The following is a 72,089-nucleotide window of genomic DNA, read 5'->3' as shown; positions in this document are numbered from 1 at the left end:
ACTAAAACTACCCCAACCCGAAACTTAAACCTAGCCCTGCCCCTAACCTGAACCTTAATGCTCACGCTTAACATAAACATCACCCTAACCCTTACCCTAAAAGTAAACATAACACTAAATCTCCCCCAACACTGACCCTAACCCTAATCCTACCATAAGCCTAACCCTAACCCTAAACTAAACCCTAACCCAGACCCTAACTCTTACTCTAACCCTAAACCTAACCCTACCCCACCCTAACCTTAACACAAACACCTAACCCTAACACTAACCCTAGCCCTATCCCTCATCCTTAACCTAAACATCACCCTAAAACTAAGCCTAAACTAACTCTAAAACTAAACCTAACCCTAAACTATCCCCTAACTCTACCTCTAACCCTGAACCTAACCCTACCCCTAACTTTAACCCTGACCCTAACAGTAACACCCTAAAACATCAGCTTAACTCTACACTAACACTAACCCTCACAGGAACCCCTAACCCTTTCCCTAACCCTGACCCTATCCCTAATCCTAACCCTAAACCTGATATAAACCTAACCCTTACCCTAAACCTAAACTTAACCCTAACCTTAACTCTACCCTAACCCTAACCCTAAACCTAACAATAACTCTAAACCTGACCCTAAACCGAACCCTAAACCCCAGCACTGACTCTAACTCTAAACCTAACCCTAACCCTAACCTAGCCCTACCCTTTTCCGTAAACCTAGCCTTAACACGAACTTTACCCCTACCCTAACCTTAAGCCTAATCGAACCCTAATCCTAACATTAACCCGAAACTTAACCCTACCCGAACCCTAAACCTAACCCTGATACCCTAAACCTAGACTCTAACACTCACTATAATCCTAACCCTAACTCTACCCATATCCTAACCCTCACCCTTAATCTAAACTTCACACTAACCTTAAACCTAAACCTAACCCTGACGCTAAAAATAACCGCTAACCCGAACCCGAACCCTAAACCTAACCTCAACACTAACCTGAACACAAAACCAAACTCTAGCCCTGACCCTAAAGATAACCCTCAGCCTAACCTAAACTTCGGCCAAACCCTAACCCGAACCTTAAACCTAAACATAAACCTAACCCAAACCCTAACCTTAAAACTAACTCCAACCATAACGCTAGTGCACTTGTAACCCTGAACCTAACCCTTACAATAACCTGAACCTAACCCTAAACCTAATCCTGATCCTAACCCTAGACCTAATCCTAACCCTAACTCTAACCTTGACCCTAAATAGAACACTATCTCTGACCCTAAACCTGAGCCTAAACCTAAATCTTACCCTACACCTAACCCTAACCCTAATTATACCACTTACCCTAAACACTTACCCTACCTTAACTTTAAAACTAACCCTAACCCTCACACTAACCCCCAACCGTATCCCCAACCTTAACCCTAATGCTGTCCCTAACCCTAACCCTAACACTAAGCTGAATCCCTACGCCCTAACGATAACCCTAACCCTAACCCAAACCCTAACCCCTAACACCAAAGCCTTACCCAAACCTTAACCCTAACTCTAACGCTAACCCTAAACCTAATCAGAAACCCAACCCTAACCCTTAAGCAAACCTCACCATGAGCAGAACCACAATGCCTAACCGGAACCCTCACCCAAACCCTGACCTAAAACTACAGCTCGAACACCTAACACCTTACCATAACCATAATCCTAACCCTACCCAACCCGAACCCTAAACCTAACCCTCACCCCAACCACAACGCCTAACACAAACCGTAACCCTAACCCTAACCCTAGCCAGAACACTAAACTTAAACCTAACCTAAAATCTAACCCTAACCCTAAAACTAAACAGAACCCGTAAACTTAACCCTAACCCTAAACACAACCTTAACTCTAAACTGAAAACTAACCCAAACCTTAGCCATACCCCTAACCCTAACCCTCACCCTATCTTAAACTTCACCCTATCCCTAACCTAAAGCTAACCCTAACTTTAACCCTAACCCTAACCTTAACCTTGGAACACCTGTAACCCTAGACCTAACCTTTACAATGACTCTGACCCTAACCCTCAACCTAAACCTAATCCTAATCCTAACCCTGACCCTAACCCTAACCTAAACTTAAACCTAACTTTAACCCTAGTATAAACTTAAACCTAACCCTAACCCCTAACCCTAACTCTAACCCTAATCCTACCCCTAACCCTAACCCTAACCCTAACTGTAACACTTACCCAAAACCCTCATCTTAAGTGTCAATGTAACTCTAACTCATACCCTAATCCTAATCTGAACCCTAAGTATAATCCTACCCTAAACCTAACCGAAACACTAACCCCTAACACGAACTCTTACCCTAATCCTTAGCCTAAACCTAACCTTAACCCTAAACCTAACCCTAACCACCAACCCTAACTCTAACCCTAACCCTAAACCGAACCCTCACCCTTAACCAAAATTTTGCCCTGACCACAACCCGAAACGTTCCCTAAGTTCATTCAAACAGTAACCCTAACCAAAACTAAAACTACCCCAACCCGAAACTTAAACCTAGCCCTGCCCCTAACCTGAACCTTAATGCTCACGCTTAACATAAACATCACCCTAACCCTTACCCTAAAAGTAAACATAACACTAAATCTCCCCCAACACTGACCCTAACCCTAATCCTACCATAAGCCTAACCCTAACCCTAAACTAAACCCTAACCCAGACCCTAACTCTTACTCTAACCCTAAACCTAACCCTACCCCACCCTAACCTTAACACAAACACCTAACCCTAACACTAACCCTGGCCCTATCCCTCATCCTTAACCTAAACATCACCCTAAAACTAAGCCTAAACTAACTCTAAAACTAAACCTAACCCTAAACTATCCCCTAACTCTACCTCTAACCCTGAACCTAACCCTACCCCTAACTTTAACCCTGACCCTAACAGTAACACCCTAAAACATCAGCTTAACTCTACACTAACACTAACCCTCACAGGAACCCCTAACCCTTTCCCTAACCCTGACCCTATCCCTAATCCTAACCCTAAACCTGATATAAACCTAACCCTTACCCTGAACCTAAACTTAACCCTAACCTTAACTCTACCCTAACCCTAACCCTAAACCTAACAATAACTCTAAACCTGACCCTAAACCGAACCCTAAACCCCAGCACTGACTCTAACTCTAAACCTAACCCTAACCCTAACCTAGCCCTGCCCTTTTCCGTAAACCTAGCCTTAACACGAACTTTACCCCTACCCTAACCTTAAGCCTAATCTAACCCTAATCCTAACATTAACCCGAAACTTAACCCTACCCGAACCCTAAACCTAACCCTGATACCCTAAACCTAGACTCTAACACTCACTATAATCCTAACCCTAATTCTACCCATATCCTAACCCTCACCCTTAATCTAAACTTCACACTAACCTTAAACCTAAACCTAACCCTGACGCTAAAAATAACCGCTAACCCGAACCCGAACCCTAAACCTAACCTCAACACTAACCTGAACACAAAACCAAACTCTAGCCCTGACCCTAAAGATAACCCTCAGCCTAACCTAAACTTCGTCCAAACCCTAACCCTAACCTTAAACCTAAACATAAACCTAACCCAAACCCTAACCTTAAAACTAACTCCAACCATAACGCTAGTGCACTTGTAACCCTGAACCTAACCCTTACAATAACCTGAACCTAACCCTAAACCTAATCCTGATCCTAACCCTAGACCTAATCCTAACCCTAACTCTAACCTTGACCCTAAATAGAACACTATCTCTGACCCTAAACCTGAGCCTAAACCTAAATCTTACCCTACACCTAACCCTAACCCTAATTATACCACTTACCCTAAACACTTACCCTACCTTAACTTTAAAACTAACCCTAACCCTCACACTAACCCCCAACCGTATCCCCAACCTTAACCCTAATGCTGTCCCTAACCCTAACCCTAACACTAAGCTGAATCCCTACGCCCTAACGATAACCCTAACCCTAACCCAAACCCTAACCCCTAACACCAAAGCCTTACCCAAACCTTAACCCTAACTCTAACGCTAACCCTAAACCTAATCAGAAACCCAACCCTAACCCTTAAGCAAACCTCACCATGAGCAGAACCACAATGCCTAACCGGAACCCTCACCCAAACCCTGACCTAAAACTACAGCTCGAACACCTAACACCTTACCATAACCATAATCCTAACCCTACCCAACCCGAACCCTAAACCTAACCCTCACCCCAACCACAACGCCTAACACAAACCGTAACCCTAACCCTAACCCTAGCCAGAACACTAAACTTAAACCTAACCTAAAATCTAACCCTAACCCTAAAACTAAACAGAACCCGTAAACTTAACCCTAACCCTAAACACAACCTTAACTCTAAACTGAAAACTAACCCAAACCTTTTAGCCATACCCCTAACCCTAACCCTCACCCTATCTTAAACTTCACCCTATCCCTAACCTAAAGCTAACCCTAACTTTAACCCTAACCCTAACCTTAACCTTGGAACACCTGTAACCCTAGACCTAACCCTTACAATGACTCTGACCCTAACCCTCAACCTAAACCTAATCCTAATCCTAACCCTGACCCAAACCCTAACCTAAACTTAAACCTAACTTTAACCCTAGTATAAACTTAAACCTAACCCTAACCCCTAACCCTAACTCTAACCCTAATCCTACCCCTAACCCTAACCCTAACCCTAACTGTAACACTTACCCAAAACCCTCATCTTAAGTGTCAATGTAACTCTAACTCATACCCTAATCCTAATCTGAACCCTAAGTATAACCCTACCCTAAACCTAACCGAAACACTAACCCCTAACACGAACTCTTACCCTAATCCTTAGCCTAAACCTAACCTTAACCCTAAACCTAACCCTAACTCTAACCCTAACCCTAAACCGAACCCTCACCCTTAACCAAAATTTTGCCCTGACCACAACCCGAAACGTTCCCTAAGTTCATTCAAACAGTAACCCTAACCAAAACTAAAACTACCCCAACCCGAAACTTAAACCTAGCCCTGCCCCTAACCTGAACCTTAATGCTCACGCTTAACATAAACATCACCCTAACCCTTACCCTAAAAGTAAACATAACACTAAATCTCCCCCAACACTGACCCTAACCCTAATCCTACCATAAGCCTAACCCTAACCCTAAACTAAACCCTAACCCAGACCCTAACTCTTACTCTAACCCTAAACCTAACCCTACCCCACCCTAACCTTAACACCAACACCTAACCCTAACACTAACCCTGGCCCTATCCCTCATCCTTAACCTAAACATCACCCTAAAACTAAGCCTAAACTAACTCTAAAACTAAACCTAACCCTAAACTATCCCCTAACTCTACCTCTAACCCTGAACCTAACCCTACCCCTAACTTTAACCCTGACCCTAACAGTAACACCCTAAAACATCAGCTTAACTCTACACTAACACTAACCCTCACAGGAACCCCTAACCCTTTCCCTAACCCTGACCCTATCCCTAATCCTAACCCTAAACCTGATATAAACCTAACCCTTACCCTAAACCTAAACTTAACCCTAACCTTAACTCTACCCTAACCCTAACCCTAAACCTAACAATAACTCTAAACCTGACCCTAAACCGAACCCTAAACCCCAGCACTGACTCTAACTCTAAACCTAACCCTAACCGTAACCTAGCCCTACCCTTTTCCGTAAACCTAGCCTTAACACGAACTTTACCCCTACCCTAACCTTAAGCCTAATCTAACCCTAATCCTAACATTAACCCGAAACTTAACCCTACCCGAACCCTAAACCTAACCCTGATACCCTAAACCTAGACTCTAACACTCACTATAATCCTAACCCTAATTCTACCCATATCCTAACCCTCACCCTTAATCTAAACTTCACACTAACCTTAAACCTAAACCTAACCCTGACGCTAAAAATAACCGCTAACCCGAACCCGAACCCTAAACCTAACCTCAACACTAACCTGAACACAAAACCAAACTCTAGCCCTGACCCTAAAGATAACCCTCAGCCTAACCTAAACTTCGGCCAAACCCTAACCCGAACCTTAAACCTAAACATAAACCTAACCCAAACCCTAACCTTAAAACTAACTCCAACCATAACGCTAGTGCACTTGTAACCCTGAACCTAACCCTTACAATAACCTGAACCTAACCCTAAACCTAATCCTGATCCTAACCCTAGACCTAATCCTAACCCTAACTCTAACCTTGACCCTAAATAGAACACTATCTCTGACCCTAAACCTGAGCCTAAACCTAAATCTTACCCTACACCTAACCCTAACCCTAATTATACCACTTACCCTAAACACTTACCCTACCTTAACTTTAAAACTAACCCTAACCCTCACACTAACCCCCAACCGTATCCCCAACCTTAACCCTAATGCTGTCCCTAACCCTAACCCTAACACTAAGCTGAATCCCTACGCCCTAACGATAACCCTAACCCTAACCCAAACCCTAACCCCTAACACCAAAGCCTTACCCAAACCTTAACCCTAACTCTAACGCTAACCCTAAACCTAATCAGAAACCCAACCCTAACCCTTAAGCAAACCTCACCATGAGCAGAACCACAATGCCTAACCGGAACCCTCACCCAAACCCTGACCTAAAACTACAGCTCGAACACCTAACACCTTACCATAACCATAATCCTAACCCTACCCAACCCGAACCCTAAACCTAACCCTCACCCCAACCACAACGCCTAACACAAACCGTAACCCTAACCCTAACCCTAGCCAGAACACTAAACTTAAACCTAACCTAAAATCTAACCCTAACCCTAAAACTAAACAGAACCCGTAAACTTAACCCTAACCCTAAACACAACCTTAACTCTAAACTGAAAACTAACCCAAACCTCAGCCATACCCCTAACCCTAACCCTCACCCTATCTTAAACTTCACCCTATCCCTAACCTAAAGCTAACCCTAACTTTAACCCTAACCCTAACCTTAACCTTGGAACACCTGTAACCCTAGACCTAACCCTTACAATGACTCTGACCCTAACCCTCAACCTAAACCTAATCCTAATCCTAACCCTGACCCAAACCCTAACCTAAACTTAAACCTAACTTTAACCCTAGTATAAACTTAAACCTAACCCTAACCCCTAACCCTAACTCTAACCCTAATCCTACCCCTAACCCTAACTGTAACACTTACCCAAAACCCTCATCTTAAGTGTCAATGTAACTCTAACTCATACCCTAATCCTAATCTGAACCCTAAGTATAACCCTACCCTAAACCTAACCGAAACACTAACCCCTAACACGAACTCTTACCCTAATCCTTAGCCTAAACCTAACCTTAACCCTAAACCTAACCCTAACCACTAACCCTAACTCTAACCCTAACCCTAAACCGAACCCTCACCCTTAACCAAAATTTTGCCCTGACCACAACCCGAAACGTTCCCTAAGTTCATTCAAACAGTAACCCTAACCAAAACTAAAACTACCCCAACCCGAAACTTAAACCTAGCCCTGCCCCTAACCTGAACCTTAATGCTCACGCTTAACATAAACATCACCCTAACCCTTACCCTAAAAGTAAACATAACACTAAATCTCCCCCAACACTGACCCTAACCCTAATCCTACCATAAGCCTAACCCTAACCCTAAACTAAACCCTAACCCAGACCCTAACTCTTACTCTAACCCTAAACCTAACCCTACCCCACCCTAACCTTAACACAAACACCTAACCCTAACACTAACCCTGGCCCTATCCCTCATCCTTAACCTAAACATCACCCTAAAACTAAGCCTAAACTAACTCTAAAACTAAACCTAACCCTAAACTATCCCCTAACTCTAACCCTGAACCTAACCCTACCCCTAACTTTAACCCTGACCCTAACAGTAACACCCTAAAACATCAGCTTAACTCTACACTAACACTAACCCTCACAGGAACCCCTAACCCTTTCCCTAACCCTGACCCTATCCCTAATCCTAACCCTAAACCTGATATAAACCTAACCCTTACCCTAAACCTAAACTTAACCCTAACCTTAACTCTACCCTAACCCTAACCCTAAACCTAACAATAACTCTAAACCTGACCCTAAACCGAACCCTAAACCCCAGCACTGACTCTAACTCTAAACCTAACCCTAACCCTAACCTAGCCCTACCCTTTTCCGTAAACCTAGCCTTAACACGAACTTTACCCCTACCCTAACCTTAAGCCTAATCTAACCCTAATCCTAACATTAACCCGAAACTTAACCCTACCCGAACCCTAAACCTAACCCTGATACCCTAAACCTAGACTCTAACACTCACTATAATCCTAACCCTAACTCTACCCATATCCTAACCCTCACCCTTAATCTAAACTTCACACTAACCTTAAACCTAAACCTAACCCTGACGCTAAAAATAACCGCTAACCCGAACGCGAACCCTAAACCTAACCTCAACACTAACCTGAACACAAACCAAACTCTAGCCCTGACCCTAAAGATAAACCTCAGCCTAACCTAAACTTCGGCCAAACCCTAACCCGAACCTTAAACCTAAACATAAACCTAACCCAAAACCTAACCTTAAAACTAACTCCAACCATAACGCTAGTGCACTTGTAACCCTGAACCTAACCCTTACAATAACCTGAACCTAACCCTAAACCTAATCCTGATCCTAACCCTAGACCTAATCCTAACCCTAACTCTAACCTTGACCCTAAATAGAACACTATCTCTGACCCTAAACCTGAGCCTAAACCTAAATCTTACCCTACACCTAACCCTAACCCTAATTATACCACTTACCCTAAACACTTACCCTACCTTAACTTTAAAACTAACCCTAACCCTCACACTAACCCCCAACCGTATCCCCAACCTTAACCCTAATGCTGTCCCTAACCCTAACCCTAACACTAAGCTGAATCCCTACGCCCTAACGATAACCCTAACCCTAACCCAAACCCTAACCCCTAACACCAAAGCCTTACCCAAACCTTAACCCTAACTCTAACGCTAACCCTAAACCTAATCAGAAACCCAACCCTAACCCTTAAGCAAACCTCACCATGAGCAGAACCACAATGCCTAACCGGAACCCTCACCCAAACCCTGACCTAAAACTACAGCTCGAACACCTAACACCTTACCATAACCATAATCCTAACCCTACCCAACCCGAACCCTAAACCTAACCCTCACCCCAACCACAACGCCTAACACAAACCGTAACCCTAACCCTAACCCTAGCCAGAACACTAAACTTAAACCTAACCTAAAATCTAACCCTAACCCTAAAACTAAACAGAACCCGTAAACTTAACCCTAACCCTAAACACAACCTTAACTCTAAACTGAAAACTAACCCAAACCTTAGCCATACCCCTAACCCTAACCCTCACCCTATCTTAAACTTCACCCTATCCCTAACCTAAAGCTAACCCTAACTTTAACCCTAACCCTAACCTTAACCTTGGAACACCTGTAACCCTAGACCTAACCCTTACAATGACTCTGACCCTAACCCTCAACCTAAACCTAATCCTAATCCTAACCCTGACCCTAACCCTAACCTAAACTTAACCCTAACTTTAACCCTAGTATAAACTTAAACCTAACCCTAACCCCTAACCCTAACTCTAACCCTAATCCTACCCCTAACCCTAACTGTAACACTTACCCAAAACCCTCATCTTAAGTGTCAATGTAACTCTAACTCATACCCTAATCCTAATCTGAACCCTAAGTATAACCCTACCCTAAACCTAACCGAAACACTAACCCCTAACACGAACTCTTACCCTAATCCTTAGCCTAAACCTAACCTTAACCCTAAACCTAACCCTAACCACTAACCCTAACTCTAACCCTAACCCTAAACCGAACCCTCACCCTTAACCAAAATTTTGCCCTGACCACAACCCGAAACGTTCCCTAAGTTCATTCAAACAGTAACCCTAACCAAAACTAAAACTACCCCAACCCGAAACTTAAACCTAGCCCTGCCCCTAACCTGAACCTTAATGCTCACGCTTAACATAAACATCACCCTAACCCTTACCCTAAAAGTAAACATAACACTAAATCTCCCCCAACACTGACCCTAACCCTAATCCTACCATAAGCCTAACCCTAACCCTAAACTAAACCCTAACCCAGACCCTAACTCTTACTCTAACCCTAAACCTAACCCTACCCCACCCTAACCTTAACACAAACACCTAACCCTAACACTAACCCTGGCCCTATCCCTCATCCTTAACCTAAACATCACCCTAAAACTAAGCCTAAACTAACTCTAAAACTAAACCTAACCCTAAACTATCCCCTAACTCTACCTCTAACCCTGAACCTAACCCTACCCCTAACTTTAACCCTGACCCTAACAGTAACACCCTAAAACATCAGCTTAACTCTACACTAACACTAACCCTCACAGGAACCCCTAACCCTTTCCCTAACCCTGACCCTATCCCTAATCCTAACCCTAAACCTGATATAAACCTAACCCTTACCCTAAACCTAAACTTAACCCTAACCTTAACTCTACCCTAACCCTAACCCTAAACCTAACAATAACTCTAAACCTGACCCTAAACCGAACCCTAAACCCCAGCACTGACTCTAACTCTAAACCTAACCCTAACCCTAACCTAGCCCTACCCTTTTCCGTAAACCTAGCCTTAACACGAACTTTACCCCTACCCTAACCTTAAGCCTAATCTAACCCTAATCCTAACATTAACCCGAAACTTAACCCTACCCGAACCCTAAACCTAACCCTGATACCCTAAACCTAGACTCTAACACTCACTATAATCCTAACCCTAACTCTACCCATATCCTAACCCTCACCCTTAATCTAAACTTCACACTAACCTTAAACCTAAACCTAACCCTGACGCTAAAAATAACCGCTAACCCGAACCCGAACCCTAAACCTAACCTCAACACTAACCTGAACACAAAACCAAACTCTAGCCCTGACCCTAAAGATAACCCTCAGCCTAACCTAAACTTCGGCCAAACCCTAACCCGAACCTTAAACCTAAACATAAACCTAACCCAAACCCTAACCTTAAAACTAACTCCAACCATAACGCTAGTGCACTTGTAACCCTGAACCTAACCCTTACAATAACCTGAACCTAACCCTAAACCTAATCCTGATCCTAACCCTAGACCTAATCCTAACCCTAACTCTAACCTTGACCCTAAATAGAACACTATCTCTGACCCTAAACCTGAGCCTAAACCTAAATCTTACCCTACACCTAACCCTAACCCTAATTATACCACTTACCCTAAACACTTACCCTACCTTAACTTTAAAACTAACCCTAACCCTCACACTAACCCCCAACCGTATCCCCAACCTTAACCCTAATGCTGTCCCTAACCCTAACCCTAACACTAAGCTGAATCCCTACGCCCTAACGATAACCCTAACCCTAACCCAAACCCTAACCCCTAACACCAAAGCCTTACCCAAACCTTAACCCTAACTCTAACGCTAACCCTAAACCTAATCAGAAACCCAACCCTAACCCTTAAGCAAACCTCACCATGAGCAGAACCACAATGCCTAACCGGAACCCTCACCCAAACCCTGACCTAAAACTACAGCTCGAACACCTAACACCTTACCATAACCATAATCCTAACCCTACCCAACCCGAACCCTAAACCTAACCCTCACCCCAACCACAACGCCTAACACAAACCGTAACCCTAACCCTAACCCTAGCCAGAACACTAAACTTAAACCTAACCTAAAATCTAACCCTAGCCCTAAAACTAAACAGAACCCGTAAACTTAACCCTAACCCTAAACACAACCTTAACTCTAAACTGAAAACTAACCCAAACCTCAGCCATACCCCTAACCCTAACCCTCACCCTATCTTAAACTTCACCCTATCCCTAACCTAAAGCTAACCCTAACTTTAACCCTAACCCTAACCTTAACCTTGGAACACCTGTAACCCTAGACCTAACCCTTACAATGACTCTGACCCTAACCCTCAACCTAAACCTAATCCTAATCCTAACCCTGACCCAAACCCTTACCTAACCTTAACCCTAACTTTAACCCTAGTGTAAACTTAAACCTAACCCTAACCCCAACCCTAACTCTAACCCTAATCCTACCCCTAACCCTAACCCTAACCCTAACTGTAACACTTACCCAAAACCCTCATCTTAAGTGTCAATGTAACTCTAACTCATACCCTAATCCTAATCTGAACCCTGAGTATAACCCTACCCTAAACCTAACCGAAACACTAACCCCTAACACGAACTCTTACCCTAATCCTTAGCCTAAACCTAACCTTAACCCTAAACCTAACCCTAACCACTAACCCTAACTCTAACCCTAACCCTAAACCGAACCCTCACCCTTAACCAAAATTTTGCCCTGACCACAACCCGAAACGTTCCCTAAGTTCATTCAAACAGTAACCCTAACCAAAACTAAATCTACCCCAACCCAAAACTTAAACCTAGCCCTGCCCCTAACCTGAACCTTAATGCTCACGCTTAACATAAACATCACCCTAACCCTTACCCTAAAAGTAAACATAACACTAAATCTCCCCCAACACTGACCCTAACCCTAATCCTACCATAAGCCTAACCCTAACCCTAAACTAAACCCTAACCCAGACCCTAACTCTTACTCTAACCCTAAACCTAACCCTACCCCACCCTAACCTTAACACAAACACCTAACCCTAACACTAACCCTAGCCCTATCCCTCATCCTTAACCTAAACATCACCCTAAAACTAAGCCTAAACTAACTCTAAAACTAAACCTAACCCTAAACTATCCCCTAACTCTAACCCTGAACCTAACCCTACCCCTAACTTTAACCCTGACCCTAACAGTAACACCCTAAAACATCAGCTTAACTCTACACTAACACTAACCCTCACAGGAACCCCTAACCCTTTCCCTAACCCTGACCCTATCCCTAATCCTAACCCTAAACCTGATATAAACCTAACCCTTACCCTAAACCTAAACTTAACCCTAACCTTAACTCTACCCTAACCCTAACCCTAAACCTAACAATAACTCTAAACCTGACCCTAAACCGAACCCTAAACCCCAGCACTGACTCTAACTCTAAACCTAACCCTAACCCTAACCTAGCCCTACCCTTTTCCGTAAACCTAGCCTTAACACGAACTTTACCCCTACCCTAACCTTAAGCCTAATCTAACCCTAATCCTAACATTAACCCGAAACTTAACCCTACCCGAACCCTAAACCTAACCCTGATACCCTAAACCTAGACTCTAACACTCACTATAATCCTAACCCTAATTCGACCCATATCCTAACCCTCACCCTTAATCTAAACTTCACACTAACCTTAAACCTAAACCTAACCCTGACGCTAAAAATAACCGCTAACCCGAACCCGAACCCTAAACCTAACCTCAACACTAACCTGAACACAAAACCAAACTCTAGCCCTGACCCTAAAGATAACCCTCAGCCTAACCTAAACTTCGGCCAAACCCTAACCCGAACCTTAAACCTAAACATTAACCTAACCCAAACCCTAACCTTAAAACTAACTCCAACCATAACGCTAGTGCACTTGTAACCCTGAACCTAACCCTTACAATAACCTGAACCTAACCCTAAACCTAATCCTGATCCTAACCCTAGACCTAATCCTAACCCTAACTCTAACCTTGACCCTAAATAGAACACTATCTCTGACCCTAAACCTGAGCCTAAACCTAAATCTTACCCTACACCTAACCCTAACCCTAATTATACCACTTACCCTAAACACTTACCCTACCTTAACTTTAAAACTAACCCTAACCCTCACACTAACCCCCAACCGTATCCCCAACCTTAACCCTAATGCTGTCCCTAACCCTAACCCTAACACTAAGCTGAATCCCTACGCCCTAACGATAACCCTAACCCTAACCCAAACCCTAACCCCTAACACCAAAGCCTTACCCAAACCTTAACCCTAACTCTAACGCTAACCCTAAACCTAATCAGAAACCCAACCCTAACCCTTAAGCAAACCTCACCATGAGCAGAACCACAATGCCTAACCGGAACCCTCACCCAAACCCTGACCTAAAACTACAGCTCGAACACCTAACACCTTACCATAACCATAATCCTAACCCTACCCAACCCGAACCCTAAACCTAACCCTCACCCCAACCACAACGCCTAACACAAACCGTAACCCTAACCCTAACCCTAGCCAGAACACTAAACTTAAACCTAACCTAAAATCTAACCCTAACCCTAAAACTAAACAGAACCCGTAAACTTAACCCTAACCCTAAACACAACCTTAACTCTAAACTGAAAACTAACCCAAACCTTAGCCATACCCCTAACCCTAACCCTCACCCTATCTTAAACTTCACCCTATCCCTAACCTAAAGCTAACCCTAACTTTAACCCTAACCCTAACCTTAACCTTGGAACACCTGTAACCCTAGACCTAACCCTTACAATGACTCTGACCCTAACCCTCAACCTAAACCTAATCCTAATCCTAACCCGGACCCTAACCCTAACCTAAACTTAAACCTAACTTTAACCCTAGTATAAACTTAAACCTAACCCTAACCCCTAACCCTAACTCTAACCCTAATCCTACCCCTAACCCTAACCCTAACCCTAACTGTAACACTTACCCAAAACCCTCATCTTAAGTGTCAATGTAACTCTAACTCATACCCTAATCCTAATCTGAACCCTAAGTATAACCCTACCCTAAACCTAACCGAAACACTAACCCCTAACACGAACTCTTACCCTAATCCTTAGCCTAAACCTAACCTTAACCCTAAACCTAACCCTAACCACTAACCCTAACTCTAACCCTAACCCTAAACCGAACCCTCACCCTTAACCAAAATTTTGCCCTGACCACAACCCGAAACGTTCCCTAAGTTCATTCAAACAGTAACCCTAACCAAAACTAAAACTACCCCAACCCGAAACTTAAACCTAGCCCTGCCCCTAACCTGAACCTTAATGCTCACGCTTAACATAAACATCACCCTAACCCTTACCCTAAAAGTAAACATAACACTAAATCTCCCCCAACACTGACCCTAACCCTAATCCTACCATAAGCCTAACCCTAACCCTAAACTAAACCCTAACCCAGACCCTAACTCTTACTCTAACCCTAAACCTAACCCTACCCCACCCTAACCTTAACACAAACACCTAACCCTAACACTAACCCTAGCCCTATCCCTCATCCTTAACCTAAACATCACCCTAAAACTAAGCCTAAACTAACTCTAAAACTAAACCTAACCCTAAACTATCCCCTAACTCTAACCCTGAACCTAACCCTACCCCTAACTTTAACCCTGACCCTAACAGTAACACCCTAAAACATCAGCTTAACTCTACACTAACACTAACCCTCACAGGAACCCCTAACCCTTTCCCTAACCCTGACCCTATCCCTAATCCTAACCCTAAACCTGATATAAACCTAACCCTTACCCTAAACCTAAACTTAACCCTAACCTTAACTCTACCCTAACCCTAACCCTAAACCTAACAATAACTCTAAACCTGACCCTAAACCGAACCCTAAACCCCAGCACTGACTCTAACTCTAAACCTAACCCTAACCCTAACCTAGCCCTACCCTTTTCCGTAAACCTAGCCTTAACACGAACTTTACCCCTACCCTAACCTTAAGCCTAATCTAACCCTAATCCTAACATTAACCCGAAACTTAACCCTACCCGAACCCTAAACCTAACCCTGATACCCTAAACCTAGACTCTAACACTCACTATAATCCTAACCCTAATTCTACCCATATCCTAACCCTCACCCTTGATCTAAACTTCACACTAACCTTAAACCTAAACCTAACCCTGATGCTAAAAATAACCGCTCACCCGAACCCGAACCCTAAACCTAACCTCAACACTAACCTGAACACAAAACCAATCTCTAGCCCTGACCCTAAAGATAACCCTCAGCCTAACCTAAACTTCGGCCAAACCCTAACCCGAACCTTAAACCTAAACATAAACCTAACCCAAACCCTAACCTTAAAACTAACTCCAACCATAACGCTAGTGCACTTGTAACCCTGAACCTAACCCTTACAATAACCTGAACCTAACCCTAAACCTAATCCTGATCCTAACCCTAGACCTAATCCTAACCCTAACTCTAACCTTGACCCTAAATAGAACACTATCTCTGACCCTAAACCTGAGCCTAAACCTAAATCTTACCCTACACCTAACCCTAACCCTAATTATACCACTTACCCTAAACACTTACCCTACCTTAACTTTAAAACTAACCCTAACCCTCACACTAACCCCCAACCGTATCCCCAACCTTAACCCTAATGCTGTCCCTAACCCTAACCCTAACACTAAGCTGAATCCCTACGCCCTAACGATAACCCTAACCCTAACCCAAACCCTAACCCCTAACACCAAAGCCTTACCCAAACCTTAACCCTAACTCTAACGCTAACCCTAAACCTAATCAGAAACCCAACCCTAACCCTTAAGCAAACCTCACCATGAGCAGAACCACAATGCCTAACCGGAACCCTCACCCAAACCCTGACCTAAAACTACAGCTCGAACACCTAACACCTTACCATAACCATAATCCTAACCCTACCCAACCCGAACCCTAAACCTAACCCTCACCCCAACCACAACGCCTAACACAAACCGTAACCCTAACCCTAACCCTAGCCAGAACACTAAACTTAAACCTAACCTAAAATCTAACCCTAGCCCTAAAACTAAACAGAACCCGTAAACTTAACCCTAACCCTAAACACAACCTTAACTCTAAACTGAAAACTAACCCAAACCTTAGCCATACCCCTAACCCTAACCCTCACCCTATCTTAAACTTCACCCTATCCCTAACCTAAAGCTAACCCTAACTTTAACCCTAACCCTAACCTTAACCTTGGAACACCTGTAACCCTAGACCTAACCCTTACAATGACTCTGACCCTAACCCTCAACCTAAACCTAATCCTAATCCTAACCCTGACCCTAACCCTAACCTAAACTTAAACCTAACTTTAACCCTAGTATAAACTTAAACCTAACCCTAACCCCTAACCCTAACTCTAACCCTAATCCTACCCCTAACCCTAACCCTAACCCTAACTGTAACACTTACCCAAAACCCTCATGTTAAGTGTCAATGTAACTCTAACTCATACCCTAATCCTAATCTGAACCCTAAGTATAACCCTACCCTAAACCTAACCGAAACACTAACCCCTAACACGAACTCTTACCCTAATCCTTAGCCTAAACCTAACCTTAACCCTAAACCTAACCCTAACCACTAACCCTAACTCTAACCCTAACCCTAAACCGAACCCTCACCCTTAACCAAAATTTTGCCCTGACCACAACCCGAAACGTTCCCTAAGTTCATTCAAACAGTAACCCTAACCAAAACTAAAACTACCCCAACCCGAAACTTAAACCTAGCCCTGCCCCTAACCTGAACCTTAATGCTCACGCTTAACATAAACATCACCCTAACCCTTACCCTAAAAGTAAACATAACACTAAATCTCCCCCAACACTGACCCTAACCCTAATCCTACCATAAGCCTAACCCTAACCCTAAACTAAACCCTAACCCAGACCCTAACTCTTACTCTAACCCTAAACCTAACCCTACCCCACCCTAACCTTAACACAAACACCTAACCCTAACACTAACCCTAGCCCTATCCCTCATCCTTAACCTAAACATCACCCTAAAACTAAGCCTAAACTAACTCTAAAACTAAACCTAACCCTAAACTATCCCCTAACTCTAACCCTGAACCTAACCCTACCCCTAACTTTAACCCTGACCCTAACAGTAACACCCTAAAACATCAGCTTAACTCTACACTAACACTAACCCTCACAGGAACCCCTAACCCTTTCCCTAACCCTGACCCTATCCCTAATCCTAACCCTAAACCTGATATAAACCTAACCCTTACCCTAAACCTAAACTTAACCCTAACCTTAACTCTACCCTAACCCTAACCCTAAACCTAACAATAACTCTAAACCTGACCCTAAACCGAACCCTAAACCCCAGCACTGACTCTAACTCTAAACCTAACCCTAACCCTAACCTAGCCCTACCCTTTTCCGTAAACCTAGCCTTAACACGAACTTTACCCCTACCCTAACCTTAAGCCTAATCTAACCCTAGTCCTAACATTAACCCGAAACTTAACCCTACCCGAACCCTAAACCTAACCCTGATACCCTAAACCTAGACTCTAACACTCACTATAATCCTAACCCTAATTCGACCCATATCCTAACCCTCACCCTTGATCTAAACTTCACACTAACCTTAAACCTAAACCTAACCCTGACGCTAAAAATAACCGCTAACCCGAACGCGAACCCTAAACCTAACCTCAACACTAACCTGAACACAAAACCAAACTCTAGCCCTGACCCTAAAGATAACCCTCAGCCTAACCTAAACTTCGGCCAAACCCTAACCCGAACCTTAAACCTAAACATAAACCTAACCCAAACCCTAACCTTAAAACTAACTCCAACCATAACACTAGTGCACTTGTAACCCTGAACCTAACCCTTACAATAACCTGAACCTAACCCTAAACCTAATCCTGATCCTAACCCTAGACCTAATCCTAACCCTAACTCTAACCTTGACCCTAAATAGAACACTATCTCTGAGCCTAAACCTGAGCCTAAACCTAAATCTTACCCTACACCTAACCCTAACCCTAATTATACCACTTACCCTAAACACTTACCCTACCTTAACTTTAAAACTAACCCTAACCCTCACACTAACCCCCAACCGTATCCCCAACCTTAACCCTAATGCTGTCCCTAACCCTAACCCTAACACTAAGCTGAATCCCTACGCCCTAACGATAACCCTAACCCTAACCCAAACCCTAACCCCTAACACCAAAGCCTTACCCAAACCTTAACCCTAACTCTAACGCTAACCCTAAACCTAATCAGAAACCCAACCCTAACCCTTAAGCAAACCTCACCATGAGCAGAACCACAATGCCTAACCGGAACCCTCACCCAAACCCTGACCTAAAACTACAGCTCGAACACCTAACACCTTACCATAACCATAATCCTAACCCTACCCAACCCGAACCCTAAACCTAACCCTCACCCCAACCACAACGCCTAACACAAACCGTAACCCTAACCCTAACCCTAGCCAGAACACTAAACTTAAACCTAACCTAAAATCTAACCCTAACCCTAAAACTAAACAGAACCCGTAAACTTAACCCTAACCCTAAACACAACCTTAACTCTAAACTGAAAACTAACCCAAACCTTAGCCATACCCCTAACCCTAACCCTCACCCTATCTTAAACTTCACCCTATCCCTAACCTAAAGCTAACCCTAACTTTAACCCTAACCCTAACCTTAACCTTGGAACACCTGTAACCCTAGACCTAACCCTTACAATGACTCTGACCCTAACCCTCAACCTAAACCTAATCCTAATCCTAACCCTGACCCTAACCCTAACCTAAACTTAAACCTAACTTTAACCCTAGTATAAACTTAAACCTAACCCTAACCCCTAACCCTAACTCTAACCCTAATCCTACCCCTAACCCTAACCCTAACCCTAACTGTAACACTTACCCAAAACCCTCATGTTAAGTGTCAATGTAACTCTAACTCATACCCTAATCCTAATCTGAACCCTAAGTATAACCCTACCCTAAACCTAACCGAAACACTAACCCCTAACACGAACTCTTACCCTAATCCTTAGCCTAAACCTAACCTTAACCCTAAACCTAACCCTAACCACTAACCCTAACTCTAACCCTAACCCTAAACCGAACCCTCACCCTTAACCAAAATTTTGCCCTGACCACAACCCGAAACGTTCCCTAAGTTCATTCAAACAGTAACCCTAACCAAAACTAAAACTACCCCAACCCGAAACTTAAACCTAGCCCTGCCCCTAACCTGAACCTTAATGCTCACGCTTAACATAAACATCACCCTAACCCTTACCCTAAAAGTAAACATAACACTAAATCTCCCCCAACACTGACCCTAATCCTAATCCTACCATAAGCCTAACCCTAACCCTAAACTAAACCCTAACCCAGACCCTAACTCTTACTCTAACCCTAAACCTAACCCTACCCCACCCTAACCTTAACACAAACACCTAACCCTAACACTAACCCTAGCCCTATCCCTCATCCTTAACCTAAACATCACCCTAAAACTAAGCCTAAACTAACTCTAAAACTAAACCTAACCCTAAACTATCCCCTAACTCTAACCCTGAACCTAACCCTACCCCTAACTTTAACCCTGACCCTAACAGTAACACCCTAAAACATCAGCTTAACTCTACACTAACACTAACCCTCACAGGAACCCCTAACCCTTTCCCTAACCCTGACCCTATCCCTAATCCTAACCCTAAACCTGATATAAACCTAACCCTTACCCTAAACCTAAACTTAACCCTAACCTTAACTCTACCCTAACCCTAACCCTAAACCTAACAATAACTCTAAACCTGACCCTAAACCGAACCCTAAACCCCAGCACTGACTCTAACTCTAAACCTAACCCTAACCCTAACCTAGCCCTACCCTTTTCCGTAAACCTAGCCTTAACACGAACTTTACCCCTACCCTAACCTTAAGCCTAATCTAACCCTAGTCCTAACATTAACCCGAAACTTAACCCTACCCGAACCCTAAACCTAACCCTGATACCCTAAACCTAGACTCTAACACTCACTATAATCCTAACCCTAATTCGACCCATATCCTAACCCTCACCCTTAATCTAAACTTCACACTAACCTTAAACCTAAACCTAACCCTGACGCTAAAAATAACCGCTAACCCGAACCCGAACCCTAAACCTAACCTCAACACTAACCTGAACACAAAACCAAACTCTAGCCCTGACCCTAAAGATAACCCTCAGCCTAACCTAAACTTCGGCCAAACCCTAACCCGAACCTTAAACCTAAACATAAACCTAACCCAAACCCTAACCTTAAAACTAACTCCAACCATAACACTAGTGCACTTGTAACCCTGAACCTAACCCTTACAATAACCTGAACCTAACCCTAAACCTAATCCTGATCCTAACCCTAGACCTAATCCTAACCCTAACTCTAACCTTGACCCTAAATAGAACACTATCTCTGACCCTAAACCTGAGCCTAAACCTAAATCTTACCCTACACCTAACCCTAACCCTAATTATACCACTTACCCTAAACACTTACCCTACCTTAACTTTAAAACTAACCCTAACCCTCACACTAACCCCCAACCGTATCCCCAACCTTAACCCTAATGCTGTCCCTAACCCTAACCCTAACACTAAGCTGAATCCCTACGCCCTAACGATAACCCTAACCCTAACCCAAACCCTAACCCCTAACACCAAAGCCTTACCCAAACCTTAACCCTAACTCTAACGCTAACCCTAAACCTAATCAGAAACCCAACCCTAACCCTTAAGCAAACCTCACCATGAGCAGAACCACAATGCCTAACCGGAACCCTCACCCAAACCCTGACCTAAAACTACAGCTCGAACACCTAACACCTTACCATAACCATAATCCTAACCCTACCCAACCCAAACCCTAAACCTAACCCTCACCCCAACCACAACGCCTAACACAAACCGTAACCCTAACCCTAACCCTAGCCAGAACACTAAACTTAAACCTAACCTAAAATCTAACCCTAACCCTAAAACTAAACAGAACCCGTAAACTTAACCCTAACCCTAAACACAACCTTAACTCTAAACTGAAAACTAACCCAAACCTTAGCCATACCCCTAACCCTAACCCTCACCCTATCTTAAACTTCACCCTATCCCTAACCTAAAGCTAACCCTAACTTTAACCCTAACCCTAACCTTAACCTTGGAACACCTGTAACCCTAGACCTAACCCTTACAATGACTCTGACCCTAACCCTCAACCTAAACCTAATCCTAATCCTAACCCTGACCCTAACCCTAACCTAAACTTAAACCTAACTTTAACCCTAGTATAAACTTAAACCTAACCCTAACCCCTAACCCTAACTCTAACCCTAATCCTACCCCTAACCCTAACCCTAACCCTAACTGTAACACTTACCCAAAACCCTCATGTTAAGTGTCAATGTAACTCTAACTCATACCCTAATCCTAATCTGAACCCTAAGTATAACCCTACCCTAAACCTAACCGAAACACTAACCCCTAACACGAACTCTTACCCTAATCCTTAGCCTAAACCTAATCTTAACCCTAAACCTAACCCTAACCACTAACCCTAACTCTAACCCTAACCCTAAACCGAACCCTCACCCTTAACCAAAATTTTGCCCTGACCACAACCCGAAACGTTCCCTAAGTTCATTCAAACAGTAACCCTAACCAAAACTAAAACTACCCCAACCCGAAACTTAAACCTAGCCCTGCCCCTAACCTGAACCTTAATGCTCACGCTTAACATAAACATCACCCTAACCCTTACCCTAAAAGTAAACATAACACTAAATCTCCCCCAACACTGACCCTAACCCTAATCCTACCATAAGCCTAACCCTAACCCTAAACTAAACCCTAACCCAGACCCTAACTCTTACTCTAACCCTAAACCTAACCCTACCCCACCCTAACCTTAACACAAACACCTAACCCTAACACTAACCCTAGCCCTATCCCTCATCCTTAACCTAAACATCACCCTAAAACTAAGCCTAAACTAACTCTAAAACTAAACCTAACCCTAAACTATCCCCTAACTCTAACCCTGAACCTAACCCTACCCCTAACTTTAACCCTGACCCTAACAGTAACACCCTAAAACATCAGCTTAACTCTACACTAACACTAACCCTCACAGGAACCCCTAACCCTTTCCCTAACCCTGACCCTATCCCTAATCCTAACCCTAAACCTGATATAAACCTAACCCTTACCCTAAACCTAAACTTAACCCTAACCTTAACTCTACCCTAACCCTAACCCTAAACCTAACAATAACTCTAAACCTGACCCTAAACCGAACCCTAAACCCCAGCACTGACTCTAACTCTAAACCTAACCCTAACCCTAACCTAGCCCTACCCTTTTCCGTAAACCTAGCCTTAACACGAACTTTACCCCTACCCTAACCTTAAGCCTAATCTAACCCTAGTCCTAACATTAACCCGAAACTTAACCCTACCCGAACCCTAAACCTAACCCTGATACCCTAAACCTAGACTCTAACACTCACTATAATCCTAACCCTAATTCGACCCATATCCTAACCCTCACCCTTAATCTAAACTTCACACTAACCTTAAACCTAAACCTAACCCTGACGCTAAAAATAACCGCTAACCCGAACCCGAACCCTAAACCTAACCTCAACACTAACCTGAACACAAAACCAAACTCTAGCCCTGACCCTAAAGATAACCCTCAGCCTAACCTAAACTTCGGCCAAACCCTAACCCGAACCTTAAACCTAAACATAAACCTAACCCAAACCCTAACCTTAAAACTAACTCCAACCATAACGCTAGTGCACTTGTAACCCTGAACCTAACCCTTACAATAACCTGAACCTAACCCTAAACCTAATCCTGATCCTAACCCTAGACCTAATCCTAACCCTAACTCTAACCTTGACCCTAAATAGAACACTATCTCTGACCCTAAACCTGAGCCTAAACCTAAATCTTACCCTACACCTAACCCTAACCCTAATTATACCACTTACCCTAAACACTTACCCTACCTTAACTTTAAAACTAACCCTAACCCTCACACTAACCCCCAACCGTATCCCCAACCTTAACCCTAATGCTGTCCCTAACCCTAACCCTAACACTAAGCTGAATCCCTACGCCCTAACGATAACCCTAACCCTAACCCAAACCCTAACCCCTAACACCAAAGCCTTACCCAAACCTTAACCCTAACTCTAACGCTAACCCTAAACCTAATCAGAAACCCAACCCTAACCCTTAAGCAAACCTCACCATGAGCAGAACCACAATGCCTAACCGGAACCCTCACCCAAACCCTGACCTAAAACTACAGCTCGAACACCTAACACCTTACCATAACCATAATCCTAACCCTACCCAACCCGAACCCTAAACCTAACCCTCACCCCAACCACAACGCCTAACACAAACCGTAACCCTAACCCTAACCCTAGCCAGAACACTAAACTTAAACCTAACCTAAAATCTAACCCTAGCCCTAAAACTAAACAGAACCCGTAAACTTAACCCTAACCCTAAACACAACCTTAACTCTAAACTGAAAACTAACCCAAACCTTAGCCATACCCCTAACCCTAACCCTCACCCTATCTTAAACTTCACCCTATCCCTAACCTAAAGCTAACCCTAACTTTAACCCTAACCCTAACCTTAACCTTGGAACACCTGTAACCCTAGACCTAACCCTTACAATGACTCTGACCCTAACCCTCAACCTAAACCTAATCCTAATCCTAACCCGGACCCTAACCCTAACCTAAACTTAAACCTAACTTTAACCCTAGTATAAACTTAAACCTAACCCTAACCCCTAACCCTAACTCTAACCCTAATCCTACCCCTAACCCTAACCCTAACCCTAACTGTAACACTTACCCAAAACCCTCATCTTAAGTGTCAATGTAACTCTAACTCATACCCTAATCCTAATCTGAACCCTAAGTATAACCCTACCCTAAACCTAACCGAAACACTAACCCCTAACACGAACTCTTACCCTAATCCTTAGCCTAAACCTAACCTTAACCCTAAACCTAACCCTAACCACTAACCCTAACTCTAACCCTAACCCTAAACCGAACCCTCATCCTTAACCAAAATTTTGCCCTGACCACAACCCGAAACGTTCCCTAAGTTCATTCAAACAGTAACCCTAACCAAAACTAAAACTACCCCAACCCGAAACTTAAACCTAGCCCTGCCCCTAACCTGAACCTTAATGCTCACGCTTAACATAAACATCACCCTAACCCTTACCCTAAAAGTAAACATAACACTAAATCTCCCCCAACACTGACCCTAACCCTAATCCTACCATAAGCCTAACCCTAACCCTAAACTAAACCCTAACCCAGACCCTAACTCTTACTCTAACCCTAAACCTAACCCTACCCCACCCTAACCTTAACACAAACACCTAACCCTAACACTAACCCTAGCCCTATCCCTCATCCTTAACCTAAACATCACCCTAAAACTAAGCCTAAACTAACTCTAAAACTAAACCTAACCCTAAACTATCCCCTAACTCTAACCCTGAACCTAACCCTACCCCTAACTTTAACCCTGACCCTAACAGTAACACCCTAAAACATCAGCTTAACTCTACACTAACACTAACCCTCACAGGAACCCCTAACCCTTTCCCTAACCCTGACCCTATCCCTAATCCTAACCCTAAACCTGATATAAACCTAACCCTTACCCTAAACCTAAACTTAACCCTAACCTTAACTCTACCCTAACCCTAACCCTAAACCTAACAATAACTCTAAACCTGACCCTAAACCGAACCCTAAACCCCAGCACTGACTCTAACTCTAAACCTAACCCTAACCCTAACCTAGCCCTACCCTTTTCCGTAAACCTAGCCTTAACACGAACTTTACCCCTACCCTAACCTTAAGCCTAATCTAACCCTAGTCCTAACATTAACCCGAAACTTAACCCTACCCGAACCCTAAACCTAACCCTGATACCCTAAACCTAGACTCTAACACTCACTATAATCCTAACCCTAATTCGACCCATATCCTAACCCTCACCCTTAATCTAAACTTCACACTAACCTTAAACCTAAACCTAACCCTGACGCTAAAAATAACCGCTAACCCGAACCCGAACCCTAAACCTAACCTCAACACTAACCTGAACACAAAACCAAACTCTAGCCCTGACCCTAAAGATAACCCTCAGCCTAACCTAAACTTCGGCCAAACCCTAACCCGAACCTTAAACCTAAACATAAACCTAACCCAAACCCTAACCTTAAAACTAACTCCAACCATAACGCTAGTGCACTTGTAACCCTGAACCTAACCCTTACAATAACCTGAACCTAACCCTAAACCTAATCCTGATCCTAACCCTAGACCTAATCCTAACCCTAACTCTAACCTTGACCCTAAATAGAACACTATCTCTGACCCTAAACCTGAGCCTAAACCTAAATCTTACCCTACACCTAACCCTAACCCTAATTATACCACTTACCCTAAACACTTACCCTACCTTAACTTTAAAACTAACCCTAACCCTCACACTAACCCCCAACCGTATCCCCAACCTTAACCCTAATGCTGTCCCTAACCCTAACCCTAACACTAAGCTGAATCCCTACGCCCTAACGATAACCCTAACCCTAACCCAAACCCTAACCCCTAACACCAAAGCCTTACCCAAACCTTAACCCTAACTCTAACGCTAACCCTAAACCTAATCAGAAACCCAACCCTAACCCTTAAGCAAACCTCACCATGAGCAGAACCACAATGCCTAACCGGAACCCTCACCCAAACCCTGACCTAAAACTACAGCTCGAACACCTAACACCTTACCATAACCATAATCCTAACCCTACCCAACCCGAACCCTAAACCTAACCCTCACCCCAACCACAACGCCTAACACAAACCGTAACCCTAACCCTAACCCTAGCCAGAACACTAAACTTAAACCTAACCTAAAATCTAACCCTAGCCCTAAAACTAAACAGAACCCGTAAACTTAACCCTAACCCTAAACACAACCTTAACTCTAAACTGAAAACTAACCCAAACCTTAGCCATACCCCTAACCCTAACCCTCACCCTATCTTAAACTTCACCCTATCCCTAACCTAAAGCTAACCCTAACTTTAACCCTAACCCTAACCTTAACCTTGGAACACCTGTAACCCTAGACCTAACCCTTACAATGACTCTGACCCTAACCCTCAACCTAAACCTAATCCTAATCCTAACCCGGACCCTAACCCTAACCTAAACTTAAACCTAACTTTAACCCTAGTATAAACTTAAACCTAACCCTAACCCCTAACCCTAACTCTAACCCTAATCCTACCCCTAACCCTAACCCTAACCCTAACTGTAACACTTACCCAAAACCCTCATCTTAAGTGTCAATGTAACTCTAACTCATACCCTAATCCTAATCTGAACCCTAAGTATAACCCTACCCTAAACCTAACCGAAACACTAACCCCTAACACGAACTCTTACCCTAATCCTTAGCCTAAACCTAACCTTAACCCTAAACCTAACCCTAACCACTAACCCTAACTCTAACCCTAACCCTAAACCGAACCCTCACCCTTAACCAAAATTTTGCCCTGACCACAACCCGAAACGTTCCCTAAGTTCATTCAAACAGTAACCCTAACCAAAACTAAAACTACCCCAACCCGAAACTTAAACCTAGCCCTGCCCCTAACCTGAACCTTAATGCTCACGCTTAACATAAACATCACCCTAACCCTTACCCTAAAAGTAAACATAACACTAAATCTCCCCCAACACTGACCCTAACCCTAATCCTACCATAAGCCTAACCCTAACCCTAAACTAAACCCTAACCCAGACCCTAACTCTTACTCTAACCCTAAACCTAACCCTACCCCACCCTAACCTTAACACAAACACCTAACCCTAACACTAACCCTAGCCCTATCCCTCATCCTTAACCTAAACATCACCCTAAAACTAAGCCTAAACTAACTCTAAAACTAAACCTAACCCTAAACTATCCCCTAACTCTAACCCTGAACCTAACCCTACCCCTAACTTTAACCCTGACCCTAACAGTAACACCCTAAAACATCAGCTTAACTCTACACTAACACTAACCCTCACAGGAACCCCTAACCCTTTCCCTAACCCTGACCCTATCCCTAATCCTAACCCTAAACCTGATATAAACCTAACCCTTACCCTAAACCTAAACTTAACCCTAACCTTAACTCTACCCTAACCCTAACCCTAAACCTAACAATAACTCTAAACCTGACCCTAAACCGAACCCTAAACCCCAGCACTGACTCTAACTCTAAACCTAACCCTAACCCTAACCTAGCCCTACCCTTTTCCGTAAACCTAGCCTTAACACGAACTTTACCCCTACCCTTAAGCCTAATCTAACCCTAGTCCTAACATTAACCCGAAACTTAACCCTACCCGAACCCTAAACCTAACCCTGATACCCTAAACCTAGACTCTAACACTCACTATAATCCTAACCCTAATTCGACCCATATCCTAACCCTCACCCTTAATCTAAACTTCACACTAACCTTAAACCTAAACCTAACCCTGACGCTAAAAATAACCGCTAACCCGAACCCGAACCCTAAACCTAACCTCAACACTAACCTGAACACAAAACCAAACTCTAGCCCTGACCCTAAAGATAACCCTCAGCCTAACCTAAACTTCGGCCAAACCCTAACCCGAACCTTAAACCTAAACATAAACCTAACCCAAACCCTAACCTTAAAACTAACTCCAACCATAACGCTAGTGCACTTGTAACCCTGAACCTAACCCTTACAATAACCTGAACCTAACCCTAAACCTAATCCTGATCCTAACCCTAGACCTAATCCTAACCCTAACTCTAACCTTGACCCTAAATAGAACACTATCTCTGACCCTAAACCTGAGCCTAAACCTAAATCTTACCCTACACCTAACCCTAACCCTAATTATACCACTTACCCTAAACACTTACCCTACCTTAACTTTAAAACTAACCCTAACCCTCACACTAACCCCCAACCGTATCCCCAACCTTAACCCTAATGCTGTCCCTAACCCTAACCCTAACACTAAGCTGAATCCCTACGCCCTAACGATAACCCTAACCCTAACCCAAACCCTAACCCCTAACACCAAAGCCTTACCCAAACCTTAACCCTAACTCTAACGCTAACCCTAAACCTAATCAGAAACCCAACCCTAACCCTTAAGCAAACCTCACCATGAGCAGAACCACAATGCCTAACCGGAACCCTCACCCAAACCCTGACCTAAAACTACAGCTCGAACACCTAACACCTTACCATAACCATAATCCTAACCCTACCCAACCCGAACCCTAAACCTAACCCTCACCCCAACCACAACGCCTAACACAAACCGTAACCCTAACCCTAACCCTAGCCAGAACACTAAACTTAAACCTAACCTAAAATCTAACCCTAACCCTAAAACTAAACAGAACCCGTAAACTTAACCCTAACCCTAAACACAACCTTAACTCTAAACTGAAAACTAACCCAAACCTTAGCCATACCCCTAACCCTAACCCTCACCCTATCTTAAACTTCACCCTATCCCTAACCTAAAGCTAACCCTAACTTTAACCCTAACCCTAACCTTAACCTTGGAACACCTGTAACCCTAGACCTAACCCTTACAATGACTCTGACCCTAACCCTCAACCTAAACCTAATCCTAACCCTGACCCTAACCCTAACCTAAACTTAAACCTAACTTTAACCCTAGTATAAACTTAAACCTAACCCTAACCCCTAACCCTAACTCTAACCCTAATCCTACCCCTAACCCTAACCCTAACCCTAACTGTAACACTTACCCAAAACCCTCATCTTAAGTGTCAATGTAACTCTAACTCATACCCTAATCCTAATCTGAACCCTAAGTATAACCCTACCCTAAACCTAACCGAAACACTAACCCCTAACACGAACTCTTACCCTAATCCTTAGCCTAAACCTAACCTTAACCCTAAACCTAACCCTAACCACTAACCCTAACTCTAACCCTAACCCTAAACCGAACCCTCACCCTTAACCAAAATTTTGCCCTGACCACAACCCGAAACGTTCCCTAAGTTCATTCAAACAGTAACCCTAACCAGAACTAAAACTGCCCCTAACACGAAACTTAAACCTAGCCCTGCCCCTAACCTGAACCTTAATGCTCACGCTTAACATAAACATCACCCTAACCCTTACCCTAAAAGTAAACATAACACTAAATCTCCCCCAACCCTGACCCTAACCCTAATCCTACTATAAGCCTAACCTTAACCCTAAACTAAACCCTAACCCAGACCCTAACTCTTACTCTAACCCTAAACCTAACCCTACCCCACCCTAACCTTAACACAAACACCTAACCTGAACACTAACCCTAAACCTATCCGTACACACTCAGCTTAAATGGAAACCTAGCACTAACCCTCACCCTAACATCTAAACAGAACACCAACCCTTAACCTAACCCTATCTCTAACCTTAACCTAGCCCTAAACCTAACCATGACTTAACCCTAACACTTACCCTAACCCTAACCCTAAACCTAACCTTAACCCTAAACCTAATCCTAACCTTGACCCTAACCCTAACCCCTAAACCTAAACCTAAGCTCACCCCCACCCTTAACTTAAACTTCACCCTAACCCTAACCCTAAACCTGACCCTAACGTTAACCCAAACACCTAACCCTAACCCGAACACTAACCCTAAACCTAAACCTAACCCTAACCCCACCCTAACCTTAACACAAACACCTAACCCTAACACTAACCCTAGCCCTATCCCTCATCCTTAACCTAAACATCACCCTAAAACTAAGCCTAAACTAACTCTAAAACTAAACCTAACACTAAAGTATCCCCTAACTCTACCTCTAACCCTGAACCTAACCCTACCCCTAACTTTAACCCTGACCCTAACACTAACACCCTAAAATATCAGCTTAACTCTAAACTAACACTAACCCTCACAGGAACCCCTAACCCTTTCCCTAACCCTGACCCTATCCCTAATCCTAACCCTAAACCTGATATAAACCTAACCCTTACCCTAAACCTAAACTTTACCCTAACCTTAACTCTACCCTAACCCTAACCCTAAACCTAACAATAACTCTAAACCTGACCCTAAACCGAACCCTAAACCCTAGCACTGACTCTAACTCTAAACCTAACCCTAACCCTAAACTAGCCCTACCCTTTTCCATAAACCTAGCCTTAACACGAACTTTACCCCTACCCTAACCTTAACACTAACCTTAACCCTATACCTAAAATTAACCTTAACCCTAGATCTAAAACTAAGCCTAAACCTAGCACTAACCTTAACCCTAAATCTAAGCTTAACCCTAAACCTTACCCTAACCCTCACTGTGAACTGAAACCTCACCCTAATCCTAACCTTAACTCTAACTCTAACCCTAACCTTAACGCGTACCCTAACACTCACCTTAACTCTAAACCTAACACTAACCCTCACCCTAACCCCGCACCGTATCCCCAAGCCTAAACCTAATGCTATCCCTAACCTTTTCCCTGACCCTAACCCTAACACGAACAGTAACACTAGTCTAACCCTAATTCTAACATTAACCTAAACTTATCCCTACCCTAACTGTAAACCTAAACCTAACACCCTAAACCTAACCTCTAACACTAACTATAATCTTCACCCTAATCCTAACTCTTATCCTAACCCTCACACTTAACCTAAACTTCACACTAACCCTAAACCTAAACCTAACCCTATACATAACCCCCAACCCTAACCCGAACCCCAAACCTAACCTTAAAACTAATCAGAACACAAACCCAAACTGTAGCCCTAACCCTAAAAATAAACCTCACCTTATCCTAAACTTCATCCAAACCCTAACCCTAAACCTAACTCTAGCCATAACGCTAGTTCACCTGTAACCCTGAACCGAAACTTTGCAATAGCCCTGAACCTAACCCTAAACCTAATCCTAATCCTAACTCCAGACCTAATCCTAACCGTAGCCCTACCTATAACCTTGACTCTCAATAGAAAACTAACTCTAACCCTAAACCTGAACCTAAACCTAATTCTTACCCGACACCTTACCCTAACTCTAAACCTAACCCTAACTCTAACTCTAACCCTAATCAGAACACTTACCCTAAACCCTCACCTTAAATGTAAAACTAACTGTAACCGTCACCCTAACCCCTAACCGTATCCCCCAACCCTAACCCTAATGCTATCCCTAACCCTAACCCTAACACTAACCTGAACCACTAAGCCCTAACGACAACCCTAACCCTAACCCAAACCCTAACCCCTAACACCAAAGCCTAAACCAAACCTTAACCCTAACGCTCACCCTAACTCTAACACTAACCTTAAACCTAATTATAAACCCAACACTAACCCTAAACCAAACCTAATCATGACCAGAACGACAATGCCTAACCAGACCCTCAACCAAACCCTAACCCTAAACTACACCTCTAACCCCTAACACCTTACCATAACCATAATCCTAACCCTAACCCTAACCCTAACCCTAACCCTAACCGTCACCCGAACCACAATGCATAACACGAACTGTATCCCTAACCCTACCAAAACACGAAACTTAACCATAAACTAAAATCTAACCCTAACCCTAAAACTAAACAGAACCCGTAAACTTAACCCTAACCCTAAACATAACCTTAACACTAACCTGAAAATTAACCCAAAACTTAGCCATAAACCTAACCCTAACCCTCACCCCATCTTAAACTTCACCCTATCCATAACCTAAAGCTAACACTATCTTTAACCCTAACCCGACCATAAACCTAACCATAACCTTAACCTTGGCCCACTTGTAACCCTAAACCTACCCTAACTTCATTCAAACCCTAACCCTAAAAAAAAAAAAAAACGAAACCTAACCCGAAACCTAACCCAGACCTTGACCGGAACCCTAACCCTCATGCTTAACATAAACTTCACCCTAACCCTAAAAGTAAACATAATACTAAATCTCCCCCTAACCTTGACGCTAACCCTAATCCTAACCATAAACCTAACCCTAACCCTGACCCTAAATCTAAATTTAACCATAATCCTAACCCTAAATCTGACCCTACAAACTCAGCTTAAATGGAAACCTAACACTAACCCTCACCCTAACATCTAAACCTAACCCCAACCCTTCACCTAACCCTATCTCTAACCTTAACCTAGCCCTAACCCTAACCATGACTTAACCCTAACACTTACACTAACCCTAACCCTAAACCTAACCTTAACCCTAAACCTAATCCTAACCCTAAACTCTAACCCTAACCCTAAGCTCAACCCTCACCCTTAACTTAAACTTCACCCTAACCCTAACCCTAAACCGAACCCTAAACGTAACCCTAAACCTGACCCTAACATAAAACCAAACACCTAACCCTAATCTTAACACTAACGCTAACCCTAACCTGACACTAACCTTAACCCAAACACCTAACCCTAACACTAACCCTAACCCTCATCCTTAACCTAAACTTCACCCTAAACCTAAGCCTAACCCTACAACTAAACCTAATCCTAAACCATCCCCTAACTCTAGCCCTAACCCTAAACCTAACCCTAACCCTAACCCTGACCCGAACCGTAACACCCTAAAACATCAGCTTAAATCTAAACCTAACCCAGCCCTCACACGAACCCCTAATCCCTTCCCTAACCCTAACCCTATCCCTAATCCTAACCCTAACCCTGACCTAAACCTCTAACACTTATCCTAACCCTAAACTTCACCCTAACTTTAACTCTACCCTAACCCTAAAACTAACCCTTACAATAACTCTGACCCTAACCCTCACCCTAAACCTAATCCTAATCCTATCCCTGATCCTAACCCTAACCTAACCTTAACCTAACTTTAACCCTACCATAAACTTAAACCTAACCCTAACCCTAACTCCAACCCTAAACCTAGCCCTAAACCTAACCCTAACCATAACACTTACCCAAAACCCTCACCTTAACTCTGAACGTAACTCTAACTCTTATCCTAAACTTAACCCTAAAAAACTCCTACCCTAAACCTAACCGAAACACTAACCCCTAACCCTAACTCTAACCCTACCCCTAACCCTAAACCTAACCGTAAACCGAACCCTCACCATTAACCCAAATTTCACCCTAACCATAACCCTAAACCTACCCTAACTTCATTCAAACCCTAACAAAAACTAAAACTAACCCTAAACCTAAACCTAACCCTAATCTGACCCTAGCCTTAACCCAAACACCTAACCCTAACCCTAACCTAACCCTAAACCTAACGCTAACCCTGACCCTAACCGTAAAACCCTAAAACATCAGCTTAAGTGTAAACCTAACACTAACCCTCACACAAACCCTTAACCCTTTCCCTAAACCTAACAATACCCCAATACTAACCCTAACCCTGACCTAAACCTAACCCTTACCGTAACCCTAAACTTAACCCTAACCTTAACTCTACACTAACCCTAACCCTATACCTAACAATAACTGTAAACCTGACCCTAAGCCTAAACCTAAACCCTAGCACTACCTCTAACTCTAAACCTAACCCGAACCCTAACATAGCCCTACCCTTTACCGTAAACCTAGCCTTAACCCTAACCTTACCCCTAACCTAACCCTAACTGTAAACCCAACCCTAACACTAACCTTAACCCTAACTCTAACCTTAACACTAACCCTCCCTTTTAACTGAAACTTCACCCAAACCCTAACTCTAACTCCAACACTTACCCTAAAACCTCACTATAACTGTTAACCTAACCCTAACCCTCACTGTAACCCCTAGCTGTATCCCCAACCCTAAACCTAATGCTATCCCTAACCTTATCCCTAAACTTATCCCTAACCCTAACCCTAACACGAACAGTAACCCTAATCTAACCCTAACCCTAACATTAACCCTAAACGTAACCTTACCCTAACCATAAACCTAACCCTAACACCCTAGACCTAACCTCTAATACTAAGTATAATCCTAAACCTAATCCTAACACTTATCCTACTCCTTACCCTTAATCTGAAAATCACACTAACCCTAAACCTAAACCTAACCCTAAACATAACCCCTAACCCTAAACCTAACCTTACCACTAACCTGAACACAAAACCAAACTCTAGCCCTAACTCTAAAAATAACCCTCACCCTATCCTAAACTTCATCCAAACCCTAACCCTAAACTTAACCCTACATCTAAACCTAACCCAAAACCTAACCTTAAACCTAACACTAACGATAACGCTAGTCCACCTTTAACCCTAAACCTAACCCTTACTATAGCCCTGAACCTAACCCTAAACCTAATCCTAATCCTAACCCTAGACCTAACCCTAACGCTAACTCTAACCTTGACCCTAAATAGAATACAAAATCTAACCCTAAACCTGAACCTAAACCTAAATCTTACCCTACACCTAACCCTAACTCTAACTCTAACCCTAATCAGAACACTTATCCCAAAACGTCACCTTAACTGTAAAACTAACCATAACCCTCACCCTAACCCCTAACCGTATACCCCAACCCTAACCCTAATGCTATCCCTAACCCTAACCCTAACACTAATCTGAACCTCTAAACCCTAACAATATCCCTAACCCTAACCCAAACCCTAAACCCTAACACCAAAGCCTAATCCAAACCTTAACCCTAACCCTCACGCTAACTCTAACACTAACACTAAACCTAATCATAAACCCACCCTAACCCTAAACCAAACCTAACCATGACCAGAACCACAATGCCAAACTGGAAACCTCACCCAAACCCTAACCCTAAACTACACCTCTAACCCCTAACACCTTACGAACACCATAGTCCTAACACTACTCAACCCTAACCCTAAACCTAACCCTAACCCTCACCCCAACCACAACGGTTAACACAAACCATAACCCTATCCGTAACCGTAACACTAAACTTAACCCTAACCTAAAATCTAATCCTAACCCTAAAACTAAACAGAACTCGTAAGCTTAACCCTAACCCCAAACATAACCTTAACACTAACCAGAAAACTAACCCAAACCTTAGCCATAACCCTAACCCTAACCCTAACCCTCACCCTATCAAACGTCACCCTATCCCTAACCTAAAGCTAACCCTACCTTTAACCCTAACCTAACCCCTAAACCTAGCCCTAATCTTAACCTTGGCCCCCCTGTAACCCTAAACCTAACCCTTACAATAACTCTGACCCTAACCCTCACCCTAAACCTAATCCTCATCCTAACCCAGACCCTAACCCTAACCTAACCTTAACCCTAACTTTAACCCTACCATAAACTTAAACCTAACCCTAGCCCTAACCCTAACCGTAACACTTACCCAAAACCCTTACATTAACTGTATAAGTAACTCGAACTCTTACCCTAACCCTAAAAAAAAAACTTAACCCTAAATATAACCCTACCCTAAACCTAACTGAAACACTAACCCCTAACCCTAAGTCTAACCCTAATTCTTAGCCTAAACCTAACCTTAACCTTAAACCTAACCCTAAACACTTTCCCTAACTCTAACCCTTAATTAGACACCGTGACTAGGAGATGGCGACCGCGTTTGTGGGCAGTGGCTGCAACCTGCGACTTTTTTTTTTTTTTTGGAGAAGCAGAAAAATTCACACTCGGCCAAAAAAAAAAATGACTGTGAATATCCCAACACCCCAACACAGTTCTTCCTCTCTTAAAACAAAAAAGGCGGGGGGTGGCTGGGTGGGGTGGGTTCCGGCTTAAGGCGGGCCCAGTGCAGAGCGGCGCGCCCCGGAGGCTCCGAGAGCGGGGCGGGGGCGACAGAGCAGCAGTCCTCCGCGGGCCTTGTCTGCTTCTCCGGCGGTGGCGAGAAGCACCCTGGGAGGGAGCCGAGAAATGGCCCCCCGGAGGTGGACAGTGGGCTGCGACAGCGGCAACCGGCTAGAGCGCCCAGAGCTGCTGCTGCGCCACGGTGAGCTGCTGGAGCTGCGTGGCCACCTAAAGAAAGCGCTAGAGACATAGCGGCACTGTGCTGTGGCCCCTCTGACAGCCCGAGCACTTCCGCACCTTGATAGACTGACTAGTTGGAGCGCGCCCCGCCTGGGCGCCCACACTGGTGCCGCCGAGCTCCTGAACTGCCTGGGCTGCCCGGCTTCCTGAGTGAACTGGTGACCATGCTCTGTGGCCACAGCTACTGCCGCCTCTGCTGGGCCCGCCTGCTGGCCGCTGTCGCAAGACCAGTGTCCTCCTCAACCACCTAACAGAAAAGTAGTTTCCGAGCCTGAGAGAGATGGCCTGGGCGGCCGGCCGGTTTAAAGAGCTACTACAACAGGGGCTCTACTGAAAGGGCCTGACCACCAAGTATTTCTCCAGTGCCTCGCCATTAATAAAGATTTTACAGCTGTAGAACTAAGATTAAAAAGGATTTTATGTGATTTATTATCCCCTAAAAAAAAAAAGAGGCCTGATGAGTCTTCCTAGTGTTCATTGCCATCTATTAAAAACTTTTAGTTTATAACACAGTATCAGCTCTGCATGAAAGCATGCGTTATGGGAGGGACCTGAATTGTGGAATGAATTCAGCAAATAGCCACAGGACCAAAGATCCTCAAGACAGTATGTGAGGTCACTAAAAGATGCCCGTTGTGTGTTAAAAAACAACCCAAAGACAGTGCCACACCCAGCAGAGCAGAGGATCCAACAAAGAGGAACAAACATGGGAGAAGATTGGCAAGTGGATTTTACCGTGATGCTTCGAGCACCTGGAAACTTCAGGTATGTACTAGTGTTTGTAGACACATACTCTGGGTGGGTAGAGAATTTTCCTTGCCAGACTGAACTGAACATGCTCGAGGAGTGACTAAGGCATTACTTAAAGAGATTATTCCCCGATTTGGTTTGCCACTCTCAATTCAGAGTGATAATTGGGGAGCTTTTGTGGCCCAGGTAAATCAAAAACTTGACAAGGCCTTAGACGTCAACTGGAAGCTGCACTTGGCGTGACTTCTGGAAAGACTGAAAAGATGAACCATACTTTAAAAGGGACTGTTGCTAAACTTTGCCAAAAAAACCCACTCCACTTGCTTACAGGTATTACCAATTGCCCTGCCTAGGATTCGGGGGACCCCTCGAAGTGGGCTTAAGTCCTTATGAACTTACACATGGGAGGCCATTCCCGAAACAGTCAACTTTCCCCACCTCCGTCATGACGGAAGTCGAAAAGAGAAATTGGGTCCGGTCCTTAGGAGTAGTTATAAGTACTATTAACAAATATGCTTCTTCTCGTTTGTCCTTCCCCTCCGATGTGCCTCTTCATAGGTTCAAGCCAGGAGATCGGGTCTTGTTAAAGGTTTGGAAGGATCAACATCCAGAAGATCAACTGGCCCCCATCTGGCTGGGACCATATGAAGTCCTTCTAACTACTCATCCCTCTCTGAAACTGGCTGGAGTAACTGCATGGGTGCATCATACTAGAGTAAAACTGGCCCCGCCTCCTCGAGAAGAACCTAGCAAAAAGACTGAAGAATCCTCATATACCTGCGCCCCAGTTCAAGACCTAAAGTACAGATTCTCAAAGATTTAAACATGACTCTAATCCTTTTTTTTTTTTTTTCTAATCCTTATTCATTTTCTATTCCAGGTCGGGCCTGCCTCAGCCAAGAAAGAGTCAAGCCAGGCTCCTACTATTCTCCAGTCGAGAGGCACCTTGACTTTACAAGTGGGACACACCCTGACTCTCCCTTGTATTAGCTCTTCTTCAAGCCCTGTAGGTCCGATTAAGAGGATTCGGGAATCTCCAGGGGAAGAGCAGTCTGTAGTTTGGAGATCGACTGGAGATTTTCCTCAAGTTTCCCTTATGGCTGACGCTACTCAGTTGAAAAATCGTGATTTTTCTATTATTATTCAGAATGCTACTCTGTCTAATGCAGGGACATTTTTCTGTGTAAAATATAAGAAAGGATCCCCCATGGATATTGAAATCAGCCGGGGGCAGGGAACTCATGTGATTATTATTGGGAAAAAAGAACCATCTCACCTCCCAGATGGCTGGGACTGGTCATCTAATGGTCTAGTTACCATGTCCACCAAGCTGTGGCTAAGGGAGGGAATCTCAGCCGTTGCTGGGTGTGCCACCATTTGCCAGGATCTAGTGCCCCCCTAAGTCCTGTGACTGCTCCAGTTTTCAACTACAATAAAATTATGTCTGAGGGTGTGTTAATGCACCATGCTCCCCGAGCACCTATAAGGGCAAGATTAGTGCAGTATCCTTTTTCCGTCCCTTGCTTCTTCCTCTCTAATCTGTATAACCACAGTGAAAAAGGAAATTGGGGATTAAAGTCCCAAGTACCCCTAGTACGAATAGATCAACAAATTTTCAGAAATTTTCAACTTCTCTCTTCATGCAATGGCTCTCTTGTCAACCCCTATTTGTTACATTTTAATTCAAGCATTCCAAATGTCCCGAAAGAATGTTTGTCTTTTTGTGCCCCACTCGGTTATACTTTTCTATGTGGGGGCAAGCCATACCCCAATAGCTAGTCACCCGACTCATTCGACTCGCCCTGGACTTGGGCCATCCAGTGCTTAAATGGGATCCACTTCATTGGCCAGTGCACCTTAGGGTTCGTACTCTTTCCCACCCAAGTCCATTCCACCACCAGCACTCCACATCCATCAAGGAAAAAGCGAGATGTTTTCTCTGTAAATCCTCTTACATTAAAAACCCAGGATGATGGATAGAACCCAGTGTTAGTGGTTTCTGAAGACCATAATTCCCAGACTAGGAATGTATCATATGGAAATGTCTATTAAAAACCTTTCAGATACAATCCATTTATTAGCCCTGGGTGCTGACAGAGCCCTAAAGGCCCAACAAATTCCCTGGTTGGTGTGGTCGTAGACAACAGGATTGCATTGGACTTCTTGTTGGCAAAATCAGGGGGTGTTTGCGCCATAATTAATAAGGCTCGTTGTACCTGGATTAACACTTCGGGGGAAGTGGACGTTGAATTAAAAGCAATCCATAAAATTACTGAGTGGACGGATCCCCTAGCACAGCCCAGTGGACCATGGGATGGGATATTGAATCCGTTCCCATCCATAAGATCTTGGTTGGTCCCTGTTGTCACCTTGGGAATTATAATTTTAATAGTGTGTATTTGTGTTCCATGTTTTCTAAAACTCTTTCTCAAAGGAACTTGGACCACCTTAAAGGCAGGGAATATATTTACCCTAGTTGGCCGAGAGAATTCTCCAGTCAACCAAGGAGATGCTCACCATTTGGTTCACTTAGATGCTATTGCCTCTCATGCTAAGTCTACTTCTAACCCCCACCCTAAATAAATATTCCCCGACTTCATGCCCCTCTTCAGCAGGAAGTAGACAGATTGAGCGATGCCCTGTTTCCCAAGATCGTGCAACTTTCAGAAAAAGGGGGGATTGAAGTAGTGAAAATGCACTTTCTTTAGTGTTTTAATATTAGGGAAAATATATTTTCTCATTTGCTTTAATAGAACTGTATAAGCTGTAATTAATCTCTAGTCCTTGGAAAATGGTACAGGCTCTGTTCAAAATATAGCTGAGCAGCCTGTACCACTCTTAAACATAACAAACACCCTGATGCCTTACAACATATTTTCCCTTATTCAAAAAAGGTGATTGAGAGCTTGACATGGCTAACGCCATAATGATGCTCTAAGTAATCTCTAAACATTTTTTAATTGCACCAGCTGCACCGATCTCCTCCAAAGGGATGCAGAGCTCTCTCAGCTCCTGTGGCCTTGATGTCTCCTTTCTTTGTTCTCTTGAGAAATGGCCTTCAGCCTGCAAACCGACAAGAAGGTTTGCTTTCTTGCTCCCTATCTCAGCCACAGTGGACTTGGCAAAACAGGCCCCACTAGCCGAGAGATTCTTATGAGAGGTTTTCAGCCTGTTATAAATATACTGATTAGAGTCCAAGGCGCCTGATATGTTTATCTTTAGTTTAATAAAGAGTTTTTGTAGTCGTTTTGTGATGTATAAGACCATCTGTGGACTACGTGCTCAGAACATTAGGTAACCCTGATCTTTCCCATATAAAACCCTCCCATCAACCCTTTAGGGCAGACAGAATTTGGGAGAAATTCAACCCCCTCTGTCTCTTGAATACTGGTATTCAATAAAGCCTTCTTACCTCCTCCTGTCTCAGTATTGGCCTTGTGGCAGGCGGCTCGAACCTGCAATTTGCAGTAACAATCTGTCCCTGGAGAAGGACATCATGCTCGGTTGAGGGTCAGCAGCAAAAAAGAGGAAAACCCTCAATGAGATGTATTGATACAGTGGCTGTAACAATGGACTTACGCACAACAAGGATTTGTGAGGATGGCGCCTGTAGTGTTCCCTTCTGTTGTACATGGGGTGGGTGTGAGTGGACCCTACTCGGTGCCAACTAATAACAACGTTGTTTATCACTCGCCAGGTGGGTTGGTGTATTTTTGCTTCCAGTTCTGGCTGTTTTGAATGATGCCCTGGAACCCCGCGCCTACCCACAACCTCCAACCCCACTCACCCTGGACCTACTCACAAGCCTTCAGACCCCGCCCATCCAGCGCCTATGCTCGACCTCTGACTTTGTGCACCGGGCGCCCAGGGGCCTTGGAGCTCACCGCGCCCCTCTCACTGGAGGGGCTCCTTGCGTGGCCGAAGGTCCGCCCTACTCTCGGAAGGGGCTGCGGGTGGCTGTTCCGTGAGGCCGCACGGGGGCGGTAATGTGCCACAATGGACCCCAAGCTCAGGGTAGCCCCTCTCGCTTCTGCTCCGTGAAAACCTGGGTGACAGCGCAGAGCGGGAACCGCCGTGGGAACAATCTGTCTGCAACGTGGCGCCCAGGCCAGGGGGTGCCGCCCAGCGTAATCAGCTCTCGGTGCAGTTCCCAGCCCAGGAGGCCACGCACGGCCACCCATCGGGCCACCGCGCTCCCAGGTGGGTACTGCGACCCCAGGTGGATGCCACGCACAGGCGGCCCGAGAAACGGGCAGGGTCCTGAGGAGGCTGGGCGGCCGCCCATCCAGGTGAGCAGACGGCCCCTGGGGAGTAGGCACCTGTGGCTCGAGGAGCTTGGAACATGGAGACCGAGACATCTGCACTGGCCCACCCCATCCATTTGATGTCTTTGTGTGGTAGCCTAAGCTCACTAGCCACCCTCGGGCCCCTGGGGGTCTGCTGCAGCTGCACTTCTGCTGGCCCCTCGTTTTGCACCCTGGTTCTGTGTCTCACAGCTCCTGCACCTGCTGTGTCGTGTTGTTTGCCCTCTGCTAAGCGTTCGCATGAACAAGCTTCCCTAAAACCCCACACCTGGCTCAGCCTGCACCCCCTTCCCGCCCTGAGTTTGTGTCCAGCATGTGACCTTATCCAGACAGTTTTGCCACCAAGATATTAAAGAGCAAGTTGGTATCTCGGCGCTAACAGGCACCTAGAACTTTCATGCTTTCTTTTTCTTCCTATGTCAGATTTCAGTCTGGAACTCTAGTATAACTGCCTGTGCTGGAGATGTTGACTTCAACAAGAGGCGGTAGGTGGGAATGGAAAGGGAGACATTTTACCATTTAAGGTATGGGTATTAATATTAATGTGTCACCCCTCTGCCCCTCTTGAGAGTGTCTCATCTACCACCTCACTAATTGATTCTTGTGATTTTGGCCTCCATCAATAAAGCCAGTGGGGAAGATTTACACATTCAGTTTCAACAGGAGGGACAGAAATAGGCATGGTCTCTGCACAGAGCTTTGTGTCGACCACCCCCACCCCCCAGAGAGAAGCAGGGAGTTCCCAGGTGGTGCAAATGGTGACACACTCAGCTGCTAAATGAGAAGTTGGCAGTCGAATCCATCCAGAGGTGTCTTGGAAGAAAAACCTGGTGATGTACTTCTAAAAAATCAGTCATGGAAAACCCTATGGAGCACAGTTCTGCTTTGACACACATGGAGTGGCCATAAGATGGAGTAGACTCCACGGTGACTGATTTAGAGGGAAGCGAGCCCATTGGGGAAACCCTAGTGGTGTAGTGTTTAAGTGCTATGGCTGCTAACCAGAAGATCAGCAGTTGGAATCCACCAAGCGCTCCTTGGAAACTTTATGGGGCAATTCTACTCTGTCTTATAGGGTCACTATAAGTTGGAATCGGCTGGATGGCAACGGGTTTGGGTTTTTTTTTTTTTGAGCCCATTGGAGGGGTTATCTGCCCTGAGACCAGTAATCTCTGTACTTTCGTGGGAAAGCCATTAGCAAGAATGAACATGGCCAATGAGTTCAGAACACAGCATCTCCTTGAAGCCCTTTAGTGGGAAGTGTGCTGTCACTTGTGTGCATAGCAAAAAGTGTGTCAAGGCTGGAAGGAACTCACCTTGTTTCAGACCTAACTTTACCAGTTTCCATTGAGTGAAGCCAGCAAGGAAGCAGGGGCCAGAAAGGGAAGGTGCAGTGTTTGAAGCAGAACACAGCACAACATATATCCTCTGAGAACAGGAAGGTGGATGATGTCTGGAGTGTTAAGGTTAAGGCTAGAATCAGGGTTAGGGTCAAGGCCATGTCAGGGTGGGAGTCAATGCCAGGGCTAGGGTTTTACCATTGGGATAAGGGTCAGAGTTGTAGGGTCAGGGTGAAGGTACAAGGTAAAACTCCACTCAGTTCTCTTTGTGAGTATGTGTTGGCAGTGTTCTCACCTTCCTGTGTTTGGGGGGCTTCTCCCTTGAGGACTGAAAAAGAAATCAGTTGTTGACAGTGCCGAATTAAGGGGTGGGCTATATAGGCAGCTGCCTGGGGTGAGAGGCTTCGTGGGATACCAAATCAATATGCATCAAAAATGACTTTGAGTAAAATATTATCAAAAAAAATATTATCAAAAAAAATATTATCAAAGCAAGAATATATCAAATAGTTATCCTAAGTTTATATAGATGTTCCCAAAGTGCGTGTTGCTGCACAGTGGCATAAATAGGTTGCACAAAACCCTGCTGCCTAAATGGCCTGCTGGTGTCAGTCCTCCACTAACTTCATAAAGGGGAGGAGAGAGAATCAAGATCAATGTCAGCCCCAGGCTGATTCATATGAGGTGGAGGTCAGACATGCCTCCTCTTTCTGCCATCTTTACCAATTCTGACACCAACCGTCCCTCCGGCCGCACTCTCTACTTCTCTGCTGGGTTCAAGAATTCATTGCAATGGGCACACAGAGCTCATAGACAATACCGACAATTATGGGGTTTATTAGGTAAGTAACAGGTTACAGTCCAGGCTCAGGAACACTCAGCGTACAGTTCTTCCATCAGGACAGCCTCTTTTCAGCTGCGCTCGCCGGCATACTTCTCTTTGGCCCTAGGCCTCTGCCTCTCTCAGGCAAGTGCTACAAAGCTCCTTTAGCCCCTGCCAATCAGTCCGCAGAAGCACCCCAGGCACTCAGCTTTCTTTTTCCATGGGCTTGGAAGCCCACTGCAGGGTCTCCTGTCAGTCTCTCCTGCCACCTCTTTTCACTGGCTTCAGGGTTACAGCTCGCTCTCTGTCTGTCTCCTGGTTCCAGGAGCTTCTCAGTGCAGGTATCCTAGGTCCAAAGGCCACACTCTGGACCCCTGGCTATTCTTCCTTGGTGGTTGTACAATCCTCCCTTTCCCACCTCCAAGGTGGCTTATTTCAAGCCTAGCAGGGTGGCAAAGCGGACCAGTCCTCTTGGTGGGCTACAATTACCCTATTTGCATAGTCCCACCCAAACACTTGGGTGGGGGTTTGTCCTAGTGAAGTTGCTGGACCAACACTCTGGTATTTAAACAAATTAAATTTACTGAAGGAAAGAGCTGTGGGAGAGCATGAATTCAGCTGGCTTGCAGGCCTTTCAGGCAAAACAAAGACATATTTAACAAAACATAGAGATGGCTTCACATGAAAGCAATGGCAGGAAAGGAGGTGAGATTTGCAAGGTTGGCAATTAACTGTGAAACTTTATGTCAGTTTCTAGTTTCACATAAATCCCTCATACTTGATACAATCTAACTAAGGCAGTATTTCTAAAATAAAAAGTGTAAACAATTTTGACATGAAAATTTGTGATGTGTTTGCAGCTGGTCCAACTTTTTTCCACTATGTTCTTGAATAATCTTTTTGATTTCTTCAACTGCTTTATCAGTGTGTTCCTTGGCTTTTTCCGTAGGTTGCCTTATTTCATTTATGAGGTCATCCCTGATGTCTTGAAGCATTCTGTAAATTAGTTTTTTATATTCTGCATCTGTCAATTCCAGGATTGTATCTTCATTTGGAAAGATTTTGATTCTTTAATTTGGGGAGTTGTAGAAGCAATCATGGTCTGCTTCTTTATGTGGTTTGATGTCGACTGCTGTCTCCGAGCCATCTATAAGATATTGTAATGATTTATTTTATATTTGCTCACTGAGTCTTATCTTGTTTTGTTTTCTTTCAATATACGTAGATGGGCTACTAGATTGCGCTGTCTTGATTGTTGTAGCCTTTGAATCACTTATGTCCTGTTACCAGGTGGTTTGGGCTGTTACCAGATATATAAGCCTAAGAGTCCATTCGCTATTCTTGAGTAGAATCTGATTTTGGGTCACCAAGTGTGTGGTGTAGACTGTCACCTATTCACTTAGAGGAGTAGTGGTGATAGTTGTGTGCACCATATTCTAGTAGCAGCAGGGAGTCACACTCCAGGGGGGGCAGGATGCTGACAGGCTTCCCCAAGTGCCAGTGAGGTGGGTGTGTCTCTATTCCTAAAGCACTTTGGTGGGTGGGCTCTGCAGCTGTACCTTAGGCACCCAATGCATGTACCTCTACAGATTGGTAGGTGTCACTATCCTCAGACCTCTATGGCAGGAGACTAGGTGGTTTGGGTGGAGCTTCAGCCTTCAGTTCCCTGTTGTGGGTCAGTGAGGGCTCTGTTTAATAGGTAGAGATATCAGACCTGGGAAACTTGTCTTTCCAGTAATCCCCTAAAACAATTACAGTCAGATCACTATCAGAATTGCCTTTGCATTAAAATGGCCACCTTGTTCCCTGTAGGGATGAAAGCCCAAGACTGTGGATCTCATATGCTTGGCTGGAGCTGGTTCTGTATTTTTAGTCCAATTTCGGGAAGTCAGGGAAGGATTTTTGGTCCCTGGGTTTTTTGTAGCTGCTTCTCTCAGGCCAGGAGAATGGGTTAGGAAAAGACAAAACCAAAAAACGAACAAAAAAAAACCCACAGAGCACATCACTCTCTGGCCCAGGAAATTCCAGTGTTAATGAAGCCGCCTGGGAAGGGGAGGGGAGGGATCAGATAGATAGGAGAGAGTGAAAAAAAGGAGAGAGTAGCACCCAGGAATATAGACAAAGTTACTTATCTTGCTTGGTGATGACTGTTTTATCTGAGATTCCCGAGGGGTGTGTAGCCTGTGTGTGTTGGCTGGGTCTAGATTGCCCCCGAGGGTCAGGCCTGCGTTCTGTGCTTGTGCTGTCTCAGAAGCCGTGGTCAGTTCCTCCGCTACCAGTCCAAAGCCCAGTGCCAAGGTTCCCCGGCTGGGACGCCGTACTCCAGGCTCCAAAACCAGTCGCTGCCTCCCGGTGACTTCTCCTCCTGTCAGCCGCTTCGCTGCGCTGCCTGCGTGCACTGGCTGGGCTTCCCCCGGGGTCACTTCTAGGGGCTAGGGCTGCGCCCCGTGTTTGCGCCTTCTCAGGATGCCGCGCTCAGCTCCCCTGCGCCCAGTCCAGAGCCCGGCACCAAGATTTTCTGACTGGGACGCTGGCTCCAGGCTCCAAAAACAGTCGCTGCTTCCCCGTGGCTGTTTGTTCTCAGTCTCTGTCACTCAGGTCAACTCCCTAGATCTGTGTTTGATGGTCAGGGTTTGTAGATTGTCATGTATGTGAGCGATTCACTTGTTTTTCCGAGTCTTTGTTGCAAGAGGGATCCGAGGTAGCTTCTACCTAGTCAGCCATCTTGGCCCTGCCCCAGCTGGTCCAACTTAATTGAAAGCTTTGAATACAGAACTGATCATTATTTAGCAAAGTCTAAATAAATTCTGCTTATTTCGCTGACAGAAAAGAGATAATGCTTAGGTGTTTGCTGGGGAACTTCTTAAGTTCCAAAGGACAAGCTCCATGCCTGGCTCTTCTTGATGGTAGTGAAGCCTCCCTTCTGACGTGGTATTATATTAGCTCCCTTTAAGCATAGCTGGATGGCAAAACTGACCAATCCCCTCATTATGGTTCCATAAATCTTCCTTTGCACGGTCCCACCCCCCCCCACCCCTGCAAGGGTTCCGTCCACCTTATTTCATTATTAGCAAGCTTTGCAATCTCGGTGGGCTACAAGCACCTTATTTGCATAGTCCTACTGAATCCTTTTATGACAGCTAGGAGACCATGGCTAAAAGGACCATATATTAGTAATTCACTACACTGTACCTGCTTATTTAAACTAATTACTATTTTAATATATTGCAAAAGGTTCACCAGTATGCTAGTGTGAAAACTTCACTTTCTTCACCATTTATCATGATGCTGTTTATGGGCCCGGTTTTGAAGATTTTTGTTTTCTATATGTGCACATTATGAATAGATGCCGTCTTAGTTACCTAGTGCTGCTATAACAGAAATACCACAAGTGAATGGCTTCAACAAACAGAGTTTTCTCTCATAGTCTAGTAGGCTAGAAGTCCAGATTCAGGGCATCAGCCCCAGGGGAAGGCTTTCTCTCTCTGTTGGCTCTGGAGGGAGGTCCTTGTCATCAACCTGGCCCTGGACTAGGAGCTTCTCAGCACAGAGACCCCGGGTCCAGAGGACACCCTCTGCTCCTGGCACTCCTTTCTTGGTGTATGAGGTCCCCCTGTCTCTCTGCTTGCTTCTCTCTTTTATATCTCAAAAGAAATTGACTTAAAACCCAACCTAATCTTGTAGATTGAGTCTTGCCCCATTAACATCGTACAAGTAGGATTTGCAACCCATAGGACAATCACATCAGATGACAAGATGGTGGACAAGCACACAATACTGGGAATCATGGACTAGCCAAGTTGACACAAATTTTGGGGGGACACGATTCAATCCATAAGAGATGTTAGTAACTGTAATTCTAATCTAACACCCTGGCAACTGTCCTCTCCCCTTAAGGATCTGTATCTCCTTTCTCCAGGAGGAAAAACTCTAGGTATCAATAATTTCAATAGTGATATAATAACCAAAAAACAAAAAAATGAAACCTGTTGCCTTCGAGTGGACTCTGACTCCTAGCAACCGTATAGGACAGAGTAGAACCGCCCCATAGGATTTCCAAGGCTGTATTCTTTATGGAAGCTGGCTGCTACATCTTTCTCCTGTGGACTGGATGATGGGTTCTAACCCCTGACCTTTCAGTTAGCAGCCAAGCACTTAACTGCTGTGCCACCAGTGGTTCTTTGTTCTATAATACACACAAAAACACTTTCAGAATTGCTACACTCATACCTAAATAGATTTAAACATTCTTTGCAGCTAGCTGTTTTAATCTATGGAAATCCTGGTAGCATAGTGGTTAAGATTTCAGCTGCTACCCAAAAGTTTGGCAGTTCAAATCCACCAGGTGCTCCTTGGAAACAGTTCTACTCTGTCCTATGGGATCACTAGGAGTTGGAATGAACTTGATGGTGAAGGGTTTCGTTTTAATCTATCGCCTGAGATATATATACATGACCAAGGTATTGTATTTCAATTTACATGGACTGATTCTTTTTTGTTTGTTCATTCTCCAGTGTGATTATGAGATTCATTTGAGATACAATTAAGTTCATGTTTTTAAATTTCTATTCACCTTTCTCGTACCATTCATTGTATTTTATTTCATTCTTTTGTAAAGGTTGTTGTTAGGTGACAACAAGTCTATTCCAACACAGCCATATGCTCCTTAAGTCTACACACCTGAGCCTTCTCCTAATCAGTCACACCACCTCACACCCTACACAGGTCTCTGCCTGGTCTCTCCCACCTCCTCACTCCCTACACAGGGCCCTGATGGTCTCTCCCACCTGCTCAATCCTTTAACAGGGCAATGCCTGATCTCTCCATCTCCTTACTGCATACAAAGGGCCCTGCCTGGTCTCTCCCACATCCTCACTCCCTACACAGGGCCCTGCCTGGTCTCTCCCACCTCCTCGCTCCCTTGACCGGGCTCTGCCTTGTCTCTCCCACCATCTCACTCACTTTACAGGGCCCTGGGTGGTAGGTCCCATCTCCTAAATCCCTACAAAGGCCCCTGCTTGGTCTCTCCCACACCCCCAGTCCCTACACAGGACCCTGCCTGGTATCTCCCAACACCTCACTCCCTACACAGGGCCCTGCCTGGAATCTCCCACCTCCTCACACCCTACAAAGGGTCCTGCCTAGTCTCTCCCACCCCATTACTCCTTACACAGAGCCCTGCCTTGTCTCTCCCACATCCTCACTCCCTACGCAGGGCTCTGCCTGTCCTCTCCCACCTCCTCACTCCCTGTGCAGGATTCTGCCTGGTTCTCCCACCTCTTCACTCCCTACACTGGGCCCTGTCTGGTGTCTCCCATCTTCTCACTCCATACACAGGTTTCTGCCTGTTCTTTCCCATGTCCCAACTTCCTACACGGGGCCCTGCCTGGTCTCTCCTACCTCCTCACTCCCTACACAGTTCGCTGCCTGTTCTCCCCCACCTCCTCACTCCCTAGATAGGGCCCCGCCTGGTCACTTCCAGCTCCTCACTCCCTACACAAGGCCCTGCCTGGTCTTTCCTACCTCCTCACTCCCTACACAGGACCCTGTCTGGTCTCTCCCACATCCTCATTCCCTACACAGGGCCCTGCCTGGCCTTTCCCACCTCCTCAATCCCTTCACAGGGCCCTGCCCTGTCTCTCTCACATCCTGACTATATACACAGGACCCTGCCTGGTCCCTCCCACCTCCTCCATCCCTACACAGGTCTCTGCATGGTTTCTCCCACCTCCTCATTCTTTACAAGGGTCTCTGCCTGTTCTCTCCCACCTCCTCACTCCCTACTCAGGGCCTGCCTAATATTTCTAACCTCCACACTCCCGGCACAGGGACCTGCCTGGTCTCTCCCAACACCTCACTCCCTATACGGGGCCCTGCCTGGAAGCTCCCACCTCCTCACACCCTGCACAGGTTCCTGCCTAGTCTCTCCCACCTCATCACTCCTTAAACAGAGCCCTGCCTTGTCTCTCCCACATCCTCACTCCCTACACAGTGCTCTGCCTCTTCTCTCCCACCTCCTCAATCCCCACACAGGTCTCTGGGTGGTCGCTCCCACCTCCCTACTACCTACACAGGTGTCAGCCTGTTTTCTCCCACCTCCTCACTCACTGCACAGGGTCCTGCCTGGCCTCTCGCACCTCCTCACTGCCTACACAGGGCCCTGCCTGCTCTCTCCCACCTCCTCACTCCCTACACAGGCCCCTGCCTGGTCTCTATGGCCTCCTCACTCCCTACTCAGGGCCCTGCCTTGTATTTCCAACCTCTTCACTCCCTACGCAGGGCCCTGCCTCCTCTCCCACCTCCTCTCTCCCTACACAGGGCTGTGCCTGGTCTCTCCCACATCCTCACTACCTACAAAGAACCCTATGCGGTCTCTAACAACACCTCACTCCCTATACAGTGCCCTGCATGGACTGTCCCACCTCCTAACACCCTACACAGGGTCCTGCCTAGTCTCTCCCACCTCACCACTCCTACACAGGGCCATGCCAGGTCACTCCCACCTCCTCACTCCCTACACAGGGCCCTGCTTGGAACCTTCTGCCTCCTCACACCCTACAGAGGGTCCTGCTTAGTCTCTCCCACCTCATCACTCCTTACACAGAGCCTTGCCTGGTCTCTCCCACATCCTCACTCTCTACACAGGGTTCTGCCTGTCCTCTCCCACCTCCTCACTCCCTATACAGGGCTCTGCCTGGTTCTCCTACCCCTTCACTCCCTACGCAAGGCCCTGCCTCCTCTCTCCCACCTACTCACTGCCTACACAGGGCCCTGCCTGGCCTCTCCCACCTCCTCACACTCCTTACACAGGGACTTGCCTGGTCTCTCTCACATCCTGACTACCTACATAGGGCATTTCCTGGTCTCTCTCACATCCTCTGCCCCTACACAGGTCTCTGCATGGTTTCTCCCACCTCCTTTTTCCATACAAGGGTCTCTGCCTGTTATCTTCCACCTCCTAACTCCCTACACATGGCCCTACCTGGTATTACCAACCTCCTCACTCCCAACACAGGGTCCTGCCTTGTCTCCCCCACCACCTCACTCAATTTACAGGGCCCTGCCTGATCTCTCCCATCTCTTCACCCCCTACACAGGGTCCTGCCTTATCTCTACCACCTTCTTACTCCCTACACAGGGCCCTGCCTTGTCTCTCCCACCTCCTCATGCCCTATTCAGGTCTCTGAATGGTTCTCCCACCTCATCACTCCTTATACAGAACCCTGCCTGGTCTCTCCCACCTCCTCACTCCCTACACAGGGCCCAGCCTCATCTCTCCAAATGCCTCACTCCCAAACAGGGCTCTGCCTGTTCTCTCCCACCTCCTCAATCCCTACACAGGTCTCTGGATGGTATCTCCCACCTCCTTACTACCTACACAGGTGTCAGCCCGGTTTCTCCCAACTCCTCACTCACTGCACAGGGCCCTGATGGTTTCTCGCACCTGCTCACTCCCTAAACAAGCCACTGCCCAGTCTCTCCACCTCTTTACTCCCTACACAGGGCCCTGCCTGTTCTCTCCCACATCCTCACTCCCTCCATAGGGCCCTGCCTGCTGTCTCCCATCTTCTCACTCCCTCCATAGGGCCCTGCTTGCTGTCTCCCATCTTCTCACTCCCTACACAGGTTTCTGCCTGTTCTCTCCAACCTCCTGACTCCCAACGCAGGTCTCTGCTTGGTCTCTCCCACCTCCTCACTCCCTACACAGGGCTCTGCCTGGTCTCTCTCACATCCTGACTACCTACATAGGGCACTGCCTGGTCTCTCACTCCTCCTCTGTCCCTACACAGGTCTCTGCATGGTTTCTTCTACCTCCTTATTCCCTACAAGCTTCTCTGCCTGTTCTCTCCCACCTCCTCACTCCCTACACATGGCCCTGCCTGGTATTACCAACCTCTTCACTCCCTACACAGGGCCCTGCCTTGTCTCTCCCATCTCTTCGCCCCATACACAGGGTCCTGCCTTATCTCTCCCCTCTCCTCACTCCCTACACAGGCCCCTGCCTGGTCTCTATCGCCTCCTCACTCCCTGAACAGGGCCCTGTCTTGTCTCTCCCACCTGTTCCCTCCCTATACATCTCCCTGCCTGGTCTCTCCCACCCCCTCACTCTCTACACAGGGCTCTGCCTGATATCTCCCACCTCCTGCCTCCCTACTCAGGTATCTTGGTGGTCTCTCAAAACTCCTCACTCCCTATACAAGGCCTTGCCTGTTCTCACCTCCTCACTCCCTACACAGGGCCCTGATGGTCTCTCCCACCTCCTCAATCCCTAAACAGGGTCCTGCCTGGTCTCTCCCACCTCCTCACTCCCTTGACCAGGCCCTGCCTTGTCTCTCCCAACATCTCATTCACTTTACAGGGCCCTGCGTGGTGTGTCCCATCTCCTAAATCCCTACACAAGACCTTGCCTGGTCTCTCCCACCTCCTCCCTCCCTACACAGGGCTCTGCCTGATATCTCCCACCTCCTGCCTCCCTACTCAGGTATCTTGGTGGTCTCTCAAAACTCCTCACTCCCTATACAAGGCCTTGCCTGTTCTCACCTCCTCACTCCCTACACAGGGCCCTGATGGTCTCTCCCACCTCCTCAATCCCTAAACAGGGTCCTGCCTGGTCTCTCCCACCTCCTCACTCCCTTGACCAGGCCCTGCCTTGTCTCTCCCAACATCTCATTCACTTTACAGGGCCCTGCGTGGTGTGTCCCATCTCCTAAATCCCTACACAAGACCTTGCCTGGTCTCTCCCACCTCCTCCCTCCCTACACAGGGCTCTGCCTGTTTTCTCCCACCTAGTCAATCCCTAAAAAGGTCTCTGGGTGGTCTCTCCCACCTACTTACTACCTACACAGGTGTCAGCCTGTTTTCTCCCACCTCCTCACTCACTACACAGGGCCCTGATTGTCTCTCGCACCTGCTCACTACCTAAACAAGCCACTGCCTGGTCTCTCCACCACCTTACTCCCTACACAGGGCCCTGCCTGGTCTCTCCCACAACCTCATTCCCTACACAGGGCCCTGCCTGGTCTTTCCCGCTTCCTCACTACCTACACAGGGCCCTGCCTGTTTTCTCCCACATCCTCACTGCCTACACAGGGCCCTGCCTGGCATCTCCAATCTCCTCACTGCCTACACAGGGCCCTGCCTGGTCTCTAACTCATCCTCATTCCTTACACAGGGCCCTGCCTGGTCTTTCCCACTTCCTCACTACCTACACAGGGCCCTGCCTGTTTTCTCCCACAACCTCACTGCCTACACAGGGCCCTGCGTGGTCTCTGCCACCTCTTCACTCCCTATGCAGTTCTCTGCCTGGTCTCTCCCTCCTCTTCACTCCCTACACAGGGCCCTGTCTTGTCTATCCCACTCCTAACTCCCTACACAGGGCCCTGCTGGTCTCTCCCACCTCCTCGCTCCCTACACAGGGTCTTGCCTGGTATTTCCAACATCCTCCCTCCCTACACAGGGCCCTGCCTGGTCTCTGGCAAATTCTCACTCCCTACACAGGACCTGCTTGGTCTCTCCCAACACCTCACTCCCTACACAGGGCCCTGCCTGGTCTCTCCCACATCTTCACTCCCTATACAGGGCTCTGCCTGGTCTCTCCCATCTCCTCACTCCCTAAGCAGGACTCTGCCTGGTTCTCCCTCTTCTTCACTCCCTACACAGGGCCCTGTCTGGAGTCTCCCATTTTCTCTATACACAGGGCCCTGCCTGGTCTTTCCCACCACCTCACTCCCTGCACAGGGCCCTGATGTTCTCTAGCACCTGCTCATTCCCTAAACAGGGCATTGCCTGGTCTCTCCACTTCCTTATGTCCTACACAGGGCCCTGTCTGGTGTCTCCAATATCCTCACTCCCTACACAGGGCCGTGCCTGGTCTCTCCCACCTCCTCACTCCCTACACAGGGCCTTGCCTGGCCTCTCCCACGTCCTCCATCCCTACACAAGTCTCTGCATGGTTTTTCCCACCTCCTCATTCCCTTTAATGTCTCTGCCTGTCTCTCCCACCTCCTTACTCCATACACAGGGCCCTGCCTGGTATTTCTAACCTCCTCACTCTCTACACAGGGCCCTGCCTGGTATTTCTAACCTCCTCACTCCCTACACAGGGCCCTGCCTGTTTTCTCCCACATCCTCACTGCCTACACGGGGCCCTCCCTGGTCTCTGCCACCTCCTCACTCCGTATGGAGTTCTCTGCCTGGTCTCTCCCTCCTCTTCACTCCCTACACAGGGCCCTGCTTTGTCTATCCCATCTCCTCACTCCCTATACAGGTGTCTCTCTTTTCCCTTATACCTCGTCACTCCCCACACAGTGCCCTGCCTGGTCTGTTTCACCTTGTCACTCCCTGCACAGGGCCCTGCCTGGTCTCTGGGAACACCTCACTCCCTACACAGAGCCGTGACTGGTCTCTCCCACCTCCTCACTCCCTGCACTGGGCCATGATGGTCTTTCGCACCTGCTCACTCCCTGAACAGGCCACTGCCTGGTCTCTCCACCTTCTTACTCCCTGCACAGGGCCCTGCCTGGTCTCTCCCACCTCCTCCATCTCTACACAGGTATCCGCATGGTTTCTCCCACCTCGTCATTCCCTACAGTGGTCTCTGCATATTCTCTCCCACCTCCTCACTCACTACACAGGGTCTTTCCTGGTATTTCCAACCTCCTCCCTCCCTACACAGGGCCGTGCCTGGTCTCTCTCACCTCCTCACTCCCTACACAGGGTCCTGCCTAGTCTCTCGCACATTCTCACTCCCTACACAGGACCTGCTTGGTCTCTCCCAACACCTCACTCCCTACACAGTGCCCTTCCTGGATGCTGCCTCCTCCTCACACCCTGCACAGGGTCCTGCTTGGTCTCTCCCACCTCATCACTCCTTACACAGAGCCCTGCCTGGTCTCTCCCACATCCTCACTCCCTATACAGGGCTCTGCCTGGTCTCTCCCATCTCCTCACTCCCTAAGCAGGACTCTGCCTGGTTCTCCCACTTCTTCACTCCCTACACAGGGCCCTGTCTGCTGTCTCCCATCTTCTCTATAGACAGAGCCCTGCCTGGTCTTTCCCACCTCCTCACTCCCTACACAGGGTTCTGTCTGATCTGTCCCACCTCCTCACTCCCTACACTGTCCTCTGCCTGTTCTCTCCCACCTCCTAACTCTCTGCATAGGGCCCTACCTGGAGTCTCCCTTATCCTTACTCCATACAGGGACATGCCTGATCTCTGACCAACTCACTCTCTACAGAGTGCCCTGCCTGGTCTCTCCCAACTCCTCACTCCCCATGCAGGTCTTGAATTGTTCTCCCACCTCATCATTCCTTACACAGAACACTGCCTGGTCTCTCCCACCTCCTCACACCCTACACAGGGCCCAGCCTCATCTCTCCAAACTTCTCACTCCCTAAACAGGGCTCTGCCTGCTCTCTCCCACCACTTCAATCCCTACACAAGTCTCTGGGTGGTATCTCCCACCTCCTTACTACCTACAGGGGTGTCAGCCCGGTTTCTCCCAACTCCTCACTCACTGCACAGGGCCCTGATGGTTTCTCGCACCTGCTCACTGCCTAAACAAGCCACTGCCCAGTCTCTCCACCTCTTTACTCCCTACACAGGGCCCTGCCTGCTGTCTCCCATCTACTCACTCCCTACACAGGTTTCTGCCTGTTCTCTCCAACCTCCTGACTCCCAACGCAGGTCTCTGCTTGGTCTCTCCCACCTCCTCGCACCCTACACAGGGCTCTGCCTGGTCTCTCTCACATCCTGACTACCTACATAGGGCACTGCCTGGTCTCTCACTCCTCCTCTGTCCCTACACAGGTCTCTGCATGGTTTCTTCTACCTCCTTATTCCCTACAAGCTTCTCTGCCTGTTCTCTCCCACCTCCTCACTCCCTACACATGGCCCTGCCTGGTATTACCAACCTCCTCACTCCCTACACAGGGCCCTGCCTTGTTTCTCCCATCTCTTCACCCCATACACAGGGTTCTGCCTTATCTCTCCCCTCTCCTCACTCCCTACACAGGCCCCTGCCTCGTCTCTATCGCCTCTTCACTCCCTGAACAGGGCCCTGTCTTGTCTCTCCCACCTGTTCCCTCCCTATACATCTCCCTGCCTGGTCTCTCCCACCCCCTCACTCCCTACACAGGGCTCTGCCTGATATCTCCCACCTCCTGCCTCCCTACACAGGTATCTTGGTGGTCTCTCACAACTTCTTACTCCCTATACAAGGCCTTGCCTGTTCTCACCTCCTCACTCCCTACACAGGGCCCTGATGGTCTCTCCCACCTCCTCAATCCCTAAACAGGGTCCTGCCTGGTCACTCCCACCTCCTCACTCCCTTGACCAGGCCCTGCCTTGTCCCTCCCAACATCTCACTCACTTTACAGGGCCCTGCATGGTGTGTCGCATCTCCTAAATCCCTACACAAGCCCCTGGCTGGTCTCTCCCACCTCCTCACTCCCTACACTGGGCCCTGCCTGGTCTCTTCCACCTCCTCCCTCCCTACAAAGGGCTCTGCCTGTTTTCTCCCACCTACTCAATCCCTACAAAGGTCTCTGTGTGGTCTCTCCCACCTACTTACTACCTACACGGGTGTCAGCCTGTTTTCTCGCATCTCCTCACTCACTACACAGGGCCCTGATTGTCTCTCGCACCTGCTCACTACCTAAACAAGCAACTGTCTGGTCTCTCCACCACCTTACTCCCTACACAGGGCCCTGCCTGGTCTCTCCCCCATCCTCAGTCCCTACACAGGGCCCTGCCTGGTCTCTCATACCTCCTCACCCTGTACACAGGTCTCTCCCTGTTCTCTCCCCACTCCTCACTCCCTACATAAGGCCCTGCCTGGTCTCTCCCACCTCCTCACTCCCTAAGAAGTATTCTGCCTGGTTCTCCCTCTTCTTCACTCCCTACACAGGGCCCTGTCTGGTGTCTCCCATCTTCTCTATACACAGGGCCCTGCCTTATCTTTCCCATCTCCTCAATCCCTGCACAGGGCCCTGTCTGGTCTGTCCCACCGCCTTACTCCCTACACTGTCCTCTGCCTGTTTTCTCCCACCTCCTAACTCCCTGCACAGGGCTCTGCCTGCTGTCTACCATCTTCTCACTCCATACACAGGGCTCTGCCTGGCCTCTCCCACCTCCTCACTCCCTAGACAGGGCCCTGCCTGGTTGCTCCCACCTCCTCACTGCCTACTCAGGGCCCTGCCTGTCTCTCCCACCTCCTCAATCCCTACACAGGTCTCTGTCTGTTCTCTCCCTCATCCTCACTCTCTACAGAGTGCCCTGCCTGGTCTCTCCCATCTTCTCACTCCCTAAAAAGGGCCTTGCCTCCTCTCCCACCTCCTCACTCCCTACACAGGGCCCTGCCTCATCTGCCACCTCCTCACTCCTTATACAGGGCCCTGCCTGGTCTCTCCCACCTCCTCACTGCCTAGAAATGGCCTTCCCTGTTCTCTCCAAACTCCTCACTCCATACACAGGTCTCTCTCAGCTCCTCACTCCCTACACAGGTATCTGCCTGGTTTCTCCCACTTGCTCACTCCTTAATCGGGGCCCAGCCTGTTCTCTCCCACTTCCTCTCCCTATACAGGGCCCTCCCTGGTCTCTCCCTCATCCTCACTCCCTACAAAAACCCCTCCCTTGTCTCTTCCACATCCTCACTCCCTACACAAGGCCCTACCTGTACCCACCCACCTCCTCACTCCCTAGACAGGGCCCTGCCTGTTCTCTCCACCTTCTCAATCCCTACAAAGGTTTCTGTCTCTTCTCTCCAAGATACTCACTCCCTACATAGGGCCCTGCCAGGTCTCTCCCACCTCCTCAATCCCTTCACAGGTCTTTGCCTGTTGTCTCCCACCTCCTCAATCCCTACATATGTCTCTGCCTGTCCTCTCCCGCAACCTCACTCCCTACATAGGGCCCTGCCTGGTCTCTCCCACCTTCTCACTCCCTACACAGGGCCCTGCCTGGTCTCTCCCACCTCCTCAGGACCTACACAGGTCTCTGCCTTTTTTCTCCCATATCCTCAATCCCTATACATGTCTCTGCCTCCTCTCCCACCTCCTCACTCCCTAAACAGGGCCCTGCCTCATCTGCCTCCTCTTCTGTCCTTATACAGGGCCCTGACTTGCCTCTCCCACCTCCTTACTGCCTACACAGTGACCTGCCTGGCCTCTCCAACCTCCTTACTCCCTACACAAGGCTCTGCCTGGTCTCTATGGCCTCTTCACTCCATACACAGGGCTCTGCCTGTTCTCTCCCACCTCCTCATTCCCTACACAGGTATCTGGGTGGTCTCTCCCACCTCCTCACTCCCTAAATAGAGCCCTGCCTGATCTCCCCCACCTCCTCACTCCCTACACAGGTCTCTGCCTTTTATCTCCCATATCCTCAATCCCTATACATGTCCCTGCCTCCTCTCCCACTTCATCACTCAATAAACAGGGCCCTGCCTCATCTTCCACCTCTTCAGTTCCTATAGGACCCTGACTGGCATCTCCCACCTCCTTATTGCCTACACAGAGCCCTGCCTGTTCTCTCCAACCTTCTCACTCCCTACACAGGTGTCTGCCTGGTTTCTCCCACCTGCTCACTCCTTACACAGGGCCCTGCCTGTTCTCTCCCACCTCCTCGCTCCCTACACAGGGCCCTGATTGGTCTGTCCCTCCTCCTCACTCCCTACAGAGGGCCCTTCCTGGTGTCTCCCATCTATTTACTCCCTACGTATGTCTCTGTCTCTTCTCTCCCACCTCCTCACTCCCTACACAGGGCCCTGCCTTTTCTCTCCCACCTCCTCACTCCCTACACCTGTCCCTGCCTCATCTCTCCCATCTTCTCACTCCCTAATCAGGGCCCTGCCTGGTATCTCCCACCTCCTCACTCCCTACACAGGACCCTGCCTGTTCTCTCCCACCTCCTCAATCCTTACAAAGATCTCTGTCTGGTCTCTCACCTCTTCAATCCCTGCATAGGTCTCTGTTTGTTCTCTCCCACCACCTCACTCCCTGCATAGGGCCCTGCCTGGTCTCTGACTCCCTACACAGGGCCCTGCCTGTTCTCTCCCACCTCCTGGCTTCCTACACAGGGCCCTGCCTGGTCTGTCCCTCCTCCTCACTCCCTACAGAGGGCCCTTCCTGGTGTCTCCCATCTGTTTACTCCCTACATATGTCTGTCTCTTCTCTCCCACCTCCTCACTCCCTACACAGGGCCTTGCCTTTTCTCTCCCACCTCCTCACTCCCTGCACAGGGCCCTGCCTGGTCTCCCCACCTCCTCACTCCTTTCACAGGGTCCTGCCTGTTCTCTAACACATCCTCACTCCCTACACAGGGGGCTGCCTGGCATCTCCAACCTCCTCACTCCCTATACAAGGCCCTGCCTGGTTTCTGTGGCCTCTTCACTCTCTACACAGGGCTCTGCCTGTTCTCTCCCACCTCCTCATTCCCTACACAGTTATCTGGGTGGTCTCCCCCACCTCCTCACTCCCTACACAGGGCCCTGCTTGGTCTCTAAGGCCTCCTCTCTCCCTATACATGACCCTGTCTGGTCTCTCCCACCTCCTCACTCCCTTTATAGGCCCTTCCTGGTCCCCCACCTCCTCCCTCCCTATACAGTGCCCTGCCTGGTCTCTCCCACCTCTGCACTCCCTACACAGGGCTCTGCCTGTTGTCTTCCACCTCCTCAGTCCATACACAGGTATCTCTGTGTTCTCTCCCACCTCATCACTCTCTATACAGGGCCCTGCCTCTTCTATCCCACCTCTTCACTCCCTACACAGGGCCCTGATGGTCTCTCCCACCTCCTCACTCCTTAAACAGGGTCCTGCCTGGTCTCTTCCACCTCCTCAATCCATACACAGGGCACTGACTGGTTTCTCACACCTCCTCACTCCCTACACAGGGCCCTGATGGTCTCTCCCACCATCTCACTCCCTAAACAAGGCCCTGCCTGGTCTCTTCAACTCCTTACTCTCTAGGCAGGGCCCTGCCTGGTTTCTCCCACATCCTCACTCCATACACAGCGTCCTGCCTTATCTCTCCCACCTCCTCAGTGATTGCACTGTTTTCTGGCTGTTATCTCCCATCTCCTCACTCATTACACAGGGCTGTGTTTGTTCTCTGCCATCTCCTCACTCCCTGTACAGGGCCCTGCCTGGTGTCTCCCATCTCCTCACTCCCTACACAAAAACCTGGCTTGTTTCTCCCATCTCCTCACTCCCTACACAGGGCCCTCCCTGATCTCTCCCACATCCTCACTCTGTACACAGGGTCCTACCTGGTCTCTCTCACCTCCTCGCTCCCTATGCAGGTCTCTGCCTGGTCTCTCCACCTTCTCAGTCCTACACAGTTTTCTGCCTCTTCTCTCCAAGAAAGTCACACCCTACACTGGCCGCTGCCAGATCTCTCCCACCTCCTCAATCCCTACACAGGGACCTGCCTGGTATCTTCCAGCTCCTTGCCCCCTACACACTCCTCTGCCTGGTCTCTCCCACCTCTTCAATCCCTATAAAGGTCTCTGCCTGTTATCTCCCACATCCTCACTCCCTACACAGGGATCTTCCAGGTTTCTCCCACCTCCTCACTCCCTACACCTGTCCCTGCTTCCTCTCTCCCATCTTCTCACTCCCTACTCAGGGCCCTGCCTGGTATCTCCCACCTCCTCACTCCCTACACAGGGCCCTGCCTGTTCTCTACCACCTCCTCAATCCTTAGGAAGATCTCTGGTCTCTCACCTCTTCACTCCCTGCATAGGTCTCTGTTTGTTCTCTCCCACCACCTCACTCCCTGCACAGGGCCCTGCCTGGTCTGTCGCTCCCTGCACAAGACCCTGTGTGGTCACTTCCACATCCTCACGCCCTACACAGGGCCTTCCCTGTTCTCTCCAACCTAGGGTTTAGGGGTAGGGTTTAGGGTTAGGGGCAACGTTAGGGCTACGCGTTAGGGCTAGGGGTTAGGGTTTAGTGTTAATGTTAGAGTTTAGGGTCAGGGTCAAGGTCAGTGTTTAGTGTCAAGGTCAGGTTTCAGGGTTAGGGTTTAGGGTCAGGTTTAGGGTCATGTTCAGGGTTAGTGTTATGGTCAGGTTTGAGAGTCATGGTCAGGGTTTAGGGTCAGGGTCAGGGTCAGGGTCAGGGTTAGGGGGTAGGGTCAGGGTTAGGTTTAGGGTTTGAGTTTCGGGTTAGGGTTAAGGGTTACGGTTAGGGTTAGAGTTAGGTGTTAGGGGTTAGGGTTAGGGTTAGGGCTAGGGCTAGGTCTAGGGCTTCGGGTTAGGGCTAGGGCTAGGGCTTGGGTTTTAGGGCTAGGGTTTAGGGTTAGGGTTAGGGTTTAGGCTTAGGGTTACGGGTTAGGGTGTAGGGTTTAGGGTTAGGGTTAGTTTTTGGGGTTAGGGGTTAGGGTTATGGTTTAGGGTTAGTGTTAGGGATATGGTTTATGGTTAGGGTTAGGGCTAGGGCTAGGGCTAGTGCTAGGGCTAGGGTTATGGCTAGGGTTAGGGGTAACATTAGGATTAGTGTTTAGTGTTCGAGTTTAGGCTTCGGGTTAGGGTTCGGGTAGGGTTCGGTTTAGGGTTCGGGTTCAGGTTCGGGTTCGCGTTCGGGTTAGGGTTAGGGTTACATTCAGGGCTATTGTAAGGGTTAGGTTTAGGGTTACAGGTGGACTAGCGTTATGGTTAGAGTTAGTTTAAGGCTAGGTTATGGGTTAGGTTTAGGTTTAGGGTTAAGGCTAGGGTTAGGGTTTGGATGATGTTTAGGATGGGGTGAGGGCTATTTTTAGGGTTAGGGCTAGAGTTTGGGTTTGTGTTCAGGTTAATGTTAAGTTTAGGGTTAGGGGTTATGTTTAGGTTTAGGGTTAGTGTGAAGTTTAGGTTAAGTGTGAGAGTTAGGATAAGGGTTAGTATTAGGGTTAGGATTATAGTTAGTGTTAGATTTTAGGTTTAGGGTGTTAGGGTTAGGTTTATGGTTAGGGTAGGGTTAAGTTTAGGGTTAATGTTAGTGTTAGGGTTGGATTAGGGTTACTGTTCGTGTTAGGTTTAGGGTCAGGGATAAGGTTAGGGATAGCGTTAAGTTTAGGTTTGGGGATACGGTTAGGTGTTAGGGTGAGGGTTAGGGTTAGTTTTACAGTTAAGGTGAGGGTATAGGTTAAGTGTTATGGTTAGGGTTAGAGTTAGAGTTGGGGTTAGGGTTAGGGTGAAGTTTCAGTTAATAGTGAGGGTTAGGGTAAGGGTTATGGTTAAGGTTAGAGTTAGGGTTAAGTTTAGTGTTAGGGTTAGGTTTAGGTTTAGGGTTAGGGTAGTGGTAAGGTTACGGTTAAGGCTAGGTTTATGGTAAAGGGTAGCACTAGGTTAGGGTTAGATTTAGAGTCAGAGTTAGTGCTAGGGTTTAGGATTAGGCTTAGGGTCAGTTTTAGAGTTATTGTTAGGGTTAGGGTTAGGATAGAGTTATGGTTAGGGTTAAGTTTAGGTTTAGGATAAGGGTTAGGTTTTGGTCAGGGTTAGGTTTGGGTTTACAGTTAGAGTTAGTGCTAGGGTTTAGGGTTAGGGTCAGTTTAGAGGTATTGTTAGGTTTAGTGTTAGGGTAGAGTTAAGGTTAGGGTTAAGTTTAGGGTTAGTGTAAGGGTTAGGTTTAGGTCAAGGTTAGGGTTAGGTTTAGGGAAAGGGTTAGGGGTTCCTGTGAGGGTTAGTATTAGGTTACAGTAAAGCTGATGTTTTAGGGTGTTACGATTAGGGTTAGGGTTAGAGATAGCGTTAGGTTTATGTTTAGGGTTAGGGCTAGAGTTAAGGGATAGTTTATGGTTAGGTTTAGTTTTAGGGTTAGCCTTAGGTTTAGGGTGAAGTTTAGGTTAAGGATGAGGGTTAGGGTTGTGTTAGGGTTAGGTGTTTGGTTTAAGGTTAAGGTTACATTAGGGTTAGGTTTAGGGTTAGGGTTAATGTTGGTGATAGGTTGAGGTGTTTGGATTAATGTTATTGTCAGGTTTAGGGTTAGGTTTAGGGTTCGGTTTAGGGTTAGGGTTAGGGTGAAGTTTAAGATAAGGGTGAGGGTTGAGCTTAGGGTTAGGGTTAGGGGTTAGGGTTAGGGTTAGCGTTAAGTTTAGGATTAGGTTTAGGGTTAGGTTTAGAGTTAGAGTTAGTGCTAGGGTTTAGGGTTAGGGTTAAGTCATGGTTAGGGTTAGGGCTGTTTTAAGGTTAGAGATAGGGTTAGGTTTAGAGTTGGGGTTAGGTTCAGATGTTAGGGTGAGGGTTAGTGCTAGGTTTCCATTTAAGCTGAGTGTGTAGGGTAAGTTTTAGGGTTAGGATTAGGGTTAGAGTTAGAGTTAGGGTCAGGGTTAGGCTTAAGTTTAGGGTTAGGGTTATGGTTATGGTTAGGATTAGGGTTAGGGTTAGGGTTAGGGTCAGGGTTGGGATAGATTTAGTGTTATGTTTAGTTTTATGGTTAGGGTTAGGGTGAAGTTTATGTTAAGCATTAGGGTTAGGGTTAAGGTTAGGGGTTAGGGTTCAGGTTAGGGTCAGGGTTAGGGTTAGAGTTAGGTTTAGGGTTAGGGCTAGAGTTAAGGGATAGTTTTAGGGTTAGGTTTAGTTTTAGGGTTATGGTTAGGCTTAGGTTTAGGGTGAAGTTTAGGTTAAGGATGAGGGTTAAGGTTGTGTTAGTGTTAGGTGATTGGGTTAAGGTTAGGGTCAGGTTAGGGTTAGGCTTAGGGTTAGGGCTAGTGTTAACGTTGGGGTTAGGGTTAGGTTTTTGGGTTAATGTTAGGGTAAGGTTTAAGGTTAGGGTTAGATTTCGGTTTAGGGTTAAGGTTAGGTTAAAGTTAATTTAAGGGTGAGGGTTGAGCTTAGGGTTAGGGTTAGGGGTTAGGGTTAGGGTTAAGGTTAGGATTAGGTTTGGGTTTCAGTTTAGGGTTAGGGGTTATGTTTACCGTTATGTTTAGGTTTAGGGTTAGTGTGAAGTTTAGGTTAAGGGTGAGGGTTAGGATAAGAGTTAGGATAAGGGTTAGGATTATAGTTAGCATTAGAAGTTAGGTTTAGGGTGTCAGGTTTAGGTTTATGGTTAGGGTAGGGTTAAGTTTAGGGTTAGGGTTAGATTAGAGTTACTGTTTGTGTTAGGGTTAGGGTCAGGGATAAGGTTAGAGATAGCGTTAGGATTAGGGTTGTGGGTACGGTTAGGTGTTAGGGTGAGGGTTAGGGTGAGGTTTACAGTTAAGGTGAGGGTTTAGGGTAAGTGTTATGGTTAAGGTTAGATTTAGGGTTAGTGTTAGGGTGAGGGTTAGGGTAAGGGTTAGGGTTAGCGTTAGAGTTAGGTTTAAGGATAGTGTTAGAGTTAGTTTTAGGCTTAGGGTCAGGGTAGGGATAAGATTAGGGTTAAGGCTAGGTTTACGGTAAAGGGTATGGCTAGGTTAGGGTTAGGATTAGGTTTAAAAAAAGTTAGTGCTAGGCTTTAGGTTTTGGGTTAGGGTCAGGTTTACAGTTATTGTTAGGTTTAGGTTTAGGGTAGAGTTAAGTTTAGGGTTAAGTTTAGGGTCAGGGTAAGGGTTAGGTTTAGGGTCGGCTTAGGGTTAGGATTACGGATAGGTTTAGGGTTAGGGAAATGTTTAGGGTTCATATGAGGGTTTCTGTTAGGTTTACAGTTTAGCTGAAGTTTTAGGGTGTTACGGTTAGGGTTAGGGTTAGAGTTAGGGTTAGGGCTAGGGCTAGAGTTACGGGATAGTTTAGGGTTAGGTTAATTTCAGGGTTAGGGTTAGGCTTAGGTTTAGGGTGAAGTTTAGGTTACGGATGAGGGTTAGGGTTAGTGTTATGGTTAGGTGTTTGGGTTAAGGTTAGTGTCAGGTTAGGGTTAGCGTTAGTGTTTGGGTTAGGGTTAGGTGTTTGGGTTAACATTAGGGTCAGGTTTAGGGTTAGGGTTAGGGTTCAGTTTAGGGTTATGGTTAGGGTGAAGATTAAGTTAATGGGAGGGTTGAGCTTAGGGTTAGGGTTAAGGTTAGGATTAGTTTTAGAGTTAAGGTTAGGTTAAGGGTTAGGGTTGGGTTAAGTGTTAGAGTTAAGTCATCCTTAGGGTTAGAGCTAGGTTAAGGTTAGAGATATGGTTAGTTTAAGATTTGGTGTTAGTTTTAGATGTTAGGGTGAGGGTTAGTGCTAGGTTTCCATTTAAGCTGAGTGTGTAGGGTAAATTTTAGGGTTAGGGTTAGAGTTAGAGTTAGGGGTTAGGATTAGGTTTAAGTTCATGGTATGGTTAAAGTTAGGGTTAAGGTTAGGTTAGGATTAGGGTCAGGTTTAGGGTTAGGATTAGGTTTAGGGTGAGGGTTAGGGTCAGAGTTGTAAGGGTTAGATTTAGGGTTACAGGTGGGCCAAGGTTAAGGTTAGGGTTTGATTTAGGGATAGGGTCAGGGTTAAAGTTACAGTGAGCTTTAGGTTAGGGATAGGGTGAAGTTTAAGGTAGGGTTAGGGTTAGTTTTAGGGTTATGGTTATGCTTTGGGTTAGTTTTCAGGTAAGTGTTAAGGTTATGTTTTGGGTTAGGGTTAAGTTTACGGGTTCTGTTTACTTTTAGGTTTAGGTTTAGATTTTAGGTTAGGGTTAAGGTTACCGTTACGGTTAGGGTTACGGTTAGGGTTATGGTTTGTGTTAGGCATTGTGGTTGGGGTTAGTGTTAGGTTTAGGGTTAGGTTTGGGTAGCCTTAGGATTATGGTTATGGTAAGGTGTTAGGGGTTAGAGGTGTAGTTTAGGATTATGGTTTGGGTGAGGGTTGGTTAGGCATTGTGGTTCTGGTCATGGTAGGTTTGGTTTAGGGTTAGGGTTAGGTTTATGATTAGGTTTAGGGTTAGTGTTCGAGTTAGGGTGAGAGTTAGGGTTAAGCTTTGCTTTAGGCTTTGGTGTTAGGGGTTTGGGTTAGGGTTAGGGTTATTGTTACAGCTTAGGGGCTCAGGTTCTTGTTAGGGTTAGGGTTAGGGATAGCATTAGGGTTAGGGTTGGGGGATATGGTTAAGGGTTAGGGTGAGGGTTACGGTTAGTTTTACAGTTAAGGTGAGGGTTTAGGGTAAGTGTTCTGATTAGGGTTAGAGTTAGAGTTAGGGTTAGGTTTAGGGTTAGGGTTTTGTGTAGGTTAAGATTTAGGTTTAGGTTCAGGTTTAGGGTTAGAGTTAGTGTTCTCTTTAGGGTCAAGGTTAGAGTTAGGGTTAGGGTTAGAATTAGGTCTAGGATTAGGATTAGGGTTAGGTTCAGGGCTATTGTAAGGGTTAGGTGTAGGGTTACAGGTGGACTAGCGTTATGGTTATAGTTAGGTTTAGGGTTAGGGTTTGAGTTTGATTTAAGTTAAGGGTTAAGGTTAGGGTTAGGTTTTGGATGAAGTTTAGGATAGGGTGGGGGTTATTTTTAGGATTAGGGCTAGAGTTTGATTTTGTGTTCAGCTTAGTGGTAAGGTTAGGTTTAGTGTTCAGGTTTGTGGTAGGTGTTATATTTAGGGTTATGTTTAGGTTTATGGTTAGCGTGAAGTTTAGGTTAAGGGTGAGGGTTAGGATAAGGCTTAGGATTAGGGTTAGGATTATAGTTAGTGTTAGAGGCTAGGTTTAGAGTGTTACGGTTAGGTTTCTGGTTAGGGTAGAGTTAAGTTAAGGGTTAATGTAAGGGTTAGGGTTAGATTAGGGTTACTGTTCGTGTTAGGGGTTAGGGTGAGGGTTAGGGTTAGGTATACAGTTAAGGTGAGGTTTTATGGTAAGTGTTATGGTTAGGGATAGAGATAGAGTTAGGGTTACGGTTAGGGTGAAGTTTCCGTTAATCGTGAGGGTTAGGGTAAGGGTTAGGGTTAAGGTTAGAGTTAGGGTTAAAGTTAGTGTTAGGGTTAGGTTTAGGGTTAGGGTTAGGGTAGGGGTAAGGTTAGGGTTAAGGCTAGGTTTACGGTAAAGCATAGGGCTATGTTAGGGTTAGGGTTAGGTTTAGAGTTTGAGTTAGTGCTAGGGTTTAGGCTTAGGGTTAGGGTCAGCTTTAGAGATATTGTTAGGTTTAGGGTTAGGGTTAGGGTAGATTTAAAGTTAGGGTTAAGTTTAGGGTTAGGGTAAGGTCTGTTTCAGTCAGGGTTAGGGTTAGGATTAAGGTTAGGGCTAGGGAAATGGTTAGGGGTTCGTGTGAGGGTTAGTGTTAGGTTTTCAGTTAAGCTGCTGTTTTGGGGTGTTTCAGTTGGGGTTAGAGTTAGGGTTAGGTTTAGAGTTAGGGCTAGAGTGACGGGATAGTTTAGGGTTAGGATTAGTTTTAGGGTTAGGGTTAGGCTTAGGTTTAGGGTGAAGTTTAGGTTAAGGATGAGGGTTAGAGTTAGCATTAGACGTAAGTATTTGTTTTAAGTTTAGAGTCCGGTTTGGGTTAGGGTTAGTGTTACAGTTAGGGTTAGGTGTTTGGGTTAAAGTAGGGTCTGGTTTAGGATTAAGATTAGGTTTAGGGTTCGGTTTAGGGTTAGGGTTAGGGTGAAGTTTAAGTTAAGGGTGAGGGCTGAGCTTAGGGTTAGGGTTAGGGGTTAGGGTTAGGGTTAAGGTTAGGATTAGGTTTAGGGTTAAGTTTAAGTTTAGGGTTAGGTTTAGGCTAAGTGTTAGGGTTAAGTCGTGTTTAGATTAGAGATATTGTTAGGTTAAGGGTTGAGGTTAGGTTTAGATGTTAGGATGAGGGTTAGTGCTACATTTCCATTTAAGCTGAGTGTGTAGGGTAAGTTTTAGGGTTAGGTTTAGGGGTAGAGTTAGAGTTAGGGGGAGATTTAGTGTTATGTTTATTGTTAGGGTTAGGATGAATTTAATGTTAAGCACGAGGGTTAGGGTTAGGGGTTAGTGTTCTGGTTAAGGTCAGGTTTAGGTTTAGTTTTTGGGTTAGGGTTCGGTTTAGGTTTAGTTTTAGTTTTGGTTAGGGTTAGGGTTTGAATGAAGTTTGGGTAGGTTTAGGGTTATTGTTAGGGTGAAATTTTGGTTAAGGGTGAGGGTTCAGTTTAGGGTTAGGGTTAGGGTTCGGGGTAGGGTTAGAGTTAAGGAAAGTGTTTAGGGTTAGGTTTAGGGTTAAGGTTAGGTTTAGGCTAAGGATTAGTGTTAGACTTATGGTTAGGGGTTAGTGTTCGGTTAGGTTTAGGGAAGGATTATATTTAGGGTTAAGTTTAGGGTTAGGGTAAGAGTTAGAGTTATGTTTACAGTTAAGTTTAGTGTTTTGGGTAAGTGTTACGGTTAGGGTTAGGGTTAGGGCTAGGGTTAGGGTTAGAGTTAGGGTTAGGATTAGGTTTAAGTTTATGGTAGGGTTAAAGTTAGGGTTAGGATCAGGATTAGGTTTAGGGTGAGGGTTAGGGTCAGAGTTATTGTAAGGTTAAGTTTAGGATTACAGGTGGGCCAAGGTTAAGGTTAGGGTTAGGTTTAGGGTCAGGGTTAAAGTTAGGGTGAGCTTTAGGTTAGGGATAGGGTGAAGTTTAAGATAGGGTGAGGGTTAGGGTAAGTGATATGGCTAATGTTTGGGTTAGTTTTCACTTTAGTGTTATGTTTAGGGTTAGGGTTAAGTTTCCAGGTTCTGTTTAGTTTTAGGGTTAGGGTTAGATTTTAGGTTAGGGTTAAGTTTGGTATTACTCTTTGGGTTCGGATTACGGTTTGTATTAGGCGTTGTGGTTGGGGTGATATTTAGGTTTAGGGTTAGGGTTGGGTAGGCTTAGGATTACGGTTATGGTAAGGGGTTAGAGGTGTAGTTTAGGGTTAGATTTTGGGTGATGGTTCCGGTTAGGGATTGTGGTTCTGGTCATGGTTAGGTTTGGTTTAGCGTTAGCGTTAGGTTTATGATTAGGTTTAGGGTTAGTGTTAGATTTAGGGTGAGATTTAGGGTTAAGGTTTGGGTTAGGCTTTGGTGTTTGGGGTTAGTGTTTGGGTTAGGGTTATGGTTATTTTTAGGGCTTAGGGGTTCAGGTTACTGCTAGGGTTAGGTTTAGGGATAGCATTAGGGTTAGGGTTGTGGGATACGGTCAGAGGGTAGGGTGAGGTTACGGTTAGTTTTACAGTTAAGGTGAGGGTTTTGGGTAAGTGTTCTGATTAGGGTTAGAGTTAGGGTTAGTTTTAGTGTTAGGGTTAGGTGTACGGTAAGATTTAGGTTTAGGTTCAGGTTTAGGGTTAGAGTTAGTATTCTATTTATGGTCAAGGTTAGAGTTAGGGTTAGGGTTAGGATTAGGTCTAGGGTTAGGATTAGGATTAGGGTTAGGGTTAGGTTCATGGCTATAGTAAGGGTTAGTTTTAGGGTTAAAGGTGGACTAGCGTTATGGTTAGAGTTAGGTTTAAGGTTAGGTTTTGGTTTAGGTTTAGGTTTAAGGTTAGGGCTAGGGTTTGGATGAAGTTTAGCATCGAGTGAGGGTTATTTTTAGGGTTAGGGCTAGAGTTTGGGTTTGTGTTCAGGTTAGTGTTAAGGTTAGGTTTAGAGTTAGCGTTAGGGTTAGGGGTTATGTATAGGGTTAGGTTTAGGTTTAGGGTTAGTATGATTTTCAGATTAAGGTTGAGGATTAGGATAAGGGTTGGGATTATACCTAGTGTTAGAGGTTAGGTCTAGGGTGTTAGGGTTGGGTTTTTGGTTAGGGTAGGGTTAAGTTTAGGGTTAATGTTAGGGTTAGGGTTAGATTAGGGTTACTGTTCGTGTTAGGGTTATGGTTGGGGATAAGTTTAGGGATAGCATTAGGTTTAGGGTTGGGGATCCTGTTAGGGGTTAGGGTGAGGGTTGAGGTTAAGATTAGGGATAGAGTTAGGGTTAGGGAAAGGTTTAGGTGTTCGTGTGAGGGTTAGTGTTAGGTTTACAGTTAAGCAGACATTTTAGTGTGTTATGGTTAGGGTTAGGGTTAGAGTTAGGTTTCGTGTTATGGTTAGGTTTAGGGCTATAGTTAGGGGATAGTTTAGGGTTAGGTTTAGTTTTAGGGTTAGGGTTAGGCTTAGGTTGAGGGTGAAGTTTAGGTTAAGGATGAAGGTTAGGGTTAGTGTTAGGGTTAGGTGTTTGGGTTTAGTTTAGGGTCAGGTTAGGGTTATGTTTAGGGTTAGGGTTAGTGATAGTGTTAGGGTTAGGGTTAGGTGTTTGGGTTAATGTTAAGGTCAGTTTTAGGGTTATGTTTAGGGTTCGGTTTAGGATTAGGGTTTGGGTGAAGTTTAAGTTAAGGGTGAGTGTTGAGCTTATGGTTAGGTTTAGGGTTTAGGGTTAGGGTTTAAGTTAGGATTAGGTTTAGGGTTAAGGTTAGGTTTAGGGTTAGGTTTAGGGGATGTGTTAGGGTTAACTCATGGTTAGGATTAGGGCTAGGTTAAGGTTAGAGATAGGGTTAGGTTAAGGGTTGGTGTTAGGTTTAGATGTTAGGGTGAGGGTTAGTGCTGGGTTTCCATTTAAGCTGAGTGTGTAGGTTTAGTGTTAGGGTTAGGATTAGGGTTAGAGTTAGAGTTAGGTTCAGGGTTAGTGTTAAGATTGGGGTTATGGTTAGGTTTATGGTTAGGATTAGGGTTAGGGTCAGGGTTAGTGGGAGATTTGGTGTTATTTTTAGTTTTAGGGTTAGGGGTAGCGTGCAGTTTATGTTAAGCGTGAGGGTTAGGGTTAGGGGTTATGGTTCAGGTTAGGGTCAGGTTTAGGGTTAGGTTTATATTTAGGGTAAAGGTTCGGGTTAGGGTTAGGTTTAGGTTTAGTTTTAGTTTTGGTTAGGTTTAGGGTTTGAATGAAGTTAGGGTAGGTTTAGGGTTATGGTTAGGGTGAAATTTTGGTTAAGTGTTAGGGTTCGGTTTAGGGTTAGGGTTAGAGTTAGGGTTAGTGCTCAGGGTTAGTTTTAAGGTGAAGGTTACATTTAGGCTAAGGATTAGGTTTAGAGTTACAGTTAGGGGTTAGTGTTTCAGTTAGATTTAGGGTAGGGTTATATTTAGGGTTAAGTTTAGGGTTGGGGTAGAGTTAGAGTTACGTTTACAGTTTAGGTGAGGGCTTTGGATAAGTGTTACGGTTAGGGTTAGAGCTAGGGTTAGGGTTAGGGTTAGAGTTAGGGTTAGGGGTTAGGGTTAGGTTTAAGTTTATGGTAGGCTTAAAGTTAGGGTTAAGGTTAGGTAGGGTTAGGGTCATGGTTAGCATTAGGATTAGGGTGAGGTTTAGGGTGAGAGTTATTGTAAGGGTTAGGTTTAGGGTTACAGGTAGGCCAAGGTTAAGGTTAGGGTTATAGGGTTAAGGTTAAAGTTAGGGTGAGCTTTAGCTTAGTAATAGGGTGAAGTTTAAGATAGGGTGAGGGTTAGCGTTAGGGTTATGGCTAAGATTTGGGTTAGTTTTCAGATTCGTGTTAAGGTTATGTTAGGGTTAGGGTTAAGTTTACAGTTTCTGTTTAGTTTTAGTGTTAGGGTTAGATTTTAGGTTAAGGTTAAGTTTAGTGTTACGGTTAGGGTTAGCGTTAGCGTTATTGTTAGCGTTATGGTTAGCATTAGGGTTTGGTTGAAGTTTAGGATAGGGTGAGTGTTATTTTTAGGGTTAGGGCTAGAGTTTGGTTTTGTGTTCAGGTTGGTGTTAAGATTAGGTTTAGGGTTTGGGTTAGGCTTAGGGTTTATATTTAGGGTTAGGGTTAGGTTCAGGTTTAGGATTATTGTGAAGTTTAGGTTAAGGGTGAGGGTTAGGAAAAGGGTTAGGATTAGGGTTAGGATTATAGTTAGTTTTAGAGGCTAAGTTTAGGGTGTTAGGGTTAGATTTATGGTTCGGGTAGGGTTAAGTTTTTGGTTCATGTTAGGGTTAGGGTTAGATTAGTGTTACTGTTCGTGTTAAGGTTAGGGTTAGGGATAAGGTCAGGGATAGCGTTAGGTTTAGGGTTGGGGATACGGTTAGGGGTTAGGGTGAGGGTTAGGGTTAGGTTTACAGTTAAGGTGAGGGTTTAGAGTAAGTTTTATGGTTAGCGTTAGGGTTAGAGTTAGGGTTAGGGTAAAGTTTCAGTTAATAGTGAGGGTTAGGGTAAGGGTTAGGGTTAAGATTAGAGTTAGGATTAAGGTTAATGTTAGGGTTAGGTTTAG

This window comes from Loxodonta africana, chromosome X (assembly GCF_030014295.1).
Source record: "Loxodonta africana isolate mLoxAfr1 chromosome X, mLoxAfr1.hap2, whole genome shotgun sequence".
NCBI classification, from domain to species: domain Eukaryota; kingdom Metazoa; phylum Chordata; class Mammalia; order Proboscidea; family Elephantidae; genus Loxodonta; species Loxodonta africana.
This window is presented reverse-complemented; position numbering follows the sequence as displayed.